The sequence below is a fragment of the Cyclopterus lumpus genome, chromosome 1, assembly GCF_009769545.1.
Source record: "Cyclopterus lumpus isolate fCycLum1 chromosome 1, fCycLum1.pri, whole genome shotgun sequence".
NCBI classification, from domain to species: domain Eukaryota; kingdom Metazoa; phylum Chordata; class Actinopteri; order Perciformes; family Cyclopteridae; genus Cyclopterus; species Cyclopterus lumpus.
This window is the reverse complement of record NC_046966.1, coordinates 13,115,780-13,187,868: the sequence shown is the minus strand read 5'-3', so window position 1 is coordinate 13,187,868 and position 72,089 is coordinate 13,115,780.

Below are 72,089 nucleotides of genomic sequence, written 5' to 3'. Positions count from 1 at the left end.
ATTGAAACCCAATTCGAGGCAGATAAGTTTAAAATATTAACATCATCAACAGCACTGTGTCTTTGAAGATGTTAATGCAGTGTTGTTGTTGTTGATGTGTGTGTATCTGTGGGCAGGGGTTTAGTTGTAGTTAATATCTTTAGGCCCTAATCAGTTTTTTACTAGGCAACAAACAAATGAGTGCTAATGCTAGCTAGAACACAAACCATGAACTGTAGGCTACTTTAAAGTTAATAGTACAGTTTAGAATAATTGGAACAACTTACCCGAAAATCTCAAGTACCACATTAATTTGCATCCTGCTGTTTTCTGTTCAGATCATGGTAACAATTTGTAGAATCAAATAGCTCTGTTTTTGGTGATGTGCGGGCCCCTCATCTTGGTAGCTTTGCTGTTGCTGTGTGTTTTCTCTCTCCAGGGAGGCCGACCTGATTGGAGATTAATCAGACTCGTGGGACAAGCCTGGGCCCGGTGTGCACTGTGCTTAAAGGCCTTAGCAGCAGCTTGTCCTTTATTGGCAGATCTGCTTTCAACACATATGTTTGGGTTGTGGCTTTTGGTTCTTTTTGCTTGTTTTTACAGCACAAGACCCATACAGCATTGTTTCATTGATCTATTGACAGATTACTCCCATCAATTTGTTTTTCTTGTTTGACTCATTGGAAAAAAAGTTACTATAAAATGTGGATTATCTCCATTCACAGATCAATGTTTTATTTGATAAATAACCACATCTTTTATTTAATTTCTCTTTATTTTATTATGTATGAAATTTAGTATTTAGTTTTAGCTCAGGGGTCTAATTTAGCATCATTAAGCGTTCTATTGGAAGAAACTGGACAACAAAGTTTTTGGTTTAATGTTGAATAATTGATAGCCATAGGTGCAAAACAACGCATGTCCCGCCTCCTTCACACAGGTTACATCAGTGGTTCTTAACCTTTTTTCAACCAACTTTAACCCCTCACCAGCACAAGGCATTTTTGTTGTTGAAAAAGATGTAATACACAGCGATGTGCCATCTGTCAGGATCTGTAGTGTTGTTTCGTGTTTCCTGTCTTATTTTGAAGTCCTTGTGTCCTCTGTTTCTCTTCACTTCCTGTCCCTGTGATTGTCTGCCCTGTTCCTGATTGTTTCCTCCTGTGTCCAATCACCTGCACCAGCCCTCTGTATTTAAGTCCTGTTCATGTCATTCCCCTTGGTCGGTTCGTCTTGTCTAGATCGTGGAAGATCTTGTGTGCATGTTTTGTATCCTGGTTTTTTGAAGCCTGTTTTTGGAATCCTGTTTAGCAATAAAGTTGCTTTTCCATCGTTGACGGCGTTTGGGTCCAGTGTTCCTGTCGAGCTGCACATAACACCATCAGTGTCTGATTAAACATAGAATACTTAAACTTACACTAATATTGTATTGAATATGTAGAGAATGAATGTTCCCTATATAGGGCACCCTAGGGTTCCCCTATTTATTATTTTATATCGAACAAGAGTACTTTTTTAAAATTAATTAATTTTTTACAGAAAGATCAGGGATTTAATAATATATCATCCACTTGTACATGCTCTAAACACAACTCGAATAATAAAGAAAAGATTAGAGAGAGGAAAGGAAGAGAAATACTCTCTAATTTCTTTTCTGCTTCACTTTATTACAGTCAACCTTTGCAGAGAGACTTATCACATATTGTACTATGATTTAGGAAAGGTTTAAACAGTCAGCTTCATCATTCCTGAATATATTTCTTCCTAATAAGTGCTTTTTTTTCCAACTTCACTATTTTTAGTTTGGGTATGCAATTTTCAAGCCGAGGCCTAAAGAATAGGTTATTTGTTATGAGGATAAATAACAATTTATTTTTGAATGGATACTAATTTTATTTATGCAGTCTGATTTGACGGCAAGCGGAGCATGGAGAAAGCCCAGCAGAGACACTGAAATGACATTACAGCAATATTACATACTACACATTACTTGTCCTTGATGTTAAAACTATTTGGCAGATACACTTGATGTGCAGAAGAGACTCTGTAGTTATTTTTACAAAAGTCTGATACTGGTTGTACAAAATTTAACCAGCAGATCTGCTGTGCGTAATTGTGGCTTGACAGTGCACAATGACGTGATTGGCTTCAGGAAACCAGGAAGAATCTGGTTGGTTAACTTAACGTGAAGCCCGCAATAAGCGGAGTAAAAGGCTCAGGGAGAGAGAGGCTGAGAGATTATGAATGAAAAGGTGTGTAAAGAGTCATCCATATATTGTTGCAGAATAAAGTTATTGATGCTGTCACAACAACTACATATTATAAAACTAAGTCATCTTTCAAATGAAATTTCTGTCCATGCAGCTTTTGAAGCATGTCTTCTTGAGTATAAATTTCTTAGATAGAAATGAAATGATGGAAAATCACTATAAAACATAAAGCCAATTTCAGTGAGTTAGCATACAGACACTTTTGACTGGAATGAGGACAATTTTCTCCAGATACCCATTTAGCAAGATTGAATTACAGGAAAATGTAGAGTTTCTTTGTACAGCTAAACCTTTTTCACATAAAGTTCCTGGGGGTCGTGGAGTGATGACCTCAACCCCTGCACTGGGCAAAGTCTAAGAAGGCCTATTCATTAAATGCGTAGATTTCATCACAAGACTAGCCTACCGTGAACGTCACTTAAAACAAAAAAACTTGGCACCCCTGTTCTTGTCACAGCTGAGGGCAGCACATTGCTATTGCCAGGAAAGTGACGTTTTCCGGTTAATTTTCTGTACTAGTGTATCATAATGATGTAAGCTTTGTGGAATTAGCAAGGCAGCTAACTAATGAGCCAGCCGCTAAATGAGTACATCCAATCTCTTTTTTTGACAGTGAACGTGTAAGAAAGCACATGCCACATGTCCAGGAAACTGTTGAGTAGTACAAAGAGCCAACTGTAAAACCAATAACAGAATGACATTTCAACACTTCCTGCTTCTCCAACCTTAAGTGTCATGATAATCATGTCATATATGATATATTATTTTCATATTATAAAAAAATTAAAAGAATATACATAATTGATTTAATTAATGAGCTAAAAATGACTGATTCTTTAAATTCATTTTGAGGATTACAGGCTCTTCCATTGGTTCAGAACAGCCCTGCGTCTCAGATTACACTGATACTCATACTAACTAATAATATGAATCAGACATCAGCTAAATGATTCACTATCAACCATTTCCTCCTAAATGGCTAACCTATGTTATTGGCTGACCCCTTCCTTTTCAAACTGTATTATGGTGCCATACTATCATCAGGTTTCTTTCAGATCTACATAATACCGAGATCATTTGTACTGTGCTTATCTGATGCCACCTGCCAAGAGCCATATATGAGGTAATGCCAACACAAGGTACCACTGTTAAGCACAAGCCAGCACATGTATCTTCACCGTCACAGTGCAGTGCAGAGAATGTTTGTTAAGCAGCAGATGCATATTTCCAGACTTTGAATCTTAAGCGGCAGTTCTGACATTGTGGACAGAAGTGTGGAACCCTACAAATACGTAGTCTGCTAAATGTACTGTATGTGTAAACAAGTCTGAACCTCTTCAGTACCCATCATGTCCCGGCCTCATTGCTTCATGTTGTTTTGCACCTAACCCGCCTAAGGAAATGACACACCTACATGTCCCTGTGCTCCTTGATGGCCCATGTTTTGTTATGTTCAGGGTGTCTTTTTTACCCTTGGCTGCACCATGGCTCTGCCCAGTTCACTAACATATTATCTGAGTTGACTGGATTGACCTTTAGTGTGGTTGGGTCGATGTGTTACGTCACGGCAGGGCTTCATCGGCTGTTCCCATAGGGTTCAGTAGAGGGCAGAGCCAGTGCAAGTTTGAACGAAAGTTACAATATTGTCACCCTAGTTCTGTAAGCACAGGTGGAGCCTTCTACCAAGAGGGAACTGCCGCTATGCCGCTCGCTGAAGATGGTGTAGGATGTTGAGCAGCAACGTGTGCTGATTTATAGACGGGTTTACACATAATCGGGTAGACATGTCCTGAATGGCTGAATACACTTATTCTTATTTTCAGTGGGCAAACACATGGTTGTGGCTAGTTGAGAGTATCCTCATGTAATTATAGAACTAAGGTTACAATATTGTAACCTTCATTTAACCTTTTAAGCCACAAGCCATTTTTTTAGGTTTCTGCTGGAAATATCATACCCAAACTAAAAAGGGTGTAGCTCTGCAACCACAAAGGCTATTTGAATAATGTTGATGTTATAATAAAGGCAAGACATGTGGGTTTCTGTTCAGATGTGTACATATTAGTATATATGTTACTGGTTAAGAGTAAATAAAGATGAAAGACAGCAAAAGTTGAATTTCCAGGTTCGCCTAGAAAAAAAACCACTTTCAGGATGATTATCTCTTTGAAAGATGCACAGAAACAGAAAAGCATCAGAGGTCATAGCTCATTATGTGATCAGTCTCTCTGAAAAGTTTGACTTTGAAAAAGTAAAGCAGAACAAAGTTAGAGAGGTTTTAGTACAGATAAATTAGGCAAAATGGGCATTTAGGCAATTTGAATTTTCTCATGTACCAAACCATATATTTCACTTTTATATTACTTATGGTGTTGAATACATCCAAATATAGCAGTCTTTGTTGATTAGAAGAAGAAAAATGATTTTTTTCACCAAAAAAAGCCAAAAATAAGCAACATTTGTGACTGTAAGCGCTACATTGATTCATGTTGCTGTGTTCTTTGGCTCATATCTCAGAAATGCTTTGGTGCAGAAGGATTTAGAAAAGGCATTTAGAATCTGTGAGGAGTCCTCTTGCTTTATGCTAGCTGGCTTTTTCTGATAGCACCGAGCTACGGGTTGCTAGTTCCGAAAACGTGCTGAGTGGGCTGACTTCTGACAAAATGATGATTATGATATTTTCATAATTCTTTCAGTTGGTGTTTGAGTTGTGTGGAAATGGCTTACTGGTTCTTGTAGCCCAAGTTCTCTTGTTTAATTTGATGTACAACATCAATAAATTTGCTCATGTTTATTGTGATGTTTTACACAGTCTAACTATTACATGTCATTTAGCTGACGCTTTTATCCAAAGCGACTTACAATCATGCTAAATTCATACACTGTAGAACAGCTACAGGGAACAATGCAGGGTTAAGTGTCTTGCTCAAGGACACATTGAGGGCAGGGATTGAACCACCAACCCCCTGATTAAAAAACAGAGCTGCTAACCACTGACCCACAGTCGCCTAACAATAACGGGGCAACACCCTGGGTTCCAGGACCAATAACCAAAATCTCAAAATTGGTCTTCACTCAAAATGTCAACAGTCAAAGTACTAGTGAATGGTTGAATCAGAGCACAGACTATAACAACAAGCAATTATCACAACACATGCACAACATAATCACAGAAAACTGCTCTTAAAATATAACAATTTATTTCATTAACAATACTGATTAAAACCAATAATATGAACAAACATCTGACATACAAACTACAAGCAAGGACCGAGGACCTTAGTGCTCTAACAGCAGGTTAAGCGGTGAGCTGATTCTTGTCTGGCGACAGAGAAAACAGCAAATGTCTTGAACAATTCGGTAATTCCATGATCTTCCTTCTGCAGGTCAAGTTGGCGGAGAATGGGGCAAATTATCCATTTCCTTTTTTTGTGAAATATCAGATGTCCGTCGAGCAAAGTTAAGGCACCTTGGAGTTTTTCTTTAAAAGGCACCAACGTTTTTATGCACCTCCTTTCAGAAACGCATGGACAGTGCAGAGAAAAGGTATGCGCTGATCTTTGTAGTCTCAGTGATATCAAGACCTTGTCACAGGGACTCACTGGGGTTACCATGGCCCTCGTCCAATAAGGCACCAGTAAACTCGTTTGAACCAAATCTCACACACAGGTGATATTTTAACACCTGGTGGGGTCGGTGTGGTCTAAACCACTTTAAGCTCTCGAAATCTAGGCTCCATGTCTTTGTTTCAACGACATGGTGAAGTCACAACACACATTTAATAACTTCAGAAAATAATTAGCGTTGTCGTTAGTGTTGTCCAACATGGATCAGTTCTGAAGAAGTTTTATTTCAATGGTTGTTAGTTTCCTCACTGTCGAAATGACCCGACTCAACCTTTTTAAATTTTTCATAGCTAGTTTCAACTTTGTTTGCTTCGTGGAGAAGGAAGGAGTCAGAATGTAATTTCCAACTTTTTGTCCAGAAGCTTCCCTTGTTTGTTTTATACAAAGGTCACAGATGTTTGGATGCCTGCTGTGGTGCCCAGCACACTTAATGGGACCTTTACAGTTTTCGCCCCCACAGAGGTAGCTCGGCTTCTGCAGGCCATAACAAGCACTGCAAGAGTGTCAAACTGACAGAAAACATCAATAAACAGGGAACAATTCAGGGTTAAGTGTCTTGCTCAAGGACACATCGACTAGGGCGGGGATTGAACCACCAACCCCCTGATTGAAAGACGGACCTGCTAACCACTGACCCGCAGTCGCCCACACGACTATGAAGTGTAAATCGGCCCACAATTGGGAGCCGTGGGGCATTACACTCAGATGTATCTACATTATCCTCCGAAGTATAACCATTGCAGTTAAATTATTTGAAATGCTCATTAATAGTACTGGGATATGTGTAAGTTATGACAGGTGCCACATTTATCTTGGGAATAGCCCTCCTAGCTGCTGCTTGTATAAATTTGGTGAGATAGCAGTAAACTTACTGTTTGTCTTGTTTTCAATAAAACCTTTTCAGTAATTCTAATAGACAAGTTGACTAATTAATTCTGTAACAGTAGCCATTCGTTATATAATTCAGGTTAAGGGTTGGTAGAAAATCTCTTGTCAATTTCTGTCATTTAACTAGACAGTTTTGAAAGACATTTTCTCCTCTCAAGAGCTGTGTAAAATATTATACTGTATATCCTCTCAGGTAGGCTTTGAGGGGTTCCCAGATTGTAATGTATTACCATGTGTTGAGTTATATTGAATCTATAAACGCAAATAAACCAAAAACTTAAATCCTGCATAAAAATCCACAGTTTTTTCATTGTCACCCCCTCAATCCTGACTAGAAGCACAGAGGTATAAGACACTTTTTCTCAGTAGAATATAAATTAATAACGTCTCCTCTGTAAATATTTAACACCACTTAAAATTACAGCTCCCCACCGGGCCTCAGCACGGAACTGTCTAGAGACTGTGGGAATGGGGGAAACAGAATGGTAGAAAGGCACAGATTAAGCCCAGATTCAATTAACATAGCACGCTATCTCTGCGGTGTCCAGGGAAATCATTTTGAGTGAATAAACACATCATGCTGGATGTCTCAATGTGCTGTTTGGTAAATAATTTGCAGATATATATATATAAAGAAAGAAAGAAAGAAAGAGAGTAAGAGAAGGAAAAAAGCACTCTGGAAACGTCCCCAGGTGAGAGCCTCAGAACAAACTGGGCTGTGATGTGTGATTTGAAGATGGATGAGGGTCACGGCTTCCATCTTCACTCCTCATTACTTGATAATGCTAATTGGGGAGGAAGATTTGGAGTGGATTTTATGCTGCTGATTGTTTTGGTTATTCATGGACAAATGTGTTTTTTAACTCACACTTTGAGCACAAATGTGCAACTTCATACATGCATACTGTACACATGTTATATTTCACAGGGAACTGTGAGCACTGAACACAACAGCACTAAATGAAAATCTATTAAGATCTGGGAGACAAAAGGCAAACAGTGACTTATAAAAACAATTCTTAAAATAACCTGTGGAAACAGCATGCAAGGAGAAATATGAAAGGGCACAGGTGTGAGGGAGTGATTGTAACTTGCAACTCACAAAATGACCATAAAGTGAACAAGCAACAATCTTTTTCGGCACTGTCTGATGATATACAATTGGCTGCTGTCTGGTAGCCATGCACTGCAAGCCATTGTCAGTCCGTACGCTTACTATTGCTTTTTTTGCTGTTCCTAAAGAGTGAGGAGTCTGTCATATGCTACTACAGTAAGAAAAATACGGAGCAGGGGGTTGGGGGTAATATTCAGAGAAAAAACTAGATTTCCAAGATTAAATCCGTAAATGTACGAAAAAAATGGGGGAAAAGCCTCCAAGTATGACCAATCATGGAAGCTCCAATAACACCACGTCTGTCGCAAAGAGGCCATTCATCTTCAAAGGCATCCCATTCATCATTCTCAAACGTATTTCTTCAACCAAACCCACATATGCAAGTAATGTAGTGTTGTAAGATAACGGGGTTACCCTGGTAACTTAAAGTTCACTTCTAAACCTCAGGACGCATTCCAGAAGCCCCCCCGGGACCCTCCCAGACAACCCTGGCTCAAACACTGATTATCAGCTCCTATGAGGACCACAATTGACACATCATCTGACTTACAACACTGTGCCATCAAGTCTTTTTAGCCACTCCTCAATGGTTAGGAGCTCTAACTCACCACAGTGGGTCTTGCTCGGTTTTCTTGGAGGCTGGTGGATCATTTTGGAGAGACAAAAGTAGAATAAAGTCGAAGGGAGCTGGGCAGAATGCCGCTGGAAGCCATTCTACTGGAGTGGAACTTGAAGAGATCCCATTATCAGAAGCACAATTCAGCTGCATTTCAGAGCTCTCTGCTTCCCTCACTCACAATCAATACTTTGTTTTTACGGCTGTCCTGCGGTCAAAGAAGCTGAGAAGTTTGACGTGTGTTTCCTTGTATAAGTGTGTGCTCATACACTTGCCTGCCCATTGATGTGTGAGTGCTTTGTTGTACTTCAGAGAGCACAAGACCGTTATCTTTAATGTGTGGCCAATGGAAAACTTGTAAAATAATGTCAGTTTTTAAGGATTGGAGTACAAACCTGCTTGCAAGCCTCAGGTCGTCACAAAGAACAAATATATTGTTGCAATGTTTTTTGGCTCAAGCCATCTTTGGTATAAACAGTACTGTAAATATTAAAGTCGGTCCCTGGGAGATCAGGCAGGCCTTTAACTGTAGCTTGAAGATTCCCTTTTTGATGTTTTGAAAACCGCAGATCTCAAATAGTATTTGCAGTGATGCCAACATTAAATGCATGAGGCACTGGTAGCTCTGTGTATGCAAGGCAACAGGACTGTGCTTCTTTACTTCACTCTCTTCTTCTTCAGGCACTTGTGAAGCTGCGGGGGTTTCCTTTTAAACTCTTTCCAACAATAAGTGGTAAAATAGCATATCAGGGAAACTCTTGTTTATAAAGAAATCACCAGATAATTAACAAGGCTTTTATTTATTTCCATTTCATTAACGGGCCCAGTCATTCTATACCGACAACTCTGAATTAACCTACACATTCTGGACAGATGCCAGGTGATTTGTCTCGTGCCCCCTCTTCCTCTCGGTCTCTCCCTCTCTCCCCGTTGTAAATGAGCAATTGATATTCCAAGAGGAGCTCAGCACTGTACCCTCATCGATCGGCTGGGCAGATTAATATCAATCGAAAATTTTTGCAAGGAACTTTGAAAATAGCATTCACTTGCTTCTTTGATAAGGCTGGCCATAACAACCATAGATGGGGACACCAGCTTGAAAACAAACATAATATATTCTAAAGCAGGTGCAGGTTTTTACTATATGAGGTCGGGGACCAGGAGCACAGAGCAACACAAGTATAAATACATTTAGAAATCATGGTCGTTTCCTGTTGCATTGTACAGAGTGAGCACTTTCAAGTAAATTAATACAGAGGAGATACCAAAGAATGATTATTATTTCGAACCAAAAAATGATGTGTGGATATCCAAAAGTGAGGCTATGAACAATGGTATAAGTACTATGTAATACATGCTCAATGTAAATAATCTGTTTCAGCTGAGCCAAGCGCTTCTTCCTCCTCAGTGACTTGAGGTATGTTTCTGCTTCGGTTGCCAGTGGAAGCTGAGCCAAACTCCGATCAACTGGCACAGTCTTTGAAAGTCATCCAGAAGAAAAAGGTGACCATCCATCCCTCGTAACGTGAATTCACACAGATGTTGCAGACACACACACACACACAATAGTGTCTGTATGCACAATTAGATGAAATTGTATGCAGAAGTCAAATTGCATGCATGTACCTGTATGTATATGACAATTCTAATAAAGTTCCTTTGTTGGAGAATAATCTATTCTATAAAAGAAGAAACGTTGAAGGAGCTTCCTGACTGTTGGCAAAAAGTTGTGAATTTAGAAAGACTGGCAAAAAGTTGCAATTTGATGACAAATAATATGATTAATAACAAATGGATGTAATAACACATTCATAATGAACGTTACAAGATTAGCAAATCAGTAATTCCATTACAATTAATTACTGTATTCAATTACTATTGTTTACAACATTGTCCAGCCCTGTTCCAGTATTATCTGTTCATCTGGGCCCACGCTCTGGAGCCATAACACGTGCAATATTTATTTGGGTTTGCTCATGTGCAGGAGTGTCCACAGTGAAAGTGGCTGATGGGAGCTGTGTTTTATTAGGTTCAGTGCCAGCGTGACCCTGGCCTGTCTGTACCAGAAATCATCTGACATGAGTAGAAATATGAGCTGCATTCTTGACCAAACATGCGAACACACATTCACAAGCGCTCAGTCAGCTAAGCTTGGCAAAGAAGTTTTGGATAATACTAATAGCTTCGGGAGAAAGCGGTGGATTTTGGATGGAGACAACAGAGTGTGTGTCGGGTCTGTAATGATGCTGGGACACGAGGGAGGAGAGAAGATCAAGAAAAAGAAGCATAATTATCTGGGAGGAAATACAGATGATCTGAGGCACAAGTAAGTGACCACAGAGGGAGAGGGGGGGGGAGAGTCGGAGTAGAAGGCTAAATGAGGAAATTGAAGTTTGAGTAAGGGAAATGAGGAAAGAAAATAATGAAAAGGGAAGTGCACCATAGATGAAAATTAAGATGAAGATTACTTTGTGAACCAATTTGCAGGCAGGGGGTGAAATCTCTCTTTTTTTTGCGTATCTTTCTGGTCATTACATTATGCATTTAATGTAAGTTTGAGATCAGTGCTTCTGTAACAGTGTTCACTGCCTTGCTTTGGTACCATTTAGTAGTGGAGGTGGGATAATGTTGCGTGGATTTGAACAATAAATTATTCTTTTTTTCCTTGAGGCCAATCAAAACAGTTGTTTCCCTTTTACAGTTTGAGAGGAACAAACTGCAGGTAAAATTATGAAGTGAATGCAGGGATGCTGCGGCTGAGTTGAAAAGTAAGCTAGAGATCGAGTGAAGATGGAGCACAAGAGAGAGAAGCTGCTGTGCTTTTGCAGGTAGCGCCATTTCAACTGTGATTGATCAACTCTGGAACCCTGGCAATGAAATTCTGCCTGTGGATGTGAACATGGCCATTGGCCTGCAGCCACTACTGCACACACACACACGCACACACACTCAAAGGTTTAGGCCCACCGACGTATACACATGTGCTGATGAGGACACACACTCGCTCATATACAGAGAGAGTTGCCAAGGTCCTGCTGGGCAGCTGAAGTTAACGCTGCAGAGTCACATGTGAGAGAGCTCACCTGGCGCACAGCCCGGATTTGACACACTGCAGTGAGGCTATCACTCTCTTTGGTTGGACATGTGCCAAGTCAGACAGTTAGCCTACACCGCTCCCTCTTTGTGTCTCTGATCTCGTTCGTTCACCTAAAGACCACCTCAGAACAATGTGTGTGTGTGTGTGTGTGTGTGTGTTGCCCCTATCCGTTCCGATCTCAGAATGGCTTGAATCCAGCTTTGATTTAGCAATGCCATACACATGAAGCTTTTAGACTCTCATACTGTCTGCTATAAATGGTAACAATGATAGTATTGTTAAAGAGCCATACCAGTGTTGTTTACTGTTTCATCTAATACAGTTATTGTGACCTTATCTTTGCAAGATAAATGTGTAGGCAGGTGTAACTTGAACTGAGACACCAGACACAACACTATCTTCAGGGATCTTTATTTCTCGACTACTCTTAAGGGATTTAGAGTAGTATTAATTTAATTTCGAATGTTCAATTTAGAATAGATTAACAAAGATGGTCCAGTACATTTACACGGTGCACATAGAATCTCACTTGAAAACCTAACTAACTCAAAGTGCAAATAATCGGTGTATAATTCAAGTGCATACATTCAGTGTAAAAATACAGTGCAAAAATAACTGTAGAGGTAGTTCTTCTGTTAACACAGAAATAAAAGACAACAAACCAATACAAAAACAGTTAACTCTGAACTTAACATGAAACACCCGGTCCACTAACAAAGAGAAACCATGCAGCATACCACAATACATAACGAAAATAAACATTATTTTCAGTACAATGGACATGCAGTAAATGTGCTCGAACATGGATAATAACAGAATGTATCCCTGTAGGATGGTCTTAAGATGACACACATTATTATCTTTACATTCTCCTCATGAACACTCAGCACATGTAAATACAATCTGTAAACATCGGGCCAATTAACTCCCTAACGGTGCAATTTAGCGTCACACAATACATTTCCCGACTTCTATACCCTCATATAAATGAACATCTTTCGATTGTTTAGTAAAGAAATAATATTTAAAACATATTCACTCACACGGAAAACAACCAACCCCGTCACCAGCTCGTCACCCGATACAGCGGAGCCCACTTCCTTCTTCGCTCCCTGCCACTGGCCCCATCCAAAGTACAGTGCCCTCTAGTGGCTCCAGTGGTGACAACTCCCTCCCACTAGGTTACATACTCCCCTGCTAAAAAAGTCCACGTCCTCGGGGACTTAACTCATCGTTCTAACTTCTTTCACTGCTTCCCTGAAGAATGCCGCACCCATGCTGGTCAGCAATTGGGACAACACATCAGGACTGAGTGAAATGGCATTACATGCTGATTTCGGGACATGGTGAGGGTTTGAGTGTACTCCTGCATTTGCTCTCAGAGTCTTTCGAGGTGCTGGAACAGGAGCAGTTGTCTCCACATCCCCGCTAGAACAGCTTCCGGTAGTCAGAACAGGTGTTTGTACCTTAGTTTCACTCTCAGGAGATTTCACGTTTACTGGTTCAATGCCACCTCCAGACTCTGTGTCCCCTTGATCATAATCTCCAGGGACATCAACTCTCGCTACCCCCGAGCACAGGTTTGGACAAGGAACTTCCTCCAGCACTACATACTCAGGATCTACATAGGCTGGGACAGACTCAGAAAGGGCATAAACAGGTGTCAAGGTAGGGGCACTTGCTCTCTCTCTCCTGGGAGCAGGGAGAGGACCTACACAAGGTCTAAGATTTGTTCTATGGACCCTTTTTACCGGACCACCCTCCACAGGCTCTACAGCATGAGTAGTACCTTGTACCTCTACTACCCTATGAACAGTAGGCCCCCACGCGTCTTGGATCTTATTCCTGCCCTGAGGCCGGTGGCGAAGGTACACCAACTGACCCACATCCACTGGTGGACAGTAAACTTTGCGTTTGTCCAATTCAACTCTTTCCGCTGCTTTCTGCTCAGCATATTCTTTAGCTCTAGCATGGGCTTCCTTAAGACGCTCCTGATGCACTATTAGCCAATCATGTTTCTTGTCTTGCACTTGCTCCTGCCCTAGTAGAGCATCCACAGGTAAGTGTGGATGCACCCCAAAAAGTAGGTAGTACGGTGTGTAACCAGTAGTCGCATGAGGCGTCACGTTGTAGGCATGAATTAACTCTGCTAAGTGCTCAGGCCAACGCCGTTTCTTCTCTGGTGGAAGAGTACGCAAGAGATCATGGAGTGTCCTATTGTATCTCTCACATTGTGCATTTCCCTGGGGATGATGAGGTGTTGTTCGGGTTTTCTTTACACCATATAGTTTGCATAACTCTGCAACTATTTCGCTCTCAAAGTTTCGGCCCTGGTCTGAATGTAGCCTCTCGGGCACACCATACTTCATAAACCACTCCTGGAGGAGTATCTTAGCAGTAGTGTTAGCTTTCTGATCACGGGTAGGAAAAGCTTGGGTGAACTTTGTGAACACATCTGTCACAACCAAAACATTCTCTCTGCCATCTGAAGCAGGCTCTAAAATGGTAAAGTCTACAGCAACCACCTCCAGGGGCCGTGTGGCCAAAAATGCCTTCATAGGAGCATGTATCTTGGGCTGGGGCATTTTGGTAAGGACACATCTCCGACATTTTTTAACCCACTGTTCGACGTCGTCATACATGCCCACCCAGAAACACCTCTGTTTCAGAAGGTTTTGTGTTCTTTCTATTCCCTGATGCCCCATCTGATCATGCACACTCTCTAGGACTGGTTCCCTCAAACAGGTGGGTAGCAGGAGTTGGTTACATTCACCCACATGAACATCATCAATCACACGATAGAGTAAGTCATCAATCTCCTTGATTCGGCACCACTGCCTAAATAAGGAGACCACCGGCTTGGCTAACTTTGTCCTCTCCTTAAAGTTGGGTTTTTGTTTCTTTTCCCAAAACTGCCTGAATGTACTGAGTATGGGGTCTGTGTTTTGAAATTTGCGAAGCTCTTCCTTAGAGTAACCCGGCAAGGTGGGGATGTTACTCTGCCAGTCACTCCCATCAGTACCTTGCACGGCCTCTGAGGCACGTACTTGCCTCACTCTACAGCACTTGATCCCTGCAGCTCCTAGTTCTGGCCCTAAAGCTGTTCCCTTCCTCGCATTGCAGATGGCTACACATCCATCAAAATCTAAGTCATCTGGGTACGGTTGGGGCTCCCCCGCTAACGGCTGCCTAGAGAGGGCGTCTGCCGCAGTGTTACAGCGACCTGGCCGGTACTTAACCTCAAAGTCAAACACTGCTAACTGAGCTACCCAGCGCTGTTCGATGGCGCCCAACCTAGCTGTATTAAGGTGGCACAAGGGGTTGTTATCAGTGATGGCAGTGAATTTAGAGCCTAGGAGGTAACCTCTAAATTTCTCTGAAACCGCCCACTTAAGGGCAAGCAGTTCAAGTTTCATACTGCTGTAGTTACGATCGTTTTTCTCTGCATTACGCAGCCTCCGACTGGCATAGGCAATCACTCTTTTCCTCTTACCCTGCTGCTGATACAGGACAGCACCTAATCCCAAACTACTGGCATCCGTCTCAACAGTGAAGGGAAGAGAGAAATCAGCATAACCTAACAAAGGAGCACTGGTGAGTTTCTCCTTCAACAGATCAAAAGCTTCCTGACACTCTGCTGTCCATAAACTTCCAAACAGCTGTTTGGACCTGGATGGACTGTTGTTTCTGATGCACGTATTTACAACATCATGTAGTGGGCCTGCCAGCTGAGAGAACCCCTCTATGAACTTCCTATAATAACTACAGAAACCTAAAAATGATCTTAAGTCCTTGACAGTAGTGGGGGCTTCCCACTGCTGCACTGCAGCTATCTTATCCGGGTCGGTCCCAATGCCCTCAGCTGATATCTGGTGGCCAAGGAAACGTACCTCAGACTGCAGAAAATGACACTTCTCTACCTTGACTTTGAGTCCTGTCTCCTTCAGCCTCTGCAGAACCTTCTCCAGCCTCACTAGATGGTCTTCAAAAGACTGCGAGTACACCAAAATGTCATCCAGATACACAAGCATGATTTGCAGAACCAAGTCACTCATTGTTGCCTGCATCAGTCGCTGGAAAGTTGCTGGTCCATTACACACTCCGAAAGGCAACCGAGAATACTCGTACAACCCAAATGGTGTTGTAAAGGCCGTTTTCTGCCTGTCATCCTCATGTACTGCAACCTGATGGTACCCGCTAGCAAGGTCAATGGTCGAAAAGAACTTTGCACCATGCAGGGCATCAAAACACTCATCAATGCGAGGCAAAGGAAAAGCGTCTCGTCTGGTTTTTGAGTTTAATTTCCTGTAGTCCACGCATAGCCGTAGACTACCGTCCGATTTTCTGACTAGGACCACCGGTGAAGCATATGCGCTCGTGCTTTCATGGATAACACCCTTCTTTAGAAGTTGCGCGATGTGTTCCCTGACCTCGCTATACTGTGTAGGGGGTATACGGCGGTAGGGCTGGGCTACGGGTGTGTCATCCACCAGATGGATCTCATGTTTAACCCGGTCTGTGTAACCTAGGTCCTCATCCTGAGCAGCAAACACATCTGCATACTGAGCTAAAAGCACAGCGAGCTTAGCCTGCTCCTCCTCTGTACCACCTATGTGCAGCCGGTCCAGTATTGACTGAAAGTCATTGTCTGCTTTTGGTTTCTCTTTCTGGTCAACAGTCACCTCTTCCTGCTCAGCTGAGATACGCTGGAAGCGCACCTCTGTCTGGTCATTTTCAACACACTCCGCCGGAGACACTGTGCCCAACCTGGTCCTGGGCTGCAACCATACATCCTCCTGTGAGAAGTTCACTACCTGCACTGGGAACACCCGCCTAGTAGCCTCTATCAAAGTGGGCACTACCACAAGACCACCTGGCAAGGGTGTCTTAGCTGGTTCCAACACCATGTAGGTGCTATCATCAGGTTCTGTTTGCAGTCCTTTTGCATAAACCGTGGCAACAGAACAAGCTGGTATACGTACTGAATCTCTGCCTGCTATCCTAGCTGCCGATATTTTCTCTTTTACCACACACGTCTGTACGCGCTGAAATACTTCCCTCCAGTCTGGATCAAGCTCTCCCTTAAGGGTAGTGTCAAACTCTGCCGTAACCAATTGCTTGCATCTCTTAATTATGTTCATACCAATGAGACCTGGAACTGAATCCTGAAAACTCTTCGTTTGTGGTTTTAACTCTTTGTTCTCGGTACCTGACTCTTCTGGGACTGGATCTTTGACAACTAGAAAACCACACTCTGGTATGTTTAACCCCATGGCTCCCATATCCAGTTCAACATAACCCATGTAAGGAATCGGCAAAGAGTTTGCTGCAGTTAACCTGAGCCACTTGGCTGCAGGGAACACATCTTCTTCTTTCCCTAGCAGGTGCTTCCTAAAGAAAGACTCCGAAATAGTGCTAACCTGACTCCCTGTATCCAACAGGCACTTCACTGGAACGCCACTAATCTGGACTGCAACTTCCCGACACTCACCAACTGCGCGCTCAAGAAATTGTTCACGGCTAAAAGTCTTGGAGCCTTTAGTCTCACCTCGGATTGCCTGGCTCTTGGCGTCCGAGGTGGCTAGTTTTCCTGAATAGAAGCATTGTTGGTGGTGGGATGATTTTCTGGTCTACGCCACGTGCACTCCCTTGCGATGTGTCCCTCCCCTTTACATTTGAAGCAAATGGGCTTCCCATCTTCTGTAAACTGGGGCCTTAGTCTGGGCTTCCCACCCTGATCTTTGTTATATTTCTCCTTGAGAGCAAGGCCCTCTTTTAATGCAATAGTCAGCTCCCCTATAGCCCTGCTCTGTTCTGAGACCACCTTAACAATGTCTTCTAGAGTTGTATTCTTCTCCTGCGAATGACGGGAGCCCTGGCCCTCTCCCCTGATACTGTCACACACTACCTGTCTGCTCTTAGCAACCTTGGTGTCACAGGATTTGTCTTCAAATGACCAGGCAATGGCCTCTTCACGTACCTCTAAGAGAGATGACTGGGGCTTTTCTCTAACCATTTTACGTAACTCTCTTCTAAGAGAGGAATCTCGCACACCCTCAATAAATTGGTCTCTGACAGCTATCTTAGCATTGGACACAGCATCTGGTCTCTGTTTCAGGGCTAATCGTAAAATGTGGGAGAGTGCATGCGAGTACTCCTGAAAATCTTCACCCTCCCCTTGTTGGCGACCAAAAAAGGTGTGTAACAGCTGAGCTACGCTACGTTTCTCTGCGTAAGCCTCCCGTAGCAAAGTGAACAACTCACTGGGCCCTTTTGGTTCCCCCTCCGTGCATAATCTGACCTCCTCTAAGGCAGAGCCTCTTAAAAGAGATAGAATGAAATCAACCCCGTCTTCGGGACTCTGACCTCTGGCCTTGATTATACGGTCTACCTCCTCAATAAACTCATCAATAGAACGACCATCTTTGGCTGCATCGCCACTAAAGGGCTGGATCTGACGCTCTCTTGGTACATATACATATGACCTATTCGAACCCTTATTTAATGTGTCAATAGCTTCCATGGCTTTGTCATGTCTCTCCCTCAGTTCGTAAAACTGTGTTTGTAATTGTTCTAAAGCATCAGTCTCTTCTCCGACGTTCTGCTCGTCTTCACTGTCTCTCTCCGACATGGTGACTGTCTCTGTGCAAACTTAGCTCCACTCCCGTCACTTGAAAACCTGTAAGCTGAGGTGGGGCTGATGGATGCCTCTCAGGGAGCGACCTTCTCCCTCTCCGTCCTCTGTGAACTCCCGATCTCAGCCGTCTGGTCACTCGTTCTCCAACGCAACTCCAGGCAGGACTCTCCGTTACGTTGCACCGGAACCGCACATTACCGCTACAGTTATTTATGCACTTTACAAACCTAGTCAAACACTCCAAATTAGAGACCCCACTCCTGGTACCAAAATGTGTAGGCAGGTGTAACTTGAACTGAGACACCAGACACAACACTATCTTCAGGGATCTTTATTTCTCGACTACTCTTAAGGGATTTAGAGTAGTATTAATTTAATTTCGAATGTTCAATTTAGAATAGATTTAACAAAGATGGTCCAGTACATTTACACGGTGCACATAGAATCTCACTTGAAAACCTAACTAACTCAAAGTGCAAATAATCGGTGTATAATTCAAGTGCATACATTCAGTGTAAAAATACAGTGCAAAAATAACTGTAGAGGTAGTTCTTCTGTTAACACAGAAATAAAAGACAACAAACAATACAAAACAGTTAACTCTGAACTTAACATGAAACACCCGGTCCACTAACAAAGAGAAACCATGCAGCATACCACAATACATAACGAAAATAAACATTATTTTCAGTACAATGGACATGCAGTAAATGTGCTCGAACATGGATAATAACAGAATGTATCCCTGTAGGATGGTCTTAAGATGACACACATTATTATCTTTATATTCTCCTCATGAACACTCAGCACATGTAAATACAATCTGTAAACATCGGGCCAATTAACTCCCTAACGGTGCATTTAGCGTCACACAATACATTTCCCGACTTCTATACCCTCATATAAATGAACATCTTTCGATTGTTTAGTAAAGAAATAATATTTAAAACATATTCACTCACACGGAAAACAACCAACCCGTCACCAGCTCGTCACCCGATACAGCGGAGCCCACTTCCTTCTTCGCTCCCTGCCACTGGCCCCATCCAAAGTACAGTGCCCTCTAGTGGCTCCAGTGGTGACAACTCCCTCCCACTAGGTTACATAAAGTTCACATTTTTCATTGAGATTGTGTTCAAAGTCCCAAAGAATGTAACATTGACAAGAAAAATAAAGGCTAAATCTTTACTATGATGGATTAGCTCCAGTTCCAGGGGTTAGCTAATAGGTTTCATACAGCGCAGAACACAGTGACCACTCGAATCAAATGGTTGTCTGCATCAGTGAGAAAAAGAAAAGTATCAAATGGTCTCAAATGCAAATATGGTCAGAAAGAAATGTAAAGCATGCATAATTCCTACATATTTCTCCAGTTTCCACTGAAATGAGGTAAGTAACATTTTTGGATATCCACTTATTCACTTTCTCAAGGAGAGTAAGATTAGAAGATTGATGCTCCTCTCTGAGGTGTCACAAAGAATGGATTAATAACACAATGCGTTGCGCATCATTTGCGAGACATTTGAGATAATTTATGAGTCATTTTTTAGTGAATACCAGCTGCAATTATTCTTCAGTAGAAACAATAAGTGCTTCTCCCTATTAAGAGAGATGCTACACACATTTATGCACAAGGCACGGCAGCGTAACTTCATTGATTATTGCTTATTATAATAATGGTAGATGAAATCAAGCATTCTGATTGTTTGAGAGTGAGTCACAGGGTGTAAAATCACAGGTAGATTTTGCGCGACCGTCATTTCAAGCAATCACTGCCTGCGCCTTGGTGCAAACTCTCTCTAATGCTGGTTGGAAGCAAGATAAATCATGTCAGTGAGTGGACATGAATCTCCCTTCAAAGCTACTGCACTCCAACGCTGTCAATGAAAGACAGTGTTGGAGTAATATCCTTCTGGAGAAGGCACTTCCAACAACGAGCCACCGACAAAGAGCCTTCAGTTATCAAGCTCCTCCTTTATGGAACCAGCTTCCACTTTAAGTCTGGGACGCAGACACAGTCACCTCATTCAAGAATAGACTTAAGACTTTCCTGTTTGATAGTACTTATAGTTAGGGCTGAATCAGGTTTGCCCTGGTCGAGCCCCTTGATATGCTGCTATAGGCTTATAGGCTGCTGGGGATGTTTTAGGATACACTGAGCACCTATCTCCTCTTATCTCTCTCCTTATGGATGAATTTACATCTCTCCATTGCACCTTATTAACTCTGCTTCCTCCCCGAAGTCTTTGTGACTTCACGTCTCATAGGGTCCATTGGACCTGGAGGTGTCTGATGCCTGGTGAGCCGGCCTCCTGCCTTGGCCCTGCTGATGCGCCCCGCCCCCCCTCTTCTCTACCTCCTTCTGTTTCATGGATTGGAGTTCCATTCATACATTGTCATATTCATGTAATGTGTTTATGTAACTTTGTAATGCTGTTCATTCTGTACACATCACATCTATTATTTTATTGAATGTGTCCCATTGTAATTTTTGTTATTTTAAATGGCAACTTTTATAAAATAAGCAATGTGAATGAATGAGATGGTGCGAGATCTAGCTAGGCTAACAAACGTGATGCTCCCAATGCTGTTTGTCTGTTTCTATGCAACAGCCCCACATACAGGGACTATTTTCTCTCGGCTACTGAAATGCGATACAGAACGTTTGGTGGCTTCAACTATTTTGTGCTGAAAGGCAACTTACTATTTACATACTATTTATAATGTTGCAGGCAACCATATTATACAATCAATAAAGGTACTCAAGGCAGTACTGTATCGTCAATAATGTACTGTTCAAGGGTGTCATTTGGCAAACCCTACATAATAGGGAGGGCCGACGATATAGTATTGCCTCTCGTACCTTATTGCTTAATTCAATTTACTGTAAAAAAATATATACACAAAATATATATTTTCAAACACAGGTGGCATTTTCAAAAATGAAGTGAATACATTTTTTCTAGTAATTTATTTAAAATGTATTCATTTGTTTTCCATGATGCATTACATCCTATACATGTATCCCAAAATAAATGCGTTTGAGCATATGAGGTATTAAGTTACTACCAACTCTCTAAAAAAGTTAATTATTTCACTGTAACTGCATGCGGCTATTAGCGCTGATCTTTGTGAAATGGACTGTTTTTGCAATGAGGCTTATTTGCTCAGAAAGGGGCTGATTTTGCGCTAAATATTTGTATAATATCTCGAGTTCTTATTTAAAATGAAAATGTGAATTACACTACGGTAATGTAATTAGGAATAAGCCAACAACAGGAAACTCCATGTTTAGTTTAATTGCGATATAAACTAATTCTGACATCTGGTATGAAGTCACACTTGGATAAGCCCAGATAAGCAAAACTCTTGAGTCTGCTGATATACTCAGAGGGGGGATTAAAGCAAAATGTACAGACACGGCTGTCATTCATGATTCTGTGGCATTTGTTTTAAATGTACAGGTTTTTTTTGTTTGTTTTTACCCCAAATGCTGCTCAAATATGTTCAGCAAACAAGATACTTGCATTTACCAGCCTGTAATCGGGCAGTTTGGACCTAATCAAAGCAAACACAAAAATGCAACAAAGAAAACGCACCCACGATGCTTTGGACCATAGAAAACAGACTCACTGTGTGATTGTGTCCTCTATTTCAAATATGAAATGTGCAATTTAAGACTCAATACATCATGAATATCAGCATGGATTGAGCAATTTTCTATTTGTTCCCTTGCATTCAGCGGTGACAAGGCAGCCACTGAGTGTGTGTATTCCTCCATCGATTCCTATAATTCACACTCACCTGCCAAATAGATGCATGCATTTTTAAGCTGCAGAAGGGCTCAATATATAGCAATTTATAACATAATGTTGGAGGGATTGTAAATATCACTGTGCAGCAAAAAAGTTAAATAATGCAAAGCTCAAATAAAAGTCCTCTTCAGCGAGAGGGGAACAACAATGCCCTTCTCGCATAATAGGCATTACAAAATGCCAGCTTTCATCAGCAAGGAATTACTTGTATTAGAGAATAAATAGAATGTATTTCATCTCACCAAAATGTATGTTTTTGAATGTCTGTGTGCACATGCACAAAGTACAAAAGCCACAGGACAGTGTACCTTGTATGGAGCTATACTCACTGCTTTATATTTGCCAATGTGTGCAAATGTGTGACTATACTTGCACACTGTCGTGTATATTGCTATAATTAATCATAATTATCAGGTTGACTAATGCAGGTGCAGTCTCACTGAGAGCCCATTTAAAAGCTCAGCCGCACAAAATACAACCAAGAGACAAAATGGTGGTGAATGGAGCAAAAATACATCCAAAGCAACACAAAGGGGAAAGTTTAAATGGCGAGTCACCTGCTGTCTCAGAATGAAACATTTTAGCTTTGCAAACTGCACATGTTGCGCATGTAAAATAATCCTCTTTGAAAGTGAAACTTTCCACTGAATTTCAAAATAAAGAATTCCAGACAAGTACAATTTATTTATGACACCACAAGTTAATAAAATGCACAAAACGCAGAAAGACGACAATGTAGGTCCCACTTCAAAGTGACAATTTTAATTTCTCCCTGTTTTGTAGTTTCTGGCAGTTTATCAAGCACAGGCACAAACTGGCACACGTCCCCTCTTCCTCGGTGGGAAAAAAGCCAAACTTTTCATCAAAGCAAAAAGGGAACAAGTTAAAGTTCAGGACAACCAATCGAGGGCTGGCTTATCCTGTCTTCAGAGAGGCAGGAAGAAGACGGGAGGGAGAAGGAGAAGATGGAGGAAGAGGAGAAGGAGTAAATGTGCCGATGGAGGGGGTGAGGGCGTACACTTGCAGAATAAGAATGAAGGCATCCCTCATTCCTGCTGAAAAGCTAATGAGAGTCCAAAACCACTACTGGCTAATTAACCATGATACCCTGTGACATAAAGAGTGGCAGGGAGGAGGGGAGGAGAAGCTGAAAGGGAGGGAAAGAGAAGGGTGGAAGGGGGAGATAGGGGTGATGAAGAAGGGAAAATGAAGAGAAGAAAGGGAGGAGAAAGAAAAGGGGGGAGAAAGGAGAGGGCAATAAACTATCAAAAGGGCAGGAAGTAGAACGAGTGGCAAGGAGAAGGAAAAGAGAAGGAGGAGAGAAATGATGCCAAGTGGAGAGGAGTGATATAAACCGCAGAAGAATGGTGGGAGAAGAAAAAAATAAATAAATAAATGACAGGGAGAGAGGCTGCAACTTGTATCAGGTCAGGGAGTAAAAGGGCAGAGAAAAAGAGGGAAAGTGGATGGGAACGAACGAAAGGAATCATTCTTTTTCATTTACGGAATAATGAGGGGTCTATGCATTTATCAGGAGTTGCTGTGTTAACCGCTCCTCTCCGCTTTCATCTCCTCTCCCCCTCACTATCCATCCGTTTACATGTGGAGCATGTTAATCAATTTGCTCACAGTAAGAGTAAACACACGTGGCAAAGAAATGGACGGTGAATGAATCATGCAGTGTGTGGGAAAAAGAAAGAATGTGTGCCTCGCCATGCACACACACACACACGTTGAAGTGCTGCACACTGTATTCACCCAGTGTAGTAAACAGGCATTAAAGCATGTCAGTGTGTCGTCGTCGTCCCCCCCCCCCCCCCCCCCCACACACACACACACACACACACACACACACACACACAATCACTCATACACGCACAAGTGTGTGGTGGAAGCCGAGGATCTTTGGTATTCTACCGGGCTGTGAGCTCTATGAACTTGACTGTTTTTCTGACAGCTTGACCTTTTGTTATATATTCCTCCAATCACACAGCCCTAAATACTGAATACTGTATTCATCACACGCACACTGTACACGCACACACAATCGGAGGAAGGGCACACAAACATACAGAAGCAGGAGGCATGAAATGTGAAGTTTGGACTGTGCAGAAGAAGCCTTGAAAAGACCACTTGTGATGAGTGAGGGTGTAGCGTGACAAAACAGAAAGCACTGTGTGTGTGTGTGTGTGTGTGTATATGTGTGTGTGTGTGTATATGTATACGTCTGTGGGTGTGGGTGTCAGTAATCCAACCAGGTGGCTAGAGGATTGCATGTATGTTGACTGTGGAAGAATGCTTTATGGGTTATGGATTCATTTTGTCCTCTTACTCTGCCTATTTGTCAGCTTCTATTTGTTTATCCTGCATGTTCATCTGCCCATCTGCTTTTGTTTTTTCTCTTGTCCATTGGAAGTCTATCTTCCAACTTAAAAAAACAAACTGTTCCCCTCAAGTTATTTTTGATCTTGTCCATCTTAATATATGTCTCCTGCTCTGGTCAGCGGTCCTTCTCACAGTCTGCTCACTTATCAGTTGCTCAGTTGTCAATCTTTATCAAATATTTCTCTTTGCTGTCTCTTTCTAATTTGTTGAAGTCAGTCATGATCCCTGACATGCACCTCTGTTTCCCCTCCTTCTGTTCCCTGCCAGTCTTCGCAACAAACTGCCATAACGTCTGTCAACCGCCTTAGGGGTTCTACTCGTCAGGCTGTTAATGTGTGTAATAATGGCTTTGTGTTTCCTTAGCAACACCATGGAGACGCCTCGCTACATTTGTGGTTTGATTTCTTGCAGAAAAAGAGTGAAACGCTGTCAATGGGGTGGCTTTAAATTCTGCTGTTTCATCCTTGCAGTACTAGAGGTAATCAATGGAGGGCGCTAGAATGCAAGGTTTCGGCAGAGGTGGAAATAAAACAAGCCGCGGGTCTCTCACAATGACTGAGCAGCATTACAGCTCTCACACAATTACTGCTGGAATCTGTTGGAGGTTTAAATGAACTTCTATTGAATAGATTTCCTTCACCCCCCCCCCCCCCCCTCTCCCAACCCAACAAACCACCTTCTTTCCTCCATCTCTCCCAATATCCATCCATCAATTTTCTCTGTTCTGTTATTTAGAGCATGTTAGTGCTGACAGAAGTTTGCAAGCCATAAGTCAATGCAGACTGATGGAGAGGCCCGAACTGCACCGAGAGAATTATGATCAACAATCAATAGCCATTGATGCGCGCACACACACACACACACACACACACACACACACACACACACACACACACACACACAAGGCTTCCATCACTTTGATGTGATTGTCACCGCACCTGTTTTTAATCAACTTCCAAGGCCACACACACTTTTCTTCATCCTGTCTTCTCTCTCACTCTGAAAAATAAAAAGAAAGAAAGTTACCAATAAATTATTATTGATCTCAGTGTTGGCTGCTGGGCTTGGGATGGATCTCACTTGTAATGTTCATAGTCTCTGAGTTTATCACCCACACAGTTTGTGTGTTTTCCTGACTTCTGTGTGTGTGTGTCAATCTGTCATATTGTTTCTGTGTGTGTGTGTGTGTGTCTGTGTGTCATAGTATTCAAGCTAACCTGAGTAGAATGGGTGACATACATTACATTACATTACATTACATTACATGTCATTTAGCTGACGCTTTTATCCAAAGCGACTTACAATAAGTGCATTAAACCACATACACAACTACATTTTACCATGTAGCCGAAATTGAGTTTTAGATTCAGACTAATTATCTGGTTTTGGTCTTGAACCATTGTACATTGGATTGTTACATATATAGCCACAAGATGGCAACAATAAATGAAGGGAAATAGTTATTCAACCTCATCTGCACTGTTATTTCAACCATTCTGCGATAATCTCCAATTACTACCAGTGGGAAGGGGTTCTTTCTCAAAAAGCAAGTAATTGGAAAATCTTATAACAGTGAACTGTTTGTTAATTTAGAAAAACTCGTGACAGGGAAGTAAATGCAGAAACATTCAAAGCATGAAAACTAACAAAAGCTTTGTGTAATAATTAATTTGGGTCAACGTTGTTATAATAAAACACTGACGTAATTTGCTTTAGTTGAGTGTCATGTTTCTTTTTTCAGGCACTTCTCTGGTAAATTGGCTTTTGAAGAAGATTTGTATCATATGAGAGATTCATTGTGTGGAAGAGGATTTTCTCGAACCCTTATTCAGACTTTAGCTCCTTTTTTTTTTTAGCTGCCAGGAGCCCTTGTCAGGTGTGATCCAGTTGCATATCCCTGGAAGGTTTGCCACCCAAAAATGTAATACAACCTCTGTGAATGTTTGTCGAAGGCTGTGTCTCGGTGATGTTCATTTATCTGGCTGCACATTTTCCCCACACTATGTAAGATAAAGGCATCTTTAAATTCTATAATGGCTTGTGTCAGTCTGTCACATCTCAATTCAATCCCTGACATATGTTGACCTCAACAATCGCTTTTTTGAAATAAAACTTTGGACACCAGGATGCGTTCTTCGTACACAAACAACTGAATACTTTTATTGTTTAACTTTATTTTAAATACTGCCTCGGCTGTCTCTTGATGTTGATTCTGTATGTTGCACATCATGGATTCAACATATAAGTGATAAGTCAGGAGGGAGGTGGGTTAAAACCAGATCGTTTTACGTAGTAAATAATAAAAAAACATTTTTATATTCTCTCAAGTGAGAATATGATCTATTCTTCCTGACAAACAGATACTACAGTGTAACTAATTCTGAGAGGAGCTAGATGCAACAACAGTATAGTGTGGCCAAGTGTATTTCCCTTTACTACAATTGCAAGCACCTGTGTGGTTGTGTGAGAGAGAAAGCCGATAATAGCCATTGCCGTTTACTCTGGACCGATTATCAAGGCTGTTTCAGAGCCAATCCAGGATGTGAACGTTTCTCTGTCCAGGGTTCAGAGAAGAGTCTTTCCACAGCTTCCACTACATTTGTAAAAAACATTCACTCGACATAAAAAGCTACATATAAGTAAAGATGGTCTAGATGAGTGACCATCACAGTCTGGCAGCAGGTGTAATCAGAATGGATTCTGGCTGGGTTTAAAAGCTTTGCTTCTCGCATTCCTGACATGACATCCACATTTGAGCTCTTCATATCCAAATCCATAGAGAAAGTCATTCTGGACGGAACCAATGAGGCAACCTGCCAACCTGAAAACACTCTTTGGCAGATTGATCCGATGTCAGGTAGAGGGGCATGTTTATCCTCAACTGTGTCAAATGGTCATTGTTTCTACTTAATTCCCTCCTTCAATGTGCTGTGATTTACAACAACAAACAAACCACTGTAAAGTAATGCCTTATTCCCTGTCTTCATTTTACTTTTCCCATCCATCTTTCTTTTCATTTGCAGCCTTCCCCACTTGCAGCCCGCCTCTTCACCTTCATTGTAGCTCTCCTGGACCTGTATAACAAAAAACGATGGTCACGTTTGTTGTTTTTTTCCTGCTTTCTTTGACTTGATTTAGAAGAAACAGACAATACATCTGCAATAAAGCCAGACTGTTTCTCCATTTAAAAATGTTTCTGATCAGCCTCTTGACTTTACTTTTGGTTGGACTTCACCTTTAAGACAATAAAGTCATGACTCCAATTGTGTTTCCCCATATAAAGTTTCTGTTGCCAGATTTCCTTCCTCTAACATCTGTCAAAGGACTCCGGCAACCCTCAGGCAGCCAGCAACCAATATGAATGGACACCGATACAGGGTTATGGTCTGAAATAGCCCAGCGTGTATTACAGCCCGGAGAGGGGTACTCAGCCTGGATTCAACCTCACATACGCACACACACCAACAACGATAGGCAGAGGTATTAGAGCCCTAGGAGAAGCTTGTGCTCTCTCCAACCTCATTACATTCACAGGCCACAGGTGGATATAGTGTCTCTTATATCCGTGGGGACCAGAATGTGTCAGTGTGAGCTTTGATTACAAATTTGCTACCATCATTCCTATATTGCAGGTTATAGGAATGATGGTAGTGAGTACAAAAAATCTGGAGAATCTTTAAACCACACAATGCTGACCCATCTCAGCACCTTGTTGACATTCTTTATATGACGGCTGCATGTGGGCCTCAGCTATTTCATTCTCTTTCATTTATTTCTCTGCACTCCACTCTTTCCCCTCTTCTCTTAAGTTTGTTTAAGCTGACTCAGGGTCACTTCAATTTAGCTTTTTGGCCCTGGGGATCTGAGAGCTACACTGCTAAGGTAAATCGAGCCAGTGCTACTACCATAAAAGTGTGTGTGTATGTGTGTGTGTTTGTGTGCGCCCGCATAGTTGTGTATGTGGACGATATTTATTAAGTTATATTTATTAAGTTATATTGGAGTTGGTGGTCGGCGGCCAAATAGAAGTCAAAAGTCAAATGCTCTTTTAGTGTGTGTGAGAATATATGTGCACAGAAATATGGATGGACACACAGGGAGCGACAAAAAGGGTGCATGTGTATGTGTGTGTGTGTGTGTGAGCAAGTGAAAGAAAGAGGAAAAGGGGGAGGCTACAATCTCAGCCCACTTAGCTTGTACTTTGAAAAGTGGACACTTGTGCTGCCGTCATGGTTGGCTTTCCATGAGAAATGAGACAAGGTGAGCTTAAAATGTCGGCAACCTTCCACATTTTTAACTGTTGCTAAACAACAGTGTTTGTATGAGCAATTGGTGTTGCTAGGTTACAGCGTTAACAGCACAAGTCAAATTGGCTTAGCTTCCTGTGGACCATTTAGCTATTTTCAGTCCTCACCTGACAAAGAAGTTCTCAGTTGTGCAAAGCAGTTCGGCGGTTACGTTGGTCTGTGACTCAACCAGAAAGAAACAAACAAATAATTATAGATAAGCAGACGTGTTTTCTTGTTTTGCCTTTCTTGACTCTGATTCACTTAAATGGTGAACATGCTTTTTTGCTCAAGAAACACCATCATTGTGTCTCTCTTTCCCTGAGAACAGTGATACAGTTCTCTAGTTCCCAATCAATTGCTCACCTCATGAGCACTCTTCTCTTCTCATTGGCCCTTGAAAAAGAAGGGCAGAGGCACCCACATCACACGCGCACACACATAGACGCACACACACACACACACACACACACACACACACAAGCACACACACACACACACACACACACACACACACACACACAGACTTTAAATAATGAGTGAGCCGTCACATCCGATCAGTGTCTGTGCCACGGCATGGCCTGGTGGTCAGCAGGACGGATGGGAGTAACTGCTTGTGGCTGACACCTTCTGGACACATAGGGAAGGAGGAGGAGAGGGTCGCAGGGGGAGGAGAGAGGGAGAGAGAAACTGGCCATACAGAATCGGCTGCTCTGTTGAGAAAGGACTGAGGTATGAGGAGAAGAGAAGACAGGAGAGTGGAGGGGAAAAAAGACAGGAGAAGTTAAAACAATGGAAATGAAATGTAAAGATGCGGAAGGGATAAAACAAGAGGACCGAGATTAGAAAAGAGGGATAGAAACGAAAAAGAAAAAGAAGATGAAGAGGAAAGAAATTAAAGGATAAACAAGAGAAATATAACATATGAGAGTAGGAGAGAATACAATTAGAAAGGAAAGAACAGGAAAGGATACAAGATAAATGAAAACGAGAGAAATGAACTGAAAAAATAAGAAAGGAGACGAGAGGATGAACAGGTAAGAGAAGGAAATGAAAAAGCAAAAGGAAAGCAGAAAGAAGAAGAAAGGACAGTAGAAAACATGGACAGGGAGAAACAAGAAAAACAGAAAAAACAGATTGGTAGAGAGGTGATGCCAATAGAGGGAAGATGGTGATAAAAGCTAATTCCATCCTAATAATGTCATAAGCAAGCCCCTGGAGACAAAGGAAGGAGACGAGATGGAGGATGGGAACACAGAAGTAGTATATGTGGCTGTTTGTCCGGCAGAGGTCAGAAATCATTACTGTCAGTGCAGCCTGATGAGGCCCCACATTCCCCTTTGTCTTTTCCTCTACTGTATTTATGGGCTGATAATGAAGACTGACAAAAGAATAAGTAGGTGAATTGCATTGCGACTTAATTAATTAGTTTCCATAAATTCATAATTCACCTCCGATGATCCACTTTCATACCGTGCCATCTCGTTCAGTCAAACTATTAAATGAGGTATCATGAGGTCTACTAGTGTTGCTAATAGCAAAGTCAATATATTCCTTTAGTTCTTAACTCCGTCTCCCACCCGTAACCCTTTTCCTACATGCCTCAAGTCCCCCCCAACCACACACACACACACACACACACACAAGCTAGCTAAACCCATCATCTTTATTCAATATGGCCCCTTGTGTACATTTTGTGTCAGCTTACCATGTCAGAAAACTTTCATTTTTTGGATTGTTGACTCTTGCTCTCTCTCTCCATCTCTCTTTCTTTATCTAATTCCCAGCCTCACATTTCACACCAACACACACACAAGCAAACATTCGCTTAATGCTCGGCTCCATGAAGAACATCTGAATAACTATGGTAATATTAAGCCATGTCAATTTGTCAGGCAAATCAATCTCCATAAATTCATTACCCATATCTACCTAACTACAAGACAGACATACCCACACACACATATTCAGGTACATATATCCCAGTTACCCCAGGGGGCTGTGAGATGGTGCCAATAATAGGAAATGGACGACACAGTTTTCTCCAATAAAATCACAAATAAGCATATTCCCCTGACAGTCTGGATGTGCTCAGAGAGATGTTCTGTAATATTACTATGTCTGTGTGCATGCACTGTTTGTGTGTCTGTGTGTTTAACCAGAAAAAATACATTTAGGCTCATGGATGGATGGGGGATCTCCACGGTGATTTGTTTGCTTGGATTAAATGTCAGTTTTGGAAATGTGTTGTTATCCCTGAACTCCAGAGAGAGAGAGAGAGAGAGAGAGAGAGAGAGAGAGAGAGAGAGAGAGAGAGAGAGAGAGAGAGAGAGAGAGACACTTTTCACTGAATGACAGCAATCAAAATAACAGCATATTAGTAATTTACTAGGAATATATACTCGCACAACTTTGAAAATATCTGCCTTTCACTGAATGCGTTTTGTTGAGAATTGCCACATACAGTAGTTAAGCTGAAGAGTTGAGATCTTATTAATTATCATTTAGCAAAATTAACACCATGAAATCCAACCAACAGTTAGACGATACTCCAGTTCTGTGAGTTTCTGCAGCCCTCTTCAGTTTTCTTGAGTCCTCTCGTAGAGCCCTGAGACACTTTAGTGCGCTCACTGTCCAATCATGAGGGGGCGAGAACTGCAGGCAAGGTGACTTAGGCTAGGGATGACACCTTTGTATTAATTTAGTTTGCTGTGTTAACTCAAACTACACATTTTAATTTTCTTTTCTGAACCTGCAATTGTTCTACCGAATGAATGCACTGAAAAATCAAATCAAGTTTTTTCCAACAAGACAACTGCCCCCTCAACCATGTTGACAAAAAAAGAGGAAGGCAGCATGTATTTGGACAATTCTTCTATGAACATAAAGTTAGGACAAAAAAAATAAAAATATGAGTTAGCTGGAGCAGACAGTTGTATCTATGTCACAGCAGCCTCAGTCAACGTGTAAAATGCTCTTATGATAATAATACAGGCAGATTACACTTTATAATTTATCTTTGGGCAGCAGCCAGGGAAATCGACTGTGGAAATGACAGCTGAATTGCCAGACATCCATCACAAAGTGTCTTTTTCTTTCCTCTTAAGCAGAGTTGCTGAGTTGCTGATCTGCGTCCAGCCAGCACCATCTGACCTGATACTACCTGGAACAGTAACATTTCAGAGCATTTCAGAGCAGAACAACTGTGTTTCAAACCTGAACAGCTCGCCCTGCAGCAACACCAGGTTATCAAATGTGCCCTGTGATGACCCCTCCCTTCCACTAGGGGTCTGGGTCCTGTTTGTCTTTCAGGCTGTTCATCAGCTGATGACCCACACGATGAGCCTAAAGACGCAACACCTGAAGATAGAGGGGTTGCTCCCCTGTGGTCAACACGGCAGGTTATTTCTTTAGTTTGTTTGTTGAAGTTAGTTGTGTTCTTTAAATAAATGTATATCTATCACTTTTAACACTGGCTATCCTTGACACTCTGACTCTACTTTTCTCCTTCTGCTTTATGCTCCCACTCCACTGGCAACTCCATCCGTCAGCCAGCCAAACCGATGCCAGATCTGTTTTCCTCTGTCGAGGTGGATGTGCAACTCATCCCAATGAGACCCTCCTCTGGACATGATGCCAGATGCAGTTTTCAGGAGTAGGCGTCCAAAAGACTAAACTGGCATTCAGAATGAAAACAGTTGGGGCTTGTTTCGTGGTGGCAACTTGCTTCAGGTAGTGGTGAGACAATACAATTAAATCCAGGAAGTCACAAATCCATGATTTTGAAGCAGAACATGAGACCAGACAAACTGGACAACATTTTGCTGACACAGAGATGAACCGGCACATCAGTGACCATGCAGCTCCACCTGAAGGTTGCAAGGGCAGTTCCCTTGTTCCCTTGTAACAGAGGTTACATCAGCTGGAGGCTGCACAGGCAGATGAAATCTCTGGGTGCTGTTTCAGCAGCTCAACCAAGGCTGGAGACTTGTCTGCTCTCAACAAAAAGTGAATAGGCTTAATACGTGCCGGGCAGAATTCCCTCACATTAGAAAGTCTGAACTTTATATGTAGAGAAGTGTTTTTGTGCACTAAAAGTAAAAAATCAAAAGACTATTTTCAAAGAGCAACTCAACGCACTTATCAAAGAATTTCCTGCTGTTCACTGGCAACTGTGTACAAGAAGCTCTTTTCCTTTATATTCTCTGATCCAAAGAGCTTGATAATGTCAGCAAGCATTTCATACATATAATTACAAGCAACACTGCAAATGGCTTGTTGGTTAGTTGGTAAAATGTCTTATAATTTTGAAACCCTCACTTTAAGGTTAACTGAATAGTAAAGTAATTGATACATTTGCATAAATATTTACCCTAAATAATTGTATATTTCACTCACACACAATTAAGTATTAGGGGTGTAATGGTTTTGTATGTAAATCAAACATAACAACAAAAAAAGCTTTCAATTCTGACCTTCGAAGGCAGGATGGGCGATTCTCACAGTATTTTTGTCTTTCCACCTACTTGCATGCGTCTGAAGGGAAAAAGAGAACTAATTGGTAGAAGAGAAGACGGAAAAATTATTCTCCTCCCACCCTAAAATCAGCAATGTGACAACGTATTGCTTCCCTCATGAGTTATGTAAACGACGAATATGTCTTTGACAGAAGAGTTTGAGACTGCAGCAACAAATGGAGCCCTCAGAACTATTTGACGATTTCAGCCCCACTTGTGTGTCCACATATAAAATTGATTGTGTGTCAAAACCCTTTTGTACGGTAAAGCATGTGGGCGCTGACAGGGACTTCATGGTGCATTAGTTTGTTTTCCAACTGACTGTTGAAATAGGTTATAGTTATTACATATGAATTAGCATGAATTATTTTAATTTTGATGATGTGATACATTAAAACAATTTGACTTGCATCATGCATCTGAAATCAATCAAACCAACATCAATATTTTGACACCAATTCATGACTTGACAATAAATATATTATCTAGCTATCCCAATAAAGTCTGCATGGCTAAACCTCTACAGCTGCCACCTCACTTATATGGTATGTTGCTTCAATGCACAGGGTTATTTTGCAATAGTTGTAGTCAGTCAGGCAGTTTACCCATTGCCTTTATAGTATATGTTAGGAAAATGTGTCTTCAATAATCACTGCAATTCATTAATTCACTGACAAAACATAGAATTGAACAGGCTATATTTGCAAAGGTAGAAGTATAAACCCTCCCTAATCTAACTGCTCTGGAGTACAACAATGGCAGTTGTATCACCTATTTACTGGATTTTCCATCAGGAAAAAAAAAGGTAGATATGGGTGTTATGGCATGTTGGCTTTTTTCTTTTCTTGTAGCTTTGCAAACCAATAAAACAGAGGATACATTTAAAGAAGATGTCTCAAACAACACAAACAACGTTAACCTCCATGACAATGTATGAGGACGTGTTAATCTCCTGCTAGACTCTAGCAGGAGATTAACACGTCCTAGAGGCTAGAGGCTCTCGTAGAAAACGCTCCTGTGGGTCGTAGGAAAGGGTAGGAACAAACAACCTTTGTGGTAGTAGGATTTAGAGGACTACAATGTAATTGTACGTGCTCTGTGTTGGGGCTCACTCTCACCAGCACATTAGAAATGGATCTCTCAATGAGCAGCAACAACTACAGCAAGCAAAGTAAAACTTGTAAAAATGTGAATCAGTCATTTAAATGTGTTCAATGTAACCATGTTCTGGCAATTAAGAAGTGACAAAGTCCCTCTCTGCTTCCATTTGTCCATGAACAAAACTAGCCACAGCCAATGATGGTGACTTTATGACTCACCGTAACTGCTGTCTAAAGGTATTTTGTGATTTTGGATGTGCCAATGAAGTTCAATGAGCCTCTTTCTGTTTTTTGGAGAATGGAACAAAGGAAAGTAACAATATACATTTTTGGAAAGAGACAAAATACATTGGTCTATACATTTTAATCCAAAAGATAATTGTTCAACAATTATTGGAAGAAATTCTATGAAATGTTGTACAGATATTCATGGTCCCCACAGGATAAAACCTCACAGATTGGGTTTCCCCCGTGACTTTTCCTCCGGCACCACAAGGTTTCCATTTTGGGTTATTTGACTGAAATCTTGAGAACTATTAGATGGATTAGCATGAAATCTCCTATAAATTGATCAAGGTCCCTAGAGAAGAAATTGCCATGACCTTGTTGGTCCCATGAAGTCTGTGTGGTAAGCTACAGCATGCAATCTGTGTGTGTGTGGAGGGGTGAAAAGCATGATTTGAGGATATTGTTAAGGTATACTTAAAGCAACACAAACATTGTTTCATAGTACGGAAGGGTAGAAAGCCTCCGGTTACATGATCTTAGGCCAGGACCTCATAGCTGTGGATCACTGGCCCCAGGTGCTCCAAACTCTGATGGGTAAAACACAAGGCGCTCATTAGGAGGACAGAGACAAAACAACCAGGCCAACAAATCCCTGGTAAGCAAAAAGTCTTCTGTCATCCCCCCCTCCCTCACATGAAACTAAATATTGGTAAAGTAAATACAATAATTAATTCATGGACATAGTTAAAGATTAAACTACCAACAGGATCACCAGGACCTCTCAAAGGAAATGCCTCCTGCACAACACCTACAATACGGTCTCACACATTTATGTTTGAAGGCATTGTGATTACGTTTGCATTTGTGTGTGTGTGTGTGTGTGTGTGTGTGTGTGTAAAGGGGGAGGAGAACAGTAAACAGCATGAGTTATATAATGGCTTTCCTCCATTCCTGCTTGTTTGAACTCCTTGTCTTCTTCATGCCCTGACCCGTGCTCTAATCTTTCACTCACCTCTAATGTGTGTGTATGGATTTCTTCAAAAAATCATTAGCCACTCAGTTGCACAGCCACAATCTTTCATACTCCATACTAGAGGTGGGCAGATCGATACCACAATATTGATACTACAGATACCTATGTCTTGTTTGAAAGATTGATATCAAAGAAGGGATCAGTTTCACTCTTCTACCATTTGTATTTAATCAAGGAGTAGAACTGTCTGGTCAACACACATCACACACTAACCAGCGGCTTTGACCATTGAAAGACACGTACTGGCTGAATAAAAAAAAAAGACGGGCATCTATTGAATATATTGCCCACCCCTACTCCATACTGATTGTATCTGAGGAAAGTCAAATAACTTATTTGAGTAAATATGACAATTTGGATCAGGATCAATTGATCTTAATTTTTTAAAAACCTCAACGACAAATTGTGCTTTTTAATTACAGGAATAAAACAACTGTCTGTAAGCGGTTTCCCTGTGTTTTAGTTTAGCTCTTTTCCAAATATTGCTCATTTGTTTGCTGGCAGTTGAATATAGTTTCTAAATTTCGCCAAGTCAGCTTTAAACAATAATGCAGTCAGCAGCCCAGGTATTGCTTAGATTATAGCTGAGCTGTTTTGTTCCGTTCCATTTTGCTGCATGTTTGAACCATTACTATTTCTGCATAGCAAAAAAGGCTCTGTATAAATGTGTTCTTCTTCATTTCTATTCAATGCCATGATGATAGAAGTATGAAATTTCCAACAAGGCTTTGAAATCATTTCATTAGTCACTCAATGCTGTGAAATCTGAGATATGATTTATGAATCACTCACAGATGCTCCCTACATGCCTATTATGTGTTCCTATGAACATTAGTGCATATCCATTCACTATATGTGCATCTGGCGATAACATACAGGTGCTCTAATTGGCAAACAAACACAGCAGTCTATGTTTTTGTCTCCTGCCTCCATCTCTCGGCCACTATTTCTTTCTCTATCTCACGCCAAGTTCGTTGTCTGCCCATCCATCATGCAGGGAGGCAGATGATTGGCCGCCATGGACTGCTCCTCATAACAACAGTCTCTGCATGGTAACTGTTACTGAGGAGAGAAAATTACTAAACCCACGAGATGCAGCCTGCTAAAAATAGCCTCCATCAAAAATCCCCGCTGCTTGTTACACCCTGTGGGTGGGTGGGTGGGAGTATGTGCACAGGGTAGCGAAACGGATAGAAATATAGATAGAGATACCGAGAGAGAGAGAGGGAGGTTATACGTGACAGGGGGAAAGATTGACTGACAGACTGACTGACACTCTAAATGGCTGACTGATTGTATGATTGATTTACTTACCACCTCCTGTCTTCACTAAGTAAGTAGCATAAATCAGCACTGCAGCAAGGACTAACACTTTAAAAGACTCTGCAAGGCCTTCAGGGTTTTTCTCGCTATTTGAAGACGGATAAAGTCAATGACACCAAGACCCCGAACATATGATGCCAACTCAACATCAAAAAATATATAGCGAAAACTCAAAATGAAATGAGTGTGAGAGTGAGAGAGTGATGTGCTCGTATTTATAGATATGACCCACGGGCCAGTATTGTATTTAGGTGCCTGCTTGTTGAGCTAGGAGGAATGCTAAAATGCTGATATTTTAGTGTGTGTACATGTGTGTGGCTGTGTGTGCGCATCCAGGGGTGTGCTTGTCTGTGTCCAAACTCGACAGCCTGGCTTTAAGCTTTTCTTGCAGATACTGTAAGGTGTTAGGCTCCAAAAGCTGGTTTACTGTTGTAGAAAATAACTTCACGGCCCAGCTTTGAAGGCCAGAATTATGAAATTGTAAGCGGCACTTTCAACTGAATTTTTATTTCATGTCATGTAATTTCATTTCATGCCATGCTGTACTGCTAATCAGCACTTTGGATCACAATTGTAATTTGCCACATTGCAGAGCGGTCTGATAAAGACAAACCAAAAGGGAAAAAAATGTATTGACCCGATGTTAAGGAATTTCAGTGTAAGAAATTATTGCATCAGATTGAAGACATCATTTTTAAGAGTTCACATTCACCATTTTCTTTTTTCCTTTCTTGAAGCAACAAACAAACATAAGAACATGTTCTAAATTCAAACATGCACATAACTTATTGAACAGTTAGGCCAATTTCCTGTTGGAATGATCTCTTTCAGAGTCCAAGGAAGCATTAAAAATGTAATCAAAACACCCTACTAATAAAATAGGCCTTTTTTAAATAAAGTATGAATACTAACAATTTCCCACTCCACTTTTCCAGAGTGCACACACAAACAAACACGCACAAACGCATTTCGTCAGCACAATATCAATACATATTGGCATGCTGCTGTGTGTCCTGCCATCCCTGCTATATTCCCTCCTCTCAGAAAAACTGCAGCACATTCTGCCAGCTGGAAGCCTTAGTGATTATTTAACTGCTCTAGGCTTAGCTTGGCAGCCCGCGAAGGGAGGGTGAGGGAGGAGAGGAGACGAAAGAGGGAGGAGAAGAGAGGAATTAGCAAGAGATGAGGTGTGTGTGTGTGTGCATATGTTTGTGGATGCTCTAAAAGCATTAATGTGCGAAAATTCACTAAGAGCATCCCTGAGCCGATTTTAGAGTGTCAGATCCGCTTCCCTGCCGTGTGCATGCAAGTTCCCCTTCAATTGGGAATGCTGTGACAGTGAATCCGGCTGTATGGATCAGTCCCTAACATGCTGGATTTGTTTTCTGCCCAACAGCTCACCTTTCCCCCACCTCTCTAGTTCACACTTCCTGAAGGATATGAACACAAATAATTAGCAGAGATGTCGTTGTACTTGAGAGAGAGAAAGGCAAAGAAAAACGTGAAGAAATCCTCTCAACATGCTCAAAATAGTTTAATTTAATTCCTCCAAAGCCACAATAACATATCATAATCCTGTAATTGATATCCAATGTTGGAGTCCTAAATACACTAGATGTGTTGTTCCTCCACCACCATGATGAATTCTCCAAAATATATTTCAATGATTGGCCTGGTAATTTAATCCAAAAACAGAGTATCGTAAACAGATGAGTAAGTCAAGAATACATTGAAAAGACAAAAAAAGTATTCAACACTTGCGGGTTTAATGAAATATTTGCAGAAAAAGATCCAAATTCAGTCTATTTCAGGATACAATTATATACCGTATTCAAGTCTTCTCCTGTGTTAGCTTTCTGTTACCATCTCTTATGTTAACGGGTCGGTTTTGACCCGTGTCTTAAATCAGCTGTAAAATACACTAAAAACAATTATCTATCATCCAATTTGTTTCTCATCTCTTGGTTACCTTGTTAAGCTTCCTTATCCATGAAAATATTGGTTTTAATATTTTTGGTGTGGGCCTCTGGGCCTTTTCTTTGTCAGTATACCCCTCGATTTCAATTTAAAAAATGGTAAAATGAACCTCAAGAGAATCATATAAATAAATAAAGGGTTGTTGTGTTACCTGACTATTATTGAGGGGTATTAGAACACATCTCTTAAATAAATTTGTTTTATTTATTTTTTAATTTTAATATTATTAACTATAGTAACATCTATGGTGTTAGGGTCAATTTCGACCCATATATATTTACTTCAAGAAAAAGGCTAAAAAGTATTTTTTTCAGCAATAGAAGTTTAATACAAACACAAAATAAAGAGCAGAACAAGTCATAACACAAAATATAGATTTGCAAGGTCAAACAAACAACAACCAATCAAGCAAATCAAACCAATATAAATCAATTACTAGTTCCAAAGAACTTGGATGTGTATGTGTGTGTGTTTAGATGCATGTGTGGCAAAAAGTGACACTTTTAGTGTGTTCTTTGCAGAGATATTTCTTGCAGTTGAAGCACAATACGTTTGTCTTTCTGTCCTTACTGCTTGGGCAGACCTGGCACCTCTTTCTCTTAGAATCAGGTGGCCTGAGTGGGGTTGTGGCTGTGGCTGTTCTGGTTGGTGTTGAGGGAGGGCTGGCTGAGGAGGATGCTCTTTGTGTTGCTGATGGTGTGGACGGAGTGCTGAGCTCTGTAGTTGTCTGACCAAGGCTGCAGCATCTGGGCCTCGGGGCACCCGTTCCCTTCGCTCAATGTGTGGATTGACAAGGGAATTTCCAATTTCCAAGCTCCTCCCTTGGTGGATGTGGGTCCACAACACAAATGCATTACATGCAGACACATCGAGGATGTTGTAAAACACAACCATTGGCCATCTCCTGGTCATTCGCTGGCAAGTGTAGGTGGCAGTCAGCTTGTCCAGGGTGTCCACTCCTCCTTTGTTTTTGTTATAGTCGAGGATGATTGTGGGCTTTTTGTCACTTCTTGATGACACAGCTGCATCTTTGTGAAGAGTAGACATAAGTATCACATTCCGGTTTTTTTTTGGACAATATGAGACAACAGTGGTGGTATACTGGATAACAATGCAAAATGAGAATCCCCTAAAGCTCACATGATTGGGAGAGGAGCTGGCTGTCACTGTGTTGGCTGACAGTGCACTTATGATTTCAGTTTTGGCTCTAATTATTGCTTTATAATCTTATTTTTATAACCGGGTCGAAACCGACCCTAACAACATAAAGGTCATAATTTTAACCAGAGCATTTTATAATTTAGTGAAACAAAATGTTTTTGTTTTATTTTGTTGAAATAGAGGTTCCTGACAAAGTCATAAAGCCTTGATGCAAATAAACCAATTTATGTGGTTCTTTTATGCATTTAAAACCTAAAACGGGTCGGTGCCGACCCTAACACAAGAGGAAGGTTAAATGAATGACAGCTTCACCAAGGCAAGTTTAAATAATTTATACTTTTGAAATTCAAGGTTATGTTTAAGGCTAAAAGCTAATTCCTAGTTCATTACATTTTTTCCATAGTTTAAAAAAAAAGAAGAAAATATGATTTTTAATTTAGTTAAAGATGGGAGTTCAAACTTTCTTTTAAGTGATTGATGATGCAAATAAATCCCAAGTCTTGGCTATGAAGTCCAGAGTCAAGTCAAAACCTCATTTTGGATCTTGTGGCTTGGAAGAGATATCTTGACCTGACTGATGCCAGAAGGATATATATATATATATATATATATATATATATATATATATATATATATATATATATATATATATATATATATATATATATAAAAAAAAATATATATATATATATATATATATATATATATATATATATATATATATATATATATATATATATATATATATATATATATATCATATCTGAATTGGGCCACTGACCAAGAGGCAGTAATTGAGGAGTTGGGTGGGAGAATGTGTTGTCAATTTCCGATCGTCAGTTTTGGGTAGCGAGAGGTGGGTTGAACTTACCCTGAGAGATAGGGGAGGAGCTCCAGAGGGAGCACCGGAAGCCGCTTCTCCTTTGTGTCCAAATTAGCCAGTTGAGGTGGTTTCCCCATCTCCATATGGATACCTGCAGGGCGCTGCCCTTTGGAAGTACTCCAGACATGACCACCTGGGAGACTCCAAAGTAATCTCAGAGCACTCCGGAAAGATGATATATCATATCTGTCTTGGTAACGTCTTGTGAACTTCCAGAAAGAACGAGAACATACTGAGAGGAATGTCTTGACTACTTCACTTAAGTGGTGACCCGGCCATGGATATATTAATAGGCTTCTACTCACTATAAATCAAAAAACATTGTGATACATGTTGTGAATTCACCTCATTTATGTGCCCCTCAACCATCAGTATAGTTCAGTAATTCATGTTACTTTAAAGTGCATTCTTCAATTGTGTTTACCACTTACTTCATAAAGCATAAAATGCACATAAGCAGTCATGTTGCAGGATAAAAAAATGAGGAAGCACTACTCAGAAAATAAAATGTTTGTTAATTATAGCCTTTTACCACCAGAGATATATCGGTGTTTATGTGTGTGCTTTGGCTTGAGCTGTAGTTATGGGGACCATCTCTAGACATCCCTTCTTTTTTTTTGTGAGGGTATTTTGGATTGTGTGGACTTTGTTTTGGCCAGTGCTCACAGTGACCCGTCATAGCTGATTTTAGGGTTAGTGGTTGAGATGGCGTGCCTCAAAGGTTCCATTCTACGTCTTCAAAAGTAACAAAACACAGTGTGTGTGTGTGTATTTTTAAAATTGCATGTTTGTGTATGCCTGTGTCTGAAGAAAGAAAATAGTCATTTTTACCTTAGTAGGAATGGCTGTAAGTAACTTATTGCTGATTCAGGAGCACTGAATAAAGATGTTGCTGTTTGTGACTGTGTGCCTGTTGGTGTGTACGTGTGTTTGTGTCAGAACTGCCTCAGCGGAGCTCTGTCTTTGAACTCAGCTCAGTCTGCATTGTGACATGCATGCCTGCATTTGTGTACTAAAGCAGAGTATTCCTTAGACACACACAAACACGTGTGTTCATGCTTCAATGAAGCATTTAACAAACTACATAGGAAAAAGTGACTTTGCTGAATCAACAATGTCTTTCTCTCTTTCACTGACTGTTTTTACTTGTTCTGCCGTTATTTGATAACTGCTGAAAGGTCCCATTCATATTCAAAATCACTTACAATTTAATTTCCTTCACTATATATTTATATTACATCCGGCTGCAATAACCGCGCTAATATATTTTTATAATATAATGACTTCCTCTCTCAGGTCAATGGTCATCATTCAGATTTTATATCATGTAACCAATAGGATATTCTATATACAGATCACATACTGATGACCATTCTATAAGATCTACTCATAACCTTATTATACAATCCATTACTGGACTTTATGACCGTGGGCTCTATTAAAAACTAAATTGGTCCTTGCAGCACAAAAAGGTCAAGCAGTTAATTTGACGAAGATGTCAGCTTCTGCAGATAGGCAGACAGATGAAGAGTTACACAGTCATACAGGGAGAGAGATGAATGCAGCAACACTTCGTTTAAATCCGGGCTCTGATTTGATTCCTTTCCGCATGGTCCATTATTTTTTCTTCCTCGCTTCCAGCTTTTTAATGAGCGTCTTCATTCTGCATGTGACTGTCTGAAGCTGTGCTCCAAGCGACAGATTTCTTAACACTTCAGTGCACATTATAGAGCCAACGCCCTCTGTCCTCATTCTCCCTTGTTGCTCACTTTCTCAGACAGTTGCTAAGTCCATGTCCGTCCAATTTGCCAAGCACTTTAAGTGATACGTTCCCGCCTCGCGCCAGTGTTCAATAGTTCCCTCTCAGAAAGGCCGTCTGCGCCTCTCTTCTGACGCCCACTCCACCTTCTCTCATGTCTCCCCTCTGTCGACATTTGTCATCTTAATTCTACCTATCAACATTTTTGCTCCATTGTCGCTAGATTATTATACTCAGTTTTGTCGTCTAATAATTGCAGAACCTAACGTGCAGACATTAGGGTTTGCACACAATTTCTGAGATTTAAGTTTTTCTGTATCTGTCAAATTTATTCAAGCTTTGAACTTGGCGATACTGCAAGAATTATAACAAAAAAAATCCTCCAGGTGGGAAAACGCTGAGTGCTTTCTCTCAGTCCAATAGTGAAGATGCCATGGTAATGCCTTTCTTTCTTTCTTAGGTTACTCAAATCTTGATTGCCATCCAAGCCATTATCATTGTTGTTGTTTTTAAACTGCAGCTATTAATCACAGTGACTTGAAAGATCAGCAGAAACGAATGCCAGACTGAGCCGAGACATTGAATCTGCCAAAGGTAAACATGAGAAGCAACCAATGTGACAAGAAATAAAGGGCAAGATACAATATCTGTGGGGTTTGCTCGTCTCCAAACCCCAAATCTTCTTGGCACAATTTGTTCATTAATGAAAATAACTGCCATATACACACAAATACATTTGTGTAAATTCATTTATCTACTAAAACTATAAAGTTGCTATATTAAATTACATTTCTCTCTTCACAATGATTGAAATGACTGCTATGTGTATTGTTAAAGTGCACACAGAGAGTTGTCATGGATCTCTGCATTTCTCCTCAGCTCTACTGAAAACCGTTTTCGCTGCTCTCCGTAACCTTTGTTCCAACAGTAGCTTTTTTCGATAAACAATCTCAATCTCAAAAAAACTATTGCTCAGTACCAGCCAGACATGCAAAGTATGGTGATGTGCTAGTGAACCAAGTCGAACATTAGCAGCTAAAGAGCTAAATGTGAAGCAGATGTGGTGGGGACCAAAACAGAGCCACAAAGAGAATCAAATTTAGTTTTTCCTTCTTCAGGGGACAACACACATGACTACACATGGATGGTTATGTTGTTCTGTGTCTGCTGGATCAGTAAATAAGCAACTGTTGTAGAAGAAGTTTGCCATCGTAACTTCGCCCAGAATGTGCTCAGAATGTAGCTTGTACGATAGAATTGATCAGAGCATTTTCTATAAAACAAGCAACAACTTTTTTTTCCCGAGACACTGAGCAAAGAACAGAGATATTCTTTATTTTGCTTGACTTGCCTCTCTTTTCTCCTTCATTTGGTCCACCCCCCTTGACCTTATTCTTCACTTCTCTTCTTGTTTATGAGTCATATACAGTAGGGCCTCAGGGTCAGTTTGGTCTGCCTGTTCTTTCATTCTATATGTCCTACTCGATTGCTTACCACCACCTGTTATTCCTCTTTTTAAATCTCTCTTGATCATTTCCTTCCTCAACGTCTCGTCAGATCCTCAAGTCTTCTTCACTCTTCATGATTATGCATAGTTCTGGGGTCATCCTTCTATCATGGCTGGATATTCTCAGGATAATCTCTCTTCCTCTACGTGTCTTTCTCTCTTCCTGTCTTGCTGAACTCCTTCACCTTCCCCCCTTTCCAGTACTGACACGTACACAAACACGCGCACACGCACATTTCTGTTGTGTTGATGAGGTAGAGTTGAAGGCCTGGAGTCTCTGGCTGACACATTGCTCTCCTCAGCAATTTGCTGCTGTACCAGAAGGAGCACACACATACATCCATGCATACACACAAGCACATAGGCGCACACACACACAAACACAGATCGATTTACTGGCACTGAGTTCAGACACAGATAAGAGATAAGTCTTATCTCTGAAATTGTTCCAAACTATCGTTTCAATGAAAACAATTTCTAGAGCTACTGAGTGTCAAAAGGAGGTAAAACGCCCACCAAACACCATCACAGCTAATGGATAAACATCTATCTATGAAAGATAGAAGACTATCTTTGTTTTTCGGCAGGGGAAATCCGAGCTCAAACACAGTGCAGTGGAAATCTAATTTCATTTTGGAAAAGCAGATAATTTTTTGGGTCTACAATGAATACTTGATAGAAATAACTATTATGAATTATATTATAAATGTATAACTATTATAAAACCAGTAATTACAGTAAAATGACTATGAAATATTTTTTAAACAACAGGAATGATGGTAACTGTAAGTATGGTAATTCTTTAAAAAAATTCAATATGCCTTTTTGAAAATGTTTATAATTCCTTTCCAATGACTCTTTTTTATGTCCCTTTATACTTCATAATGTCAATTTTGATTTCATGATGTAAACTTTCAGTGGAGTTTTTACCATGTAACAAAGTCCCTCACCCTTTTGCCTCTTAAGAAACCACTACCACTGTCAACCAGTTAGTTCCTGTTAGCTAGAGCAATAACAATGTCACAGTGATTCTGAATCAACCTACTCTGGTCTGTTGCTGTAAATAAACACAGCGCAAACACATTAGTAACCTCTGCTAATGTTGAGCTTAAGAAGGCTGTACATGCTACTTACCTAGCCGGATAACTAGCTGGGCGGGGCTGCGAGCTTGGTTTATTACTCAGTATGAAAGTGTTGACTACAGCTGGATGTCCATAGTCCTGACACATAACTCTAAAACACTCAAATGTCCTGGTTTTCACACACAATAACGGCAATAATTAGTTTTCAGCACTTACATATAGACATTTATCATGTTTATCTCATTTGTACCTCACCAAATATAAAACTTTAAACAATGCACTACACGTCTGAATTCAACACTGATGTGTGTCAATCAATGAATGTGTCGTTCTCAAGGCTGTTACTATGACGCTCGCGGCTCTTTCTCACACCAAGGGTCAGCTGTCATGGTGAAGAGGAAGTCAGTCTTTTCTAAAGAGCCTCAGGAGGCTTAGGCCTATGCCTTCCTTCCTATAAAATGGACGGCAATCAAAATGATGCATTTCGCAAACAATGCAAGCTGTTCATTTTGGGAGATAAATGGTGATGGAGACACTGAATTGTCTCCCATCCTGATAATCTGTTGTTTTAAAACTGATCAAAACCGTCTGTGTTAGTCTCTCCACTGTTCCAACAATCACCAACTCTGGTTTGATTGAATTACGTCCATAATTCACAGAGTAAGATGTAAAAATACACTGGCTTTACAAGCAGTCTTTTCCCGCTGTACCTCTCGGCCATTGCTGGCCACTTTCTGTCGATGCTACTCGGTTAGCTCTGGTTAGCGTGGTAAACATTGATCTGTAGGCACCACCAGCATTGCAGTGAAACAGTGACGACCAAAAACCAGTAAAGCTTCACATCAACAGCCTTGAGAACGACACGTTCACGCTGCGTGTGTGTGGGTGTGTGTGTGTGTGTCCTACCGCTAACCTGGACCCGGAAACACACCTGCTCGCAATCAGCTCATCATCTCTCCCAGCTCCGGCTCACCACACACTAGGCCACATGAGTTCATCTCCACACAGTATATCAACCCTGAGCTTTCCTTTCACTCATTGCCAAATCATTGTTCAGGTTTCAATGGAATTTATGTTCAGGCACTAACTCTAGTTACTCCTCGAGTAGAACTTGCTTAGCTCTGTGCCAACTCATTCCCTTCTCTGCTGCTGGGCGACCAGCTCTCCTCTCTTCTAATCTTTCCTGTCTTTCTCCTGCCAATCACTCACCCTGATCATCTCTTCCTGTAATAAACCTGCTAAACCCTATTTTCCTCCTACTCTGTGTTTTTTTTAAATCTATTTTCCAACACCTCCTATATACATCATGTTTAATTCCATTGTGGGTATGTATCTAATGTTTAACACCTTGTTGGGCATCCAAAGCAACATTACACTGCTGTTGGTCCCACCGTTTTCCTCTGTGGATTACTTTGTGACTGCATGCAAATACTCTTTGAAGCAACACTGGGGATTGTCTAGCAACACGTCATCTGAGACATTAATATAACATCCCATACTCACTTTTACAACATTTTAGAAAGAATATGCTGCTGCAGCCACTACAGCACTACCTATTGATAGAAGCAAGATGGGGGACTTTTGGATAGCTACCGCCGCGTGTTGATGCACCCGCGACATCTCTTGGGAGTCTACATTCGCGGTGCAGCTGACTAGTTACTGTAAAAATAACACACAAGAAACAGCCATGCTCCAGCTGTCTCCTATTGACGAGCTTCCTCATCATTTCCCATGGAAGTCAGTTGGGGGACGAGATGATTTGGAATTGTAAAATAAAGTGAAAAAAAGAAGGGAAGTGGAAAATCAAACACCCAGGCTGTGGGTGATGAACATCTGCTGTGGTTGTACGTCTCCTCCAGTCCATCCCAAGAGAAGTGTGGGGGATGAGAGGAGCCGAGAAGGTTTGTCTGAATCAACATGTTTTTTAAGAGGGATGTGAGAAACTGGGACAGTGGTGGCATTGCTGATGTCCCTGGGCTCGGCGCGCTACAAACACAGGACACACACACATACAGAAATGCAAGTGTGAACAAACATACATTTACACACGGAGAGATTCTCACACCCTTGGGGAGCCCCGCTTTCAAAGTGCTTTCAAATGGTGCTCTGCCAAATCTCCATACATTATAGCCAAAATTTATATAAAAAGGCTGTATTTGCATAAATGTAGTCACACGGGGACCAAACAGCAGAGAGAATATTCAAGTGGCTTGACTAGTTAGTCCCTCTGACACACACACACCTAGACTCACACAAGAAAACATACATAAGCATATATCTTCTCACATACACGAGACAGTCCTCAATCCTAGGTACAACTTTAGGGGAAAACATAGGATGCCATATTTCACACATGAACCTGACAAGTAAAATAATTTGATTGGCATCTGAGTGTTTGAGTGATGCAAGGACAAAATCAGGTCTTTTAGGTGCCTGATTGCATTAGTTGTGCAAATGAGGCCCAGCTGGAGCCGATCCCGTCACACCTGTGGGACCTTGAGGTCCTGCAGCGACAAACCAAAGAGGTGTGATTTTAATGATATGCTCCAATATGAAGGAGACTCATTTATTACAGTTAATTTGCAAGTGTGTGTTTTTAAAAGTACTGTAGTGTGTTTAATTTTAGCTGTGGTAGAATTGCACGGCTGTTCATCTTAACTGGATGGTTTCAAAGTCATGAGGAGAGTTTTATATATCTTAAAACAAATTTAAATAAAAAGAACCTGGTTGATGGGTACATCTTGGGTATATATGGTATCAAAGTGAGAATATTGAAAGGATGATCATCAGTAATGCATTTGAGAGTATGTATATGAATGCACCGTAACTAAAATCAAGGAACATGTGTTCAAGAGACTAAATTAAGGTAAAGGGTATTTTTCCGTGCAGAGATTTGTCGGATATGCCTCCAGATATATGCAGAAAAGTGCAGTTCATTTTTATTCATTAGTGCTACTGTTAGTGGTCCCTGATCCTGCCTCCAACTATCGTACACCATATAATACACATGTACAGTACAACATATCTCATCTCTGGGCCTTACTCATTATGTATTTGTATGTCCTTGACATGTTTGTTGTAATGATTCTAGGGTTAGTATGTATCACTCTGAAAAGTATATACAACAAATAAAAGCCTTCCTGGAAGAATAAATTAATCATGCCCCTTGATTTGCGCAAATGTTTTTCATATAAGAAAATGTTGTGTTCACATTAACAGGCACTTATCTCAGCAAATCTAAGAGGGTTCCATAATAATATATGATAACATATATCACATCACAACTATTGTATTGTTAACAACAACAATAGGAGCGATTAACAATTCAATTTGATTGAGCACAGCATTAAGTAACTGGATCAAAGAGAATCAGATGGCATGAACCATGCATGTGCCATTCAGTAACATAATAGTTTTGTTATGAATTATTGTATAGTTTGGGATGAAGTGTTTGGTTTAGCCAGATATCTGAGGTGGTCAGCTCCTTTTGTGTGTGTCGTTGTGTGATTTGTTTTGTGTAGTGTTTGGACAAAATGAGCCCATTTACAAAACCGTTCTTTAGCAAATTGTAATTGCTGTCATCTTGTAATTAAAAAAAAGTTATGGATACATTTTTCACCAATAATGTGTTTGTACTTTAGGCCTAACAAACAAATGCTGAGTGCCTCTGGTTATATAAACAGTGTAACTTTGGCAATTGTTTAATTTCATCTGGCAGAAAACAAGTTGGTGTTTTCTGCCAGATGAAATTATGTTTTGTGAGTGAAACTCTAAAGAATAGCTGTGTGAATACATGTACCAACACAACGCATTCATTTAACAGTATGAATAAATAATGAGTATTTAGATTGGCATTCACAAAACATACAATAACATGAACTATGTAGAATCCATTCGAAAGAAAAATATGATAGTGGTCCTTCTCTGTTTCACGTTGTACTCCATGTAGGCCTACATGCATCCCTTCATACAAATATCATCAGCTCGACACCAGCTAGGCTTGAAATGAAGTCGGTTTTCCTTGCTCTCCTCTATTCTTTCAAATGAGGTGCATGGTACTGCTTATAGTCCGTGTGAAATGAGCTGAGCTAAAGTGGTTTTGCTAGGCCAGTTATGCCTGAACCAGAGAGAAAAAAAATGAAATGGCTGGCTGGAGATAGGAAATACTGTTTTTTTTAATGTGGGGAGTAGGACTTGCATTCAGAAAAATGTACACGTGAATTTGAAGTGAATATGTGACGTGACCGACATCTGCGTCTCTCTCTCACTCTGTCCCTGGGAACATCTCTTCTACCTTGTCTTCACTGGCCATGCAGTGAAAGCACATCATCAGCAGTATGACATCAAAAAGGGGTCCAGGTCCTCAGTGACTGGATCTGTTCTGCCACAAGAAGCATTTCACGCAAGCTCACAAGCCCATACCCAATCATGTGTGCATGAGCATGAAAAGATGCATGTGCTGTGCAAATAGCATAGGCAGCTACATTTGTTAGATTAAAACCAGACTTTGATGAGCTCTAGTTTACGCCACATCAACACACTACACCTCATTTAAAGATATCCAGGGATGGAATAGACAGTGGCTTATGTTTCCACTCCTGTGATTGGTCACTTTGAATAATGAACATGACATTCGATTGGCCGATGTAGTTTATTTTAACGTTATTTAAACGCTTTGCTGCGCAAGATAATCTTTACAAATAAAAAACACTTTCATAATTTTGAAGCTTGAATGCAATCGCCTGAAGTAAAAAGCTGACGTTCAGTCGCATGCGCATGAGTATACATAACGAGGCTGTGATGTCGGGCTAGCCTATTTTTTCAGACAAGCAAAAGCTTCTTAATTTATTGAGTCATTTTATATCGTAAAAAAAACATTAAGATGTGTTTATGTGTTAATGAATCATACCTGCAGCACTCCATAGTGCAACTGTTTTATACTATTCAAGAAGAGTTGCTGTGCCGTTATCTCAACTTAAAAGACTTAAGGCTAACGTTGGCATGTTAACATGCTCACCATAACAATGCTAACATACTTGCAGGTAGGTTTACCACGTTCAGTCTTATTTAGCGCGTTATCTCGCTTACTTTTTCTAATTAGCAATAAACCGAAACAACCAAGTCTCATGGGAATAAATATTGCTGATGCTGGTTCCAGATGAATTCCTGCTGAAGGGGACATGTGTTTACAAAATGTATCCCTGAAATCCACGAATGTCTTTCTCATGATGGTGCTGGCAGAAAAGTCAGGGCATCTACAGACCCTTCTTTCAGACAGAAACACACATGGAAATTGAAACGAAAATGTATCACAGATCTAGTAAATTAACATAGCGGCATATGAGCATAATTAGAGAGCATATTGCATCCAACAAGCTCGACCGGAGCTGTGCAAAGTGCTTTCAAAAGGTCAGGCTGATCTGAGGAGAGGCTTTTAACTGGAGGATACCAGATGTAAACAAACACTATTGGCCATTCATTATGAAAAGCTACTTTGATTAATCTGATGGACATGCCGTGCATTGCAATGTACTTAAAGGGCCCAGAATGTGAAAAATGACAGGTTGTGTTTGTTAACAAATACTCTGCACTAAACAATGTGGTCCCAAAGTGCATGTGGGAACCAACAAAGGAGACTGTGAATGTCTCAGTTAGTGGCCCTGAATGAATGGGGAAGAAAATAAGGTGAACTACAATGAACAACAAGCTGTATACTGCTGCCTTTGTCTCTTCTAAATTTGATTAAACAATCATAATCAAATTCCAGTCAAAATCACGAAGAAGCTATCCGAATAGGCAACAAATTACCTTTTACCCTTAGAAAGAAACAAGGTAAAAACTGTGCCAGGCACATACCAGCTGTAATTGAATAAACATTATGAAGACGCTAAATGAATTCACATGGCTGGAAATATCAGAGGCTTGACGGATTTTCTGTTACTATAAATATTTCAGTTTGCTGACCACAGACAGTAGAGTAGACGCACTTAAATGTAAAAAAGATGTAATGCATTTTGGATAAATTGGTGCAGAGGGAGAGTTTATGGAGTGGATTACTCAATTATTTTTTCATCATGGTACAAAAGGAGAAGCTTTCACAGAAAGAGTGTTTCGCTGACTGGGTTTCCATTTGTGACAAATATGGTAAAACAAAATAAACACACACAAACACAGATACATACAAGAGCACTAAAGTAAAAGACAAATTCAACTTATCAGAATTGTGGCCGTTCCAAATGTACATTTGGCAAAGCTCCTACTGCTCACATTTTAAATGAATACTGCGGCAACCCAGGGGACTTGGAGTCAAGATTCAGAACAAAAACAGGAGACTCAGAGACAGTAGTAGAGTAACAAAGTGTCCCTTAAAGAGGTTAGGGTAAAAGGGGGATGGGGTCAAACATCAAAGATTCTTTGGCTTTTGGTCTGCACCCGGTGTGAGCCGGTTCCTTCGTCCTGTGTGGGCAGAGCAGAGGAGAGAGGTGAGTGCGCTTGGCTACATCCTGTCCGATGCGGCGCATCTCCAAAGGTTCGTGAGCTCCTCGTCGTCTCCTGCCGAGTCTGTCACCCGCTGCTGCCTCCCAGCTCTGGGAAGATGTGCTCCCTCTAATTACCTGATGGGCTGCAGGTGTGACCACTGCCATGTGCCGAGTGGCTGCAGCACCTGCACTGGGAAGTACACTCCCTCGATCCCCTCCCCCAACATGAGCTTGGGGATCCGACCCTGTGCTCTGTCTGCTCTGTGCTGTGTGATATGATTTTTTTTAAGTCGCAATGTTTAAAATCTCTACAAGGGAGATAGTGGGAACAAATTTACCTGACTGTGGCTCAGTGATGAGCAGTTCGATCCCCTGCTCCGCTAGTCGATGTGTCACACTTAACCCCAAATTGCTCCTGTAGCTGCCTACGGTGTATGAATGGGTGAATGAGTAGTGTGAAAATGCTTTAAAAGGTGGTCGGGAGATTAGAAAAGCGCTGTACAAGTACAGGTCCATTTACCAAGTCCCTGGTAGAAAAGTACTGGAATTTCCTTAGAATTTATGTAAGCAGCCTTGACAGTGACGCTGGTATTATTTTCCCATTGTGAGTTTGCGTGTGTCATCATGGCCAAATGTTGTGCGGGAGACCCCCACTGAAACGAGAACTACAACAGAGGCTGTTATGAGTCCTTTACCTTGTGTTTATTTCTCTGCCTATTTCTCTCTCTCTGAAAGTTTACCGTTGTAGGGTTGAGATCCGTAGGCCGAGTTTGATCAGCCGGATTTGCTTCTCCCTGGTCTTTCCACACCATAGCAGGAGCATTTAATGTACCATATGTGCTGGCACTCAACACATCTGTGTGTGCGTGTGTGTGTGTGTGTGTGTGTTCTGGTTGGTCATTGAGGTGATGTGGCTGTCTGTCCTGGAAGTCTAAAGGGGATACAGGTGGCCTGCTCTGCCATCTGCTGTGCCATCATATTAGGATGGTGTCTCACCACCTGCTCAGTGAAGTTCAAAACACACACACACACACACACACACACACACACACACACGCCTGTGGGGGAGTAGAGATGAAATATCCTCCTCATCAGTCTTACACTGAGACCTGGGGAACCAAACCTGGAGACTGTGACCATACATCTGACCACATGACCTTGGGATACAAATGCACTCCTGGGCCACAGAAAGAGGTGCACACTCTTCTTTATGTCTTGGTTTTATTTTTTTCTCACAATATCTGAAGCAATTCTCTGCTTGTTTGAATTGCTATCTCTAACCACCTCATTTTTGGGCCCCATACCACACAAATAATAGAAGCCATCAAATCATGACATGTGGATGCATGTTTGTGGGTGTATGGTTATGTGCCACCACAATGTCACCGTATTAACCAGATCAGAAGTACAATGAATAAATAGGTCAACTCGAAACCCTTTAGTGCCAATTTAGAGACTGATGAAAGGGCGTAGGAAGGCATGTATCATTATAAACCTCATTAAATGGGCCAGCGTCTGTCCCAGAGGCTGGAGCAATGATGTTGTAAAAATGTTATGGATGTGGTTGTAATATGAGCTACAGTGCTCATTATGCATGTGATGATAAGTAGCCGCGATGCTGACACATTTAGGTGTATTTTATGCTCAGTCCTATTATCAAAGAGAGTAGTTTGGCTTTAATGGTCCCCTGTAGTGCTGTGTATTTCACACATCACTGTTATTCCCAAGTTGAGGGAGAAAAAATATCTTTCTGTTGTACATTGTTTCATAACTGTTTTCATTGTATTAAAGTCCTCCACTGTTATGTATTGTTGATGAATAAACGTACGTCCTTGGATACCTTTGTAAACATTTAGTGCACTCCAGAAGCAGTTTTGTCAGAGCGTGTTATGGTCAACATTTTGGTGTGTGTACTTATCTGATTTATCTGTATGTCCACTAAAGATAAAGACAGACAACCCCAGAGAAGGGCTGTGGGCTTGCAATCAATAAGGGCCTACTGTATTGGAATATTAATGAAGCAAGAGGAGTTTTTTTTTTTAAGCAGTATATATATATATATATATATATATATATATATATATATATATATATATATATATATACATACCGCTACATATAAGTCTTTTGAATTTCTCACATCACATACAACTATCAATGTAAGTAAGGAATGAAACTTAAACACTTTCCTAAAAGTTAAAGCTGTGATGGCATGCAATCACAGAGCCAGACTGATTTCTAAAACATCCTGTTGGGGTGTGAACAACATTCCAGCCTCTAGGGGCTGCTAGTGGAACTTTAGACCCCATGGACCTGTTGCATATGCACAATTCACAGTATTTACTAAATGCTCGTTCATACATGGACCCCCCTTAACTACTGTATGTTGAAATTCTCAACAAATAAGCATTCAGTGAAAGGAAGATATTTTCAAACTTGTGCAAGCATATATTCCTAGTGAATTACTTTGTAACCTAAATGCTGTTATTTCTACTTTTTCTTCAGCAAATGATTGCTGTCCTTCAGTGAAAAGTCTCTCCCTGTCTCTCTCTCTCTCTTGTTCTTCCTCATGGCAAATAACACAACATAGCATAATAATATAACCAAGCCTCGAATACAGGTTTAGGAATTTTTCAAGTCAAGGAGTTCATACTGACGATTATAAAAGATCCCTTCCCGATGTGCTTCAGTGGCTGGGTCAACATCTACAGATCTGTGCAAAAGTACACAGCTTCAGCTGAGTGAGTTGAGTCCTCTTAGGTTGCAGTCTTTTCATTACAACATTCCCACTTTGTTTTCCTCTCTCACGACTAGAGAGGAAACAACTGTGCAATGAAGAAAAGATATCCTTTGATTGTCTAAGACTGCTAAAGCCTTATATTAGTTTCGGACACAATGTGTACATTGTACCGTAACTGTTTTTATTGTAGTAAAGTCCTGTACTTTTATGTCCTGTTGATGAAAAAACATACGCCCTTGGATACCGTTGCAAATATTTAGTTCAGTAAAATTTGGATTACAATTTTTTCACAGAACGAGGACTGTGAATTTTGTCCCCCATCACTTAAGACAGACCTTAAAAAAAAAAAATTGCCAAACTATCCTTTAATATATCACTATCTCGAATAGATATTAAGACTAAAAGGACTGACCAGGTGTTTCACATCATACTGAGTCGATTCAGATCTCAATTTCAAGAATAGAAAGCTTGAAAGATAACCAATTGGGCTGCTCGTTTCCACCAATTATCTGATTAATTTAATCAACAATTATTTGACTTTGTTTGTAACACATTTTCCTCCTTCGGGCAATGGAGATATTAACGAAAGCGGAATGGAGGCAAGGTATGTTGCTCTTTTTTGATGAGTAGAACTCACATTGTCACATGTATCAACTGAGCTTCCTTTTAGATTTAAATGGATTGTCGCAGAACTAAATTATTACCCTACTGGACTGTTTACTCCCAGTGAGAAGTTGGACCAGAGTAGTGCAGTTCTCTCTAATGAAGCTATCAGTGACTCTGTGCTATGCATGATTGGACACAATGGCGGGGAACATTTTAATAATGCTGGGGTTGGAAAATAGCATGCCTACGGATCACTCATCACAGTGGTTGTTGCCTATGGCTGGTGTTGTCTTTGTTTATATAGCTATGACGATACAAAAAAAAATTACATTACAAATTACACCAAGACATTCTCACACCCAACTCATCAAATATAGACACCTGGTCGGTTCCCCTATGCTTCAAACTATGAAACTCTCGGTAACCTTTTAGCTTAAGATTCTGCTTGTTACAGTGTCTTTTCAAATTACACCTCCAGTGTAGGCTTGCTTGGTTTTAATGTTTATGAACTACAGCTGGATATTCAAATGCAAATTACTTGTGGACAAATTCATGCTTGTGATTGGAGGATAGTATTACTTTGTGAGTTAGAACATTATTGAGGTTTATGGGGCACACTGATATTTTGAGTGACAGGATTAAAACAAGTTATTTTTAGAAATCTGCAGCCACAGCCGATGGCCATAGAAGAGGATGATATTTTCAGCCGTATCAGGCTCAACGTTAAATCAGAATGTAAGGGGGATCTTAAATACGATATTTATTTACGACAGTTGTGTTTTAGCTAGCACAGTCTGGGTTGGTTATGAAAACATGTCTTGGGACTGTTATTGATTATATGGTGGATAGTTTATTTTTACTGATGAGAAATGCATACAGCAACATGTAACTATAATGTAATTGGGGTATGATTTGTTATTTCTCACAAAAGAAAAGGTGGAAAGAAACCAAGCTTTCAAATATTTCATCTGAACAGATATTTGACTTCTTCACATTAGATTGACAGCAATACTGTTTATGAAGTAATAAAAAAAAAAAAAAAAAATATATATATATATATATAAAAAATAATTAAAATTAGCTCCACGTCCAACAACTTAATTTTTGCTCCGTTTGCAGAACAATTAGTAAATACCTAATTTCCAGTCCATTATCCAAACTGTTTATCCTATTTAGGGGCACTGGAGAAAGCAAAACCTCAGCTCAGATCTCCAAAACTGTATGAATTATCTTTTTACTTTAGACAGACGCTGCTCTGGGTCAATAGAGTAGTTTCCTACGTGTTTTCTTCAACTCTTGCCCAACATGAAATGGGCTGGTACATGAACCCCAAAGGAAGCACGGGACAACTCTTTCCAACACAGCTCAATATTTATATTTTGTTAGTTGTTGACTGTTTGGTTCATCAGGTTGAAAAGCTACAAAAACCAAAAGTTATACAAAAATGCAAATAAACTTTAAACAATTTCAATACAACAAAAGTCTCTCTCTCTCTCTCTCTCTCTCTCTCTCTCTCTCTCTCTCTCCTGAGAGATTAACAGAGAAACCTTCCATTCGCAGGTGTTCCAACTTAAAGTAATTAGCAGCCTGCACTGGCATGTTGTTGGTGAATTCTGGGATTTGCAGTCTTTTAGCCAAAGTCACATGAGCTGATCTGATGAGGAACTGAAATGAAACTTGAATAATGGCAACATTTGAGAATTCCACCGTTTTGTCTCAACAGTAGTTGGTCCTCTGCCTGTGCATATCTATTTCAACATTTTATTGAAAATGTGCAGCTGCTGTCTCAAATTCACATTACAGACGGTATGTACGGAGGAGTCAGTTTATTTATGATTTTTTTTATTGTAGTTTTCCCAAAGACTGCAAGAGAATTTATTCTTGAACTGTATATCTAATGTAAGAAACAGTGTGTAGTTATTGCATGGAGTGTAAGCAGGAACAGTGTTTGTATATTTAGTGTGTGAGCATTTGCAAAAAACTGTCAGTTTTTTGGCCAACAATAGAAGTACATGGCACAGAAAAAGCTATATCAGGCTTTGGCTACAGAGGGAATACTTGTTAGTGGGATGAGTTGATTGTTGGTTTTGGTCTTTTCATGGGATTTGTGGACAATATGAAACATGCCAAATCAAGTCTGAAACAATACTCTTTGTCAACATTACAATGGAAGTTTGCAAATGTGTTTGTACTGCTGATCTTTGCATGGCTTATTGATAAGTTGTCACAGTTGCTACATTTTTAGAAAGCCATCTGTAGATTTACAAACTCTTTAAATCAGTGGGGAATTAATATTTACCCTGTATCGATGAGCAACACAAGCCTCAATGATGATTATGGTATGTTTGGATTTGAAGAATAGTTTACAGCTTTATTACAGTTTATTTTAAGTGTTCTTGATACATGACACACTTTAAGGCCTTTACGTGGCAGGGGCATTTTATTTTAGGAGATTAATTAAAATATCCATATGTTTTTTCGTACTGCTGTGTAATAATGGTTTTTGGAACATCAATTTTTAAGAGCTTTCGCACCTCGAATAAAGGCATCAACCAATCACGTTGAGTGATAATGGTTTGAGCACATATTTATTAGGATTATAAAACAAAAATGGCCAACTGTACTACTCCTTCCAACTGTGACAAAGGCAGGGCACACCAGATTTACTCCTTTAATTCTTCCAATTCACAAACAAAGCCCTTGACCTAGAATATTTGCAGGAGATATTTCGGATTTTTCTGTTGTTTAATTTGTCTCGCCCCTGGTGTGTAAAGGCCTTTAGGCTATATATCCTGCCTCTCCGACCATGCAATGATGGTGCCAAAGCCACATCTCAAACTAAAATCTCAAGTTTGTTATTTCTAAGCTGTACTGTATCTGACAAATCATCAACAAACTTGTCGTCCAACCCACACACACACACACACACACACACACACACAACACGGTCACACACTTGCGCACACAAACAAGATAAGTTGCTCCTGGTACGGCGGTGGCCTCCTGCTCGCTCGGTCAAAATCGATGTCAGAGTGGAGCCCTCTCACCGACCCCTACCTTAATTGAAGGACGCCGGTAAACAAGTGAACTGGAAAATAAGTTATTCTTACCAGCCAGGCACACAGCACACAGAAATGATGGAACTCAAATGCAATAAACACACACACACACCCCTGATGCTGGGACCGCCTCCTGAACTTTGCTTTATTGGAACGTAGTGATTGACATCCTTTTTCTGAGGCACATTTATTAAAACACTCTATACCAGTTCATAGATTTAAAACGTTTAATTAGACAGGCTAATAGAAAAATAATCACTTAGATGAAGATTTGGTCTGGTTTATCATATGTTTTATGTCACCACGGTGGATTGTGGACATTCTATAGCCTAGAAGAGGATGCATCCGGATCTCACAATGTAGTTTTGGGTTGTGTTTTTAGCCTGTTTTGGTTCATTCAAATGAAACCTTGCACCACCTGTGGTGCCTGAAAACACAGTTTATGGTCCACTTCAGAGTGTGCTCCAATCTCTTTACACATCACTCTGTGGTTGTTATGGTACATCTTTGTTTCAAGTAAAGGGAGTTGAGACTCTATAAATGGCTCATATCCTTTCCCTAATAGTCCCTTTACATGCAGGTTGCACTGCAATTTTCAACTTCCTACTAATTAGTCACCTTGTCACCAATCTTTAGCTATCAGCGATCACTTGCAGACAATACCCTGCCTGAATTCAGAAGTGCTTCTTTGAATGTGTTAAAAAATCTTATTTAATCTCTCTTGATCTAAAAAAGTAAACAACTGCAATTTCAGTTCTAATAAAGTGACAATCTTATAAAGTGGTGTTTCACTTCTAAGCAATTGAATTGTGTGGTCCTTTATTATTACTTTTTTTTTTATACGGTGCCGATCTGGATCACTGCACTTCTTCATTAAAATAGGGTACGGTATTCTGCACAAGAGAGTCATAGTTTGAGTTTGCAGGCATTTGTGTTTACCTTTGCTACCTTCATACAGCCAATGTATATTTACTACCATAATGCCCAGGAAAGGAAACCTGCTTATCTCATGTGAAGTAAATTATGTTAGTAATAACAACCTCAGGAGAAATTACAAGAAAAAGCACTGATCAATCAAATACTGTAACTATGTGGGAAAGAGAACAAGAGAGGCAAACTGAGATATACAGGATTGGCTGCCAATTGCAGTGTTCGTCAAATGCACTGATAGTATTTGCTTATTTTAATGATTTAGTTATGAAACTTTTTTGAAATTCGTGAGCATTACAGTAGACGTCTGTGCAACGCAATACAAAGGTGTCTTTAACGTGATGCCAACACTGTACCCTCTTCACATTCTGTTGATGATTGTTTTTGAATGTTTTAAACTAAAAATCATACTAGATTTTATCGTCAGGTACGGCAACACTGATGCAAAAATCGTTACTTGGGTGAAAAGGTTCACGTCATACTTTTCCCTGTCTCTCTGTGTAGTGCAACTCTTTATGAGAAAAAGCAAGAACACATTAGTCAGGAGCCAAGAGTAGAGGATAAAAAGGTATGTTTTGGTTGTGTCTTTTTTTCACTTTCTGCCTTTCAACCTTTCACAATAACTAATCAGAGCTGTTGTAGTCTGCAACATGTCACAGATTTAACAGACTAGCCCCCTGCTCCTTGTCTTCTTGTCCACTGAGCGTCTTGTGGCAAAGTGAGAGCTCATTAAATTAAGTCATGATGGGAGGAGGGAGATAGTGACGGAGGTAAAATTATATTTTGGCAGATAATTCTACAGTCAGCTGCCTCCATCATTTCATATTAAATATGGTAATTTCAGGTGCGCAATAATTACATTGTGTAGGATTTCTTATAGAGAAGCTTAGTCAAAACAAATAAATAATTATGCAAAGGTATAATCTCTCTCTCTCTCTCGCTTTCTCTCTCACATGACACACACACACACACACACACACACACACACCACTTTAAGGAAGAGGTGAAATACTTTCAGCTGAATAGATTGGCACTAAATGTCTCATACTTGAAATCAACCCAAATTACTGAATGTCTAATGTGCTTGAAACAACTTACTAACCTCTTCCTCTCATGCAACACTTGAACACACATAAATGCACTTTCACTCATTCATTGCAATGCTTGCATGCCCACATACCCACTCATGCACCTGCATATGTTTCTGACTCTCTCCTTTGATTCATGTTCCAACACAAAACAGGCACTTTTGTGTAGAGTGAAGAATGTCAATGGTGTCTTTTTTTTCCTTTGGCCTGCCTCCGTTTACCAAGTCATCAACTTGATGGCATGATTGAGGCACGTTGAACATAGCAGCATCTCTCTTGCCAAGCCCTAAGATTCAAGATTACCTATATATTACCTCATACTTTTCAACAACCTTGTATTTACTGTATTACTTTAATGCTAATAATTTAATGTAAATAATAAGAAAAACTGGTCTTTTACAAACAGCTGATAATTTCTCGTTTTAACAAATATATGACTGTATTGGCATTAGTGTTGGGGGGGGGGGGGTTGCTGAGACTTGCATAGAGCCTGCTGACTCGTGTGTAACTCCGCTCTGAACACGTCCTTTCAAGTGTGCCTTTGAGGGTATAGCCTGAAGTGCTGCTGCCCACAAAACTCTCGTTTCTTACAATGGCGCGTCAAATGAAGTGGTTCTGATCAAAAGAATCCAGTCCCCACCTCGAGTTTTGCACATCTATAACTGTATACTGATGGTGACTGTTGGGAGGAATGAATGCACTTTGTAAAGGGTAATCACATGTTAGTCACAGGATCTGGCGAAATACGTTTGGATATTAGAAAGTATTATTGATATTAATTTAATTATTAACTTATATTACATTACATGACATTTAGCTGACGCTTTTTATCCAAAGCAACTTACAAATATATACACCGTAGACACAGCTACAGGGAACAATGCAGGGTTAAGTGTCTTGCTCAAGGACACATCGAGGGCAAGGATTGAACCACCAACCCCCTGGTTGAAAGACAGAGCTGCTAACCACTGACACACAGTCGCCTAACAATAACGGGGCAACACCCTGGGTTCCAGGACCATCCGACCATCCAACCATCCATCCATCTTCAATACCGCTTATCCTCATTAGGGTCGCGGGGGCACTGGAGCCTATCCCAGCTGACATAGGGCGAAGGCAGGGGACACCCTGGACAGGCCGCCAGTCCATCGAGGGCACATGTAGGGACATACAACCATTCACTCTCACGGGCAATTTAGAGATCAATTAACCTGCAGCATGTCTTTGGAAGCCAGAGAGCCCGGAGAGCCCGGAGAGCCCGGAGAGCCCGGAGAGCCCGGAGAGCCCGGAGAGCCCGGAGAGCCCGGAGAGCCCGGAGAGAACCCACGCTGCCTCGGGGAGAACATGCAAACTCCACACAGAAGGACCGCTCCGACCGGGAATTGAACCCGCGGCCCTCTTGCTGTGAGGCGACAGTGCTAGCCACTACACCACCGTGCAGCCACAGGGACCAATTCCAGGAGTTCCAGGACCAATAACCAAAATCTCAAAATTGGTGTTCACTCAAAATGTCAATAGTCAAAGTACTAGTGAATCAGAGCACTGACTATAACAACAAGCAATTATCACAACACATGCGCAACATAATCACAGAAAACTGCTCTTAAAATATAACAATTTATTTCATTAACAATACTTATTAAAACCAATAATATGAACAAACATCTGACATACAAACTACAAGCAAGGACCGAGGACCTTAGTGCTCTAACAGCAGGTTAAGCGGTGAGCTGATTCTTGTCTGGCGACAGAGAAAACAGCAAATGTCAACTTGAACAATTCGGTAATTCCATGATCTTCCTTCTGCAGGTTAAGTTGGCGGAGAATGGGACAAATTATCCATTTCCTTTTTTTGTGAAATATCAGATGTCCGTCGAGCAAAGTTAAGACACCTTGGAGTTTTTCTTTAAAAGGCATCAACGTTTTTATGCACCTCCTTTCAGAAACGCATGGACGGTGCAGAGAAAAGGTATGCGCTGATCTTTGTAGTCTCAGTGATATCAAGACCTTGTCACAGGGACTCACTGGGGTTACCATGGCCCTCGTCCAATAAGGCACCAGTAAACTCGTTTGAACCAAATCTCACACACAGGTGAGATTTTAACACCTGGTGGGGTCGGTGTGGTCTAAACCACTTTAAGCTCTCGAAATCTAGGCTCCATGTCTTTGTTTCAACGACACGGTGAAGTCACAACACACATTTAATAACTTCAGAAAATAATTAGCGTTGTCTTTGTCGTTAGTGTTGTCCAACATGGATCAGTTCTGAAGAAGTTTTATTTCAATGGTTGTTAGTTTCCTCACTGGTCGAAATGACCCGACTCAACCTTTTTAAATTTTTCATAGCTAGTTTCAACTTTGTTTGCTTCGTGGAGAAGGAAGGAGTCAGAATGTAATTTCCAACTTTTTGTCCAGAAGCTTCCCTTGTTTGTTTTATACAAAGGTCACAGATGTTTGGATGCCTGCTGTGGTGCCCAGCACACTTAATGGGACCTTTACAGTTTTCGCCCCCACAGAGGTAGCTCGGCTTCTGCAGGCCATAACAAGCACTGCAAGAGTGTCAAACTGACAGAAAACGAGGAGGTTCAGACACATGGATGTGTTACACGTCACACACTCACAAACAAACATGCACACATGCATGTGCACAACTGCTTCAAACTATTACAAGTCCTCTGGCTCCCCACTGAGATGCCTTCTGTTCAGCAGACACATTCTTCATGTTTACAGCTAATGGATCTCAACTGTCATATATTCACATCCCCTGGAAGACATACATTCAGTGTTTCTGTGTGTATATCTGTGTGTGGGTAATGTGTACATTTGTATCTATTATTTCTCAGAGATTAGATATATTGAGCTTGTGTGCCAGTTCCAGCACAGCCATTAGGAGAGCAGCCGACATTCTGATGGCCTCATGTGGAGAGGAGCTATTAGCGGCATGCTAAATGGTCCCAGTGAAGATGCTAACATTAGCTTGATCTCTCACTGCAGTCCTCTTAATGAGCAGCACCATTATTTACATGCAGAGTGATACACCGAGGTGTGAGACCAAATAATTGTTTCTGATCATCTAAGGTAGAACACAGGTGCTCATGGAAGTACTTGCTGGCTGCTGCTGGGGCTCACATCCTTTTACAAAAAACACAAGCATGTGCATGCATATGGCTCGAACCATTTGTCTTTACATGTACATTTAAAGAAAGAAACCTTTCTCTATGCCTTGTCTACCTCAGCCTGTTCCTCCCTCTGCGTGCTCTAAATCTAATGCAGGTCAGCCATTGTTCATCTCCTCTGTTAAGTTCCCACAGGACTATGCCCAAAGATCCAACAGAAGAAAAAACGCTGCCCACTTGGCAACCAGTGTGTCTGTGTAGGAGTATGTCTGTCTAGCTGTGGAAAGAAAGAGAGAACAAGAAATGTATCTTGAGACCAAAGCGACGTCAGACTTGAAGGTTGCAAGTTTAAAAATGTTGGCTATGTATAGATTATTAAATGTCTTGAGCCATTCTTGATTAGCACTTATGGCCAATGTTTGTGTACGCTGTCCTGGATATCGGTTTTAAAAATATTTTTATAATCAAAATCAGTCGGTCTAAATTGCCACAGTCAAGGTTCTTTTAGGCAGAAAGCTGCAGCAAAACAACCATACCAGCCGAAAGCATCATTAGTAAGCGTTAGCATTTGTAGAAATGCACATCAATATGTCAATGTTTATTATTGCCAATAGTTTAACCATTATGTAAACATATAATTATTCAGACTTTAAATATGAGTTTGTTTGGAATCAGGCTTTGGATTTAGGCTTTCTGCCCCTAAAAGGCCATTAAAGCTGCACAAACACAGTTGTGGTAACAGTGGATGAAATGACTATGTATCAACGATTCACCCATAGTGTTGAGAAAACAGATTATTATCACCAGATTCTCCTGTAACTGCTCTTATCAACATAGCTGTTCCTCGGTGAAAGGCTCTGATAAAACTACTGTACAGCAAGTACACGCATTCAAAATTAGGGACGAGCTGGAAACATTTTGCTCCTAGAAAGCCAGATATTTCCCTCACAGGGTTGATAAAAAGCAAAACGGAGCTAAAATGTGAGGGAATAGCGGTTGTTATCTGATTGCCTGAAACACAACCAATGAACTAGACTAATACTTATCTTTCTCTAATGTGTCTGCTGAAGGTGTTTGCTAATATCTCCAATGCACACTTGATTATTGCGTTTACAGTTAGTCTAACTGCCCCCAAGTAGCCAATAAATAACATTAAAAGTGTAATAATAGTGCTGCATATTAGAATGTAAGTTATAAATGTTGTTGTACCTAGTTTGTTCGAATGGAATCACCATCAACCATCTCTCCGGCTCTGACTTCACTATCTCCAACCACCTAGCCATCATCATGGACATGGACATCCCCATCCCAGAACCCAGACAGACACGCACCATGACTAAGTAATATCTTTTAGCTGCTCCCCCCCTTATTAAGCTTGACCCTCACCGAACTAGAACTGTCTCTTTCACCCACACTGCTCCTTCGTTCAACTGGTCACTTTCCCAATTCTCCCTTGGATCTCAACGATCACGGTCTGGCATTAAACCCCAACCAGCGATTTGAACCCCATCCCCTCCGCTTTAGTCAGGGCTTGTCTCCGCCCACTCTTCCTCTCTGTCACAACTCCCTGTCTACTTGCGCTTTCCCTCCCGCCCTCAAACTAGCCTCTGTCACACCTATCCTTCAAAAGCATGGCCTTGATCAGACTGCCAAAAGTTCATTATCATCAATAAATCCAAGTCTGACAGAGCCCCAGTCCAAGGTGTACCCCAGGGTTTGGTACCTGGTCCCCTCCTCTCCATCCTCTACTTTCTCTCCCTTGGCAACATCATATGGTCTCCATTTCCACTGATACACTGACGACACACAGCTCTACACCTCCACCAAATCCATAACACCCACCACTCACTCCATCATCACCAATCAAGACCTTGATGGAAGCAAACTTTCTCAAACACAACAATGACAAGTTTGAAATCCTTATCATCGGCCCCAAATCACTAAACAAATCCCACCATAGCCATAAAAAACAGTGCCTGTCTACGCCCCTCCCTCTCCTCCTCAGACGCTGAAACACTCCTCCACACTATCACCTCTCAACTGGACTACTGCAACAGCATCCTGTACGGCACATCCACCAAAATAATTAACAAACTACAATAAATCCAGAACTCAGCTGCCCGTCTTCTCTCCCACTCCCACACCAGAGACAAGGGGTCCTTCAAAACTTCCACAATACAGATCAAGATTCTCCTCATCACATACAAAGCCTTTCACAACCTCGCCTTTCATACCTTTCTGACCTCCTGCACCAACCAACACGCTCCCACCCGCAACCTCATATCGTCTGACGCCAAGCCTCCTTAACACCCCTATTCTGTCCAGGCACCGGACCTGTGGGCATAGGGTCTTCTCTGTTACTTCTCTCTGGAACTCTCTTCCCCATCACCTCAGACATTTGAAGCAGGCCTACTTCAGCATAGTATTTCATCATATTTACATGGCCTATATCCCACGTGGGACTGTTAGAGAAGGGCTGTCCATGCAGTTGGGTGTTTTAAATTGGGGAAAATATTTCCTGCAGTTGGGTGATTTATGCGTACATCAAGATTCGGATTACATCAGAGATGATCCACACATCTAAAGCATGCTACAATGGTGTAGAATATACATTACATCAACCAAAGGATTCAATCACTTTAGGTTTCCAATATTGCTTTATATGCTGTTTGTTAATTTTTTATTCCCTAGAATAGATCATATTATTTATTAACCTTCAATAAATTAATGTATCTCTCGCTGATCACAAGCATACCATTTAGTTGTGTACACTTTGCTTGAATACGTCAACCAAGACTTTGTGAACTTGTGAAAGAAATCCTTGACTAGCTTATAAATGGAGATTGTTTTGATACGTGAGCCTACACAGTGAAAACGGCCTTGCGATGTCAAGCATTGTAACCCATGTTGCATTCATTTATTTGGTACATACTGTTTCATATGATGAGTGAAAGCACAAGCAAGTAGTTTTCAGATAAAAGTTTATAAAGCTGGTTAAAAAGGTCTAAAACTTCTGTTGCCGTCTGGGGCCTTGCAAAATGCATTGAAAATCACAGCAATGTTACGACCCGGTCTTAGAAATCTTTAAGACCCGGCCGTGGATGCATGTTTTCGTTGTACTTTTGTTTAAAGCAGAATAAAATTTGCCTCACTTTCAGGAGGCCATCATTCACGTTTGTACAGTCATGTAGTAAAGTAACTATGTACATAAACTCAAGTGGAGTGGATAGTTCAGTATTTTCATTTTATGATACTTTCTGATTCTACTCCACTAAATGTTCTCATTCACTCCCAACTCATATGGCACATTGGTCTGTGGTCTTATGCCTCAAACTATGATGCTCTAGGTAACATTATCACAATTGTGCATGGTTTAAACTGCACATCCCTGTCTTTTCAAAATAAACTTCAAGGTTTAGGAAACGATTGAGGTTTGGGTTAAATAAAGTAAGTTTACTACATAAGTATGCTTGAAAATGCACAATAGCTATAAGAAATCTGTATGGCTGAATCTTTTGTATTAACCTCACCTTTTTTCCCTGTGAAAGGTTATTTTTGGGGCGTTTTTCATGATCCGATGTGAGGTTCTGGGACAGGGATGTCGTATGTGTAAGATTGTAAAGCCCTCTGAGGCAAATTTGTAATTTGCGATATCGGGCTATACAAAATAAACTGAATTGAATTGAACCTTGCAGAACTACAAATGACCACAGTTTGAGTGTGACAGTTTGCCAAGTGAATAGCAAAGGCATTAGGTTTTAATGCATTTTGGACAAAGAATTGTGCTTATCAAACAAACCAAGAATTGATTTCTTTCTTTTAACTTAAAAAAACTCGAGACAACAAGCAGACACATGTAGACTTAGCAGAGAAAGAAGATTGAAAATAATAGATCCTGAGTTCAATGCTAAATCATTGCTGTACTGTAAAACAGGATTCTCATATTTTACCTGTCTGGCATGTTACTTTGCAATGCACACCAATGCACCGTTATCGTCACAGTGGTTTGAATGTGATATTAGTTCTACAATTTGGCTTTATAAAAGACTTGTGTTCATTTCCAGGAGAGCAGAGACAAACAGGGATTTCAACTCAATAAGTCATTTTTCACATTTACATTTGAGTAATATTCTGGCATTATATCTGTAATTCTAATCAACACACACTCTTCCCCCGTGGCTCCAGTATTTAGGGCTATGCTTTGAAAAATAAGTAAATGTTTAATTAGTTACTATAATGAATAGTTAACAGTTGTACGTGCCACTTCTTCTATAGCCTTGTCTTGTTACGTCTGCTCCCTTATTGGGTGTACCCATGCACTTGTACTCCTTGTGGCTTCCCACCTGTCTGAATAAGTTATCAAAAACGCCAAAGCACAGTCTAAAGAAGGCAGGAGATGGATTAAAAGTCTAGATTGTAGACAGGCCAGAGGTTTGTGGCTGTTGCTTCTTTCGCAGGTGCACAGACCCATGCACTTCAAAAGCATACACTGAGTGAGTACACTAATAAAAATCCATTCATGAATTCCACTCTAGATAAGGCATGTGTGCACGTGTGTGTTGGAGTGCATGTTCATGAGCTTTAACTGTAGAACTCACATGACTGTCATGACCAGTTGAACACATGGTCCAACACACACTATCACACACACACAGACAGCAGAGCAGCACTCTTAATGAATAAACACTCACTAATCATCATCACTAATCATCATCAATAATTTCTCTTAGTATTAACCCATCTGTTATTCATAACTCTCCAAGACACTGCTTACTGTAAATGAGAACAAACAAGACAGAAAACAGCAGCAGGTTTTGCTTTGTTCTGCCCAAACCTGAGTAGCCCTGGAAACCAGTCTGAATGGACATTTCAGCTCATTTGGCTTTCGATTGGAGTCGAACAGACAATGTATTCATCTCATAAGAGAGCAGCATGCCAATATGGCCATTAAGAAGGTATTTCCTTTACAACAATTAGCTCTGTTACCTCATTTGTCAGTGAGCTGTCTTTCAATATATTTCTATGCTGAAACAAGCAATGAATGCAGCAACAGAATTCCACAACTGGCTTGTAGGCAGAACACTCACTTGGGTAATTTCAACATTTTATTTCATATTGCTTTCTTTAACCTTTTGTAATTATTCATTTGGAATCCCCTGGCTCATAGGAAATGTATGCTATTGTTGCCAACCCTAATCCACTGAACCTTTAAGGTTCATGTGGATTTCACTAATGATTGTACCAAAAACCAGCAGTTGTCCTGGCTTGCAATTATAGCAGCAATTTTCTACTAATATTATTATTAGTATTGTTGTGTCTCAGCAGGAGCAATAAGCAGACCTACATAAGGCAAACACAAACAACCAGTGATAATAATGTACTTACGTTAACCTTGCCGCAGTCTCAGCTGTCAGTCACTCACCTCTGACAAGCATGACTCACACCTACGCCTTCTCTCATTGGTCAGTGACAAAGCGTGACTAACCTCTTCTCTAAGGAAATTTGACAGCAGCAAATGATGGGCATGAATGTGGGACAATGGATTTGTGTGTGTGTGTGTATTTGGGGCTGATGACTCAGGTCAAAGAGTGCCTAACTCTGTTCTGCATTAAAGTCAAATTCTCCAGTGAGAATTTAAAAAAACGCGTAGTTTTGTTATGTTTTTGTGAGCACATCTCTATATTACTCTTCCTATGCTTATAAACAAAAGCATAATGTATGCTGAGATTTTTCCCTATTATATGGCTCTAAAGACCTGACCACACATCTTTTCAGAGTAGGACACAAAAATGTGCATGTACCAGATCAAGTGTACTTGAGTTGGACTCATTAAAAATAGCCTACCCGAGGACATGAAACCAGCAGTACACCAACGATGCCTTTAAAACTGTATTACGGAGAAGACAAGACTACAGTTCAAGAATAACCTTGTCTATGACCTCTACTGCCCGGGTGTCATTGGTGTAATTATTCTACATCTGGCTTTCTATGCCTGCTGGGGTGCCAACCTCTCTGCTACGAGCATTCAACATGCATTGGCCTTTGGAAACTGCAAGGTCCTGTTGTCATTGCTATCATCATTTTGGGGAGTTCTGCCAGGCTGAGACGACCATCAATTATTAATCGATTAATCAATCACTACAGTCACAATAAACACATGCTTGACATTGTGAATTCAAACAAAAACACGTAGTAGTAATAATAACAACAGTAATAAAGTCACTTTTAAAGACATCATGGAGGGATTTAAAATATGTATGGAAACTATGTTAAACATAAACAATGTAACATATGTATGAAAAACAGGTAACTTCAGAACGACACACTCATTAAAAGTTAGTTTGATACTTTTATGCTTGAGGTTACTACACAGTTTACAGTTTTTTTTATATTGACTATAGATTTCTCACAATGAGGTGTAGAAGCCACTTATCCTAATCATTTGCATCATGACACTACATAAGTTAATTTGCTGACCATTTAATGATATTAAAGATAGCATCTAACTGAGCCTGGATTAGTATAACATGCACATCTTTGTGGTGTCTTTATCACGAACAAATCACGATTGCCAGTTCAGTGTAGCAAAATCTCATCTATCCGATATTACTGTCTTACCCTGCAATATTAAAAATCCCACTCGAACCTTTACATATTTAATCAGCTATATTCCAGAAGTCAGTGAGACAAGCTGTAGGCCAATAATACCTCTTGATTTGCACCGAGCAGGCCCATATCAGCAGCAGTTCACGCTTTAAATGTTGCATCATAATTAATGCATGACCATGAAAAGAGCTCTTTCAATTATGAAGCAATATGTAGATTCCCTCTTCCTCCACACTGTACAATGTAATATTTAGGTATTGTAGCCTTTAACCTCTTTTTTTTCTCAGAATAATTTAATAACATTTTTGCAGTGAAATGCTAGGGTGGTTTAATTCAGTATTGTGAAACTGACTTTATAATCAATTGATTATATGCTTCATTCATGTGTTGTGTTTACCTGAATAAATAAAATAAACTGTAATCTAAAGATGGTTATTTATTTGTGTATTTTATTGTGAGATGCCATGCAGTTACTACACAGTTCTCACACAGTATCTCACACTGTCAAAAATAGTCGTCAGATCTGAGGTTGCGGGTGGGAGTGTGCATGAGGCCTGAAAGGTATGAAGGGGTTTAGGGTTGTGAAGGTTTGTATGTGAGATGAGGAGAATCTTGAACTCCATTCTTTGGAGGTTTTGAAGGACTGGGTGTGGGAGTGTCAGAGCAGGCGGGCAGCTGAGTTCTGGATGTATTGTAGTTTGTGGATGATTTTGGTGGATGTGCCATACAGGATGCTGTTGCAGTAGTCCAGTTGAGAGATGATGAAGGCATATAAGCGCCTGAGGAGGAAAGGGAGGGTCGTAGACGGGCAATGTTTTAAAGATAAAAGACGGCATTTGTAGTCATGTGATTGACATAGCATTTAAGGATAGTTGTGACTGAGGGGAGTCTGAGGGCGGGAGGGACACAGCTAGTAGACAGGGAGGAGTTGATGACAGAGCGGAGGAGCTTGTGGAGACCGACTAAAGAAGGAGAGATGGGGTCTAGGTCGCAGGTTGGAGTCTTCATGCCAGACAGTGATTTATTAAGATCTGAGGGGGAGATTAGAGAGAATTAGAAAAATGACCAGTCAGTTAATGGGGGAATTACAGGGTTTCATGAGGCAGAGTTCAGGTGAACCAGGGAGCAGTGTGGGTGAAAGAGACAGTTCTGGTTGTGAGAGGGACAAGCTGATCAAGGCAGAATGACAATGTTATTGTTGTTGTACAGGCTGACAGGGATGAGGGGCAGATGGACTTGATATTACAGAAAGGTGGTTGATGAACCTGGATAAAATCATTTCTAAATTTATCTGGCAAAAAAAGCGTCCTAGAATTAGACTTAAAACATTACAGCTCTCTAAACTAAATGGAGGCCTTAAACTACCAAACTTAAAATATTACTTCTGGGCTGCACAAATGAAACCTCTGATAGTGTGGATTCAGAATGGCACATACACTCGCTGGCTTAATATTGAGAAAAACATATGCCCAGAGCCCTTACAAGTCTTGCCTTTTTCAGATGCGCCCGTAAAAGAAGTGGCAGAGTGGACTAAGATTACTCTTAAAATCTGGAACAAAATACAGACAGCTTTTGGGCTTCCAAAATGTATTTCATTACTAACGAGCATCGGATCTATGAAGACCTTCACACCCAACAATCTGGATACGGGCTTTAGAAAGTGGTCAGACATGGGACTGGCTCACCTGCACCAGTTATTTAATGAGGATAACCTCAAGACATTCGAGCAGCTGAAAAAAGATTTTGATCTTCCCAAAACCGATTTCTACAGGTACCTACAATTAAGAACTTTTCTAACAACACACAAAGAGTGGGGAAAGCTTGTGAAACGTACACCCCTAGAAAGGTTTTTAATCGAGATACAGATGGGGAATGAAGATAAGAAAACAATAAGTAAATTATATAGCATATTTCTATCTATGAATCTACATAATTCCCAACAGATAAAGCAGAGATGGGAAGCGGAAATGAACACGATCATTCCACAGAATAACTGGGAGGAAATGTGCACAGAGGCACACCTAGTTACAAACTCAAACACCTGGAGAGAATTTAAATGGAAAATAATCACCAGATTCTTCAGAACACCAGAAATAGTAGCTAAGATGGGCCCAACACATTCCAACTTGTGTTGGCGGAACTGTGGAAGCGCTGCCAATCATACACATATATTCTGGCTATG